Source organism: Bubalus bubalis, chromosome 16 (assembly GCF_019923935.1).
Source record: "Bubalus bubalis isolate 160015118507 breed Murrah chromosome 16, NDDB_SH_1, whole genome shotgun sequence".
In the NCBI taxonomy this organism is placed as follows: Eukaryota; Metazoa; Chordata; class Mammalia; order Artiodactyla; family Bovidae; genus Bubalus; species Bubalus bubalis.
Window position 1 is genome coordinate 4,374,834 of NC_059172.1, and position 72,089 is coordinate 4,446,922.

Below are 72,089 nucleotides of genomic sequence, written 5' to 3' on the forward strand. Positions count from 1 at the left end.
AAGAAAGCTTTCCTCAGTGATCAATGCAAAGAAATAGAGGAAAACAACAGAATGGGAAAGACTAGAGATCTCTTCAAAACGCTAGAGATTCCAAGGGAGCATTTAATGCAAATATGGGCTCAATAAAGGACAGAAATGGTAGGGACCTAACAGAAGCTAGATATTAAAAAGAGATGGCAAGAATACACAGAAGAACTGTACAAAAAAGATCTTCATGACCCAGATAATCACGATGGTGTGATCATTCACCTAGAGCCAGACATTCTGGAATGTGAAGTCAAGTGGGCCTTAGGAAGCATCACTACAAACAAAGCTAGTGGAGGTGATGGAATTCCAGTTGAGCTATTTCAAATCCTAAAAGATGATGCTATGAAAAGTGCTACACTCAATATGCTACCAAATTTGGAAAACTCAGCAGTGACCATAGGACTGGAAAAGGTCAGTTTTCATTCCAATCTCAAAGAAAGGCAATGCCAAAGAATGCTCAAACTACCGTACAACTGCACTCATCTCACACGCTAGTAAAGTGATGCTTAAAATTCTCCAAGCCAGGCTTCAGCAATATGTGAACCATGAACTTCCAGATGTTCAGGCTGGTTTTAGAAAAGGCAGAGGAACTAGAGACCAAATTGCCAGCATCTGCTGAATCATCGACAAACCAACATGACTGAGTGACTAGACTGAACTGATACCCTGCCAAGTTGGGTTTTTTTTGTTTTTAAGGAAAGTGTATGTCTGGTTATAGATGCAGTTTCTACTCCTATAGGGTCAGAAAGATACCCTGGATGAGAAAATAACAACCCACTCCAGTATTCTGGCCTGGAAAATCCCACAGGGGGCTACAGTTCATGGGGTCCCAAAGAGTCGGACACAACTGAGCCTGCATGTGTGCATTAACGCAGACAAGATACAAAATGTGTGCAAAGGGATGACTGCACTTTGACTCTTCAGATTTGCTGATGGCAGTTAGGAATTATTTGGGCTTAAAGTCTTTCTCCAAAACTCTTAAAAATCATCCTATATTTGCCAGTCTACTTGCTCAATTTGTAAAGTCTTTTCTTTAAAAAAAAGAAAAAGAAAAAAATGGACTACGTAGTTAGCAAGTTATCAACTGGTAGAGAAAACAAGAGTCAGACACGACTGAGTGACTGAACTGAACTGAACTGAGAGAAAACAAACGAATAAAAAATCTCCAAGTTTATGCATGGGAGTTGATCTTATATATAAGAATATGCATATCTTAAATTAAATTATTTTCAATTTATAAAATATTTAATGGGTGACACAATATTTTAAAATATTCTTTTTAAAATATTGAATTGGTTACATTAACAAAAAAGCTAAATGTTGCATGAGGCAGATACTAAAAGGTATTTGTTATTGATCTGAAATTTAAATGCAGCTGAATATCCTGTATTTTATCTGCAAATTCTAACCTTACTGGATTCTAATAGATTGGTGATGATCTGTGCACTCTTTCTGCACTTGCAATATCCAAATGCAGCTTTCAACTTTCACAAGTCAAATAGATACAGAACATGTTGTCAATTCATGGGATTTTAATGCCTTAAATACCATACTATTCCAGGGAAACCAGTTAAAAAAAGAAATAATGAAATTCCTGTGACATAAAGAATGATCTGTCAGTGACCATAAAGGTGTCTTGAGTCAGAATCTAAGAATCAAGGTGAATTACCAACATTAGGTGATCATCAAAATCAACAGCACTGTAAAGTTTAAAAATAAAATAAAATTTAAAAGAGAAAAAAAAAAAGAATAATTGCAGTTTTCTGCTCTCAAGTTTCTGACTTTTCTCTGAGTAAAGAGAATTTACGCTTTTCTTCTCTCTTCCTGATGTTCCTTGAGGAAGTAGTATGGTATTTATTCAGACATTTTTGTTTAAATCATCTGAGAGATTAAAAAATTGCCTGTAGTTTCTGCTAATTATCCAAGATATTCTGCATATTCCCTAGTGAAAAAGTGTAAGGGGAAATTTAAGGAAAGGAAGAAAACAGCATAAATGATCTGCACAGTTCCACTGAGACCTACAGCCTGTTTTATGTGCTCATTCATTTACACAGACTCAATGATTATAGTAACAATGAAAATGCTACTGTATGGGCTTTAACTCAGCAAAACCGAAACAGTTCCAAAAGTCATGATATAATTATAAATGAGTCATCATCATCATTGCATAGAATTTTTTGAATTTATAATTCCAGTAAAAAAAATATGTAGTTGGCACTGGGGTGAAAATATATCATTTAACCTATATGATATAAATATGGACTATAACAATAAACAGAGGAAAACTAAGTTCAGATAAATTATGTAATCTGACCAAAGCCATGATGAAATTAAAGCCTCATCTTTAAGTGAGTGGTATACATACCCTGACCTTTAATATGACAAACCCATAACAATTATTGAAATGCAGTGTGTGTTTAAACTATAGTGCTTCCTGAGCTGAGACACCAACACACTTGGATAATGCTCATACAACCTCATGGAAGGTAAAATTTAACATAAGACAGGACATGCTCTCTCATAACATTTTACCTATATCCTCATCCTTATGTATTAGAATTGAGGAAAAATCATAAACAGCTAAAGATGGATCTAAATTGCATAGATGGGTAAGTTTTGGAAAATGTGTCATTTGTTCCAAATACCTAAATCAAGATATAGAATGTTTTCAGCACCACAGAAACCTCTCCAATGCTTTATAACCCCTCCACCCTTCACCTCTCCAGGAATAATGGAAATTTCCTTCATTTAATTCCACCAACATTCTCACAACTCTAGCAACTACTAATCTGCTTTCTATCCCTAAACTCATTATCCTGCTTTTGAATTTCATGTAAATGGAACCACACAATATTCTCAGTCTGGTATCTTTCACTCAGCATAATGATTTTGAAATTTATCCATGTGTAATTTTATAACTATATGACATCCCACTGCATGTGACTCCACGACTCTTCAAATACTGATGAATATTGGGTTTGTGCTGTGCTATTAAAACGTCTAGCATAAAGAGTCCTATAAAAGTGTATGTGTGAGTATACATACATTACTTTCTCCTAGTTAGGGATTTTAGAATAACTAGGACATCAGATCAGATCAGATCAGTCACTCAGTTGCGTCTGACTCTTTGCGACCCCATGAATCGCAGCACGCCAGGCCTCACTGTCCATCACCAACTCCCGGAGTTCACTCAGACTCATATCCATCGAGTCAGGGGTGCCATCAGCCATCTCATCCTCTGTCATCCCCTTCTGCTCTTGCCCCTGATTCTTCCCAGCATCAGAGTCTTTTCCAATGAGTCAACTCTTTGCATGAGGTGGCCAAAGTACTGAGTTTCAGCTTTAGCATCATTCCTTCCAAAGGAATCCCAGGGCTGATCTCCTTCAGAATGGACTGGTTGGATCTCCTTGTAGTCCAAGGGACTCTCAAGAGTCTTCTCCAACACCACAGTTCAAAAGCATCAATTCTTCGGGGCTCAGCCTTCTTCACAGTCCAACTCTCACATCCATACATGACCACAGAAAAACCATAGCCTTGACTAGACAAACCTTTGTTGGCAAAGTAATGTCTCTGCTGTTGAATAGGCTATCTAGGTTGGTCATAACTTTCATTCCAAGGAGTAAGCATCTTTTAATTTCATGGGTGCAGTCACCATCTGCAGTGATTTTGGAGCCCAGAAAAATAAAGTCTGACACTGCTTCCACTGTTTCCCCATCTATTTCCCATGAAGTGGTGGGACCGGATGCCATGATCTTCATTTTCTGAATGTTGAGCTTTAAGCCAACTTTTTCACTCTCCATTTTCACTTTCATCAAGAGGCTTTTTAGTTCCTCTTCACTTTCTGCCATAAGGGTGGTGTTATCTGCATATCTGAGGTTATTGATATTTCTCCTGGCAATCTTGATTCCAGCTTGTGTTTCTTCCAGTCCAGCATTTCTCATGATGTGCTCTGCATATAAGTTAAATAAACAGGGTGACAATATACAGCCTTGACGTACTCCTTTTCCTATTTGGAACCACTCTGTTGTTCCATGCCTAGTTCTAACTGTTGCTTCCTGACCTGCATACAAATTTCTCAAGAGGCAGGTGAGGTGGTCTTGTATTCCCATCTCTTTCAGAATTTTCCACAGTTTATTGTGATCCACACAGTCAAAGGCTTTGGAATAGTCAATACAGCAGAAATAGATGTTTTTTTGGAACTCTCTTGCTTTTTCCATGATCCAGCAGATGTTGGCAATTTGACCTCTGGTTCCTCTGCCTTTTCTAAAACCACTTTGAACATCAGGAAGTTCACGGTTCACATATTGCTGAAGCCTGGCTTGGAGAACTTTGAGAATTACTTTACTAGCGTGTGAGATGAGTGCAATTCTGCGGTAGTTTGAGCATTCTTTGGCATTGCCTTTCTTTGAGATTGGAATGAAAACTGACCTTTTCCAGTCCTGTGGCCACTGCAGAGTTTTCCAAATTTGCTGGCATATTGAGTACAGCATTTTCACAGCATCATCTTTCAGGATTTGGAATAAGTCAACTGGAATTCCATCACCTCCACTAGCTTTGTTCGTAGTGATGCTTTCTAAGGCCCACTTGACTTCACATTCCAGGATGTCTGGCTCTAGGTCAGTGATCACAGCATCGTGATTATCTGGGTCATGAAGATATTTTTTGTATAGTTCTGTGTATTCTTGCTATCTCTTCTTAATATCTTCTGCTTCTGTTAGGTCCATACCATTTCTGCCCTTTATCGAACCCAACTTTGCATGAAATGTTCCTTTGGTATCTGATTTTCTTGAAGAGATCTCTCGTCTTTCCCATTCTTTTGTTTTCCTCTATTTCTTTGCATTGATCGCTGAAGAAGGCTTTCTTATCTCTTCTTGCCATTCTTCAAAACTCTGCATTCAGATGTTTATATCTTTCCTTTTCTCTTTGCTTTTCACTTCTCTTCTTTTCACAGCTATTTGTAAGGCCTCCCCAGACAGCCATTTTGCTTTTTTGCATTTCTTTTCCATGGGATGGTCTTGATCCCTGTCTCCTGTACAATGTCACGAACCTCATTCCATAGTTCATCAGGCACTCTATCTATTAGATCTAGGCCCTTAAATCTATTTCTCACTTCCATTGTATAATCATAAGGGATTTGATTTAGGTCATACCTGAATGGTCTAGTGGTTTTCCCTACTTTCTTCAATTTAAGTCTGAATTTGGCAATAAGGAATTCATGGTCTGAGCCACAGTGTATAGAGCTTCTCCATTTTTGGCTGCAAAGACTATAATCAATCTGATTTCGGTGTTGACCATCTAGTGATGTCCATGTATAGAGTCTTCTCTTGTTTTATTGGGAGAGGGTGTTTGTTATGACCAGTGCATTTTCTTGGCAAAACTCTATTAGTCTTTGCCCTGCTTCATTCTGTATTCCAAGGCTAAATTTGCCTGTTACTCCAGGTGTTTCTTGACTTCCTACTTTTGCATTCCAGTCCCCTCTAATGAAAAGGACATCATTTTTGGGTGTTAGTTCTAAAAGGTCTTGTAGGTCTTCATAGACTGTTCAACTTCAGCTTCTTCAGTGTTACTGGTTGGGGCATAGATTTGGATTACTGTGATATTGAATGGACATAGATGATACTATGATATTGAACTAGGACATAGGTCACTGTATATTTAGCTTTACAAGAAAGTGCAAGATTACCAAACTTACTGTAGCATTTTACATTAGCAAAAGCCATGCATGAGAATTTCATTTTCACCATATTCTTACCAATATTTGATGTAAAAATTAATACACACATAAATATAAATGGACATTGGGATAAAATAATTCTATTCCTTGGTTGCTCAGACAGTAAAGAATCTGCCTGCAATGTGGGAGACCTGGTTTCAATCCAAGGAGCAAGCATATTTTAATTTCATAGCTGCAGTCACCATCTGCAGTGATTTTGGAGGCCCCAAAAATAAAGTCTGTCTCTGTTTCCATTCTTTCCCATCTATTTGCCTTGAAGTGATGGGACCGGATGCCATGATCTTAGTTTTCTGAATGTTGAGCTTTAAGTCAACCCTTTCACTCTCCTCTTTCACTTTCATCAATAGGCTTTTTAGTTCTTCTTCACTTTCTGCCATAAGGGTGTTGTCATCTGCATATCTGAGGTTATTGATATTTCTCCCAGCAGTCTTGATTCCAGCTTGTGCTTCATCCAGCCCAGCGATTCTCATGATGTACTCTGCATATAAGTTAAATAAGCAGGGTGACAGTATTCAGCCTTGATGTACTCCTTTCCCTATTTGGACCCAGTCTGTTTTCAAATCTACATCTTACGTTGTCTAAATTTTGTCCATTGAAATTTAAACTTTACTTGATTTTTTTGAATTTTTACATGTCCTAGATAAAACAATTTTTACATATTTTCTCCCTGGTGTTTTATATTTTGATATTTCTGTTTTGTTCTATGTCCCTATATCTTATTATATTACCAAAGAGATTTTTGCTATCATTAGGGAGAGCAAAAAGTTATCTCCCACAAGAAACATTCCACAAGTACAAAGCAGATTGGAATGCAGGAGATGAAGTGGGTAGAAGAGGCCATGAAGTTGACAAAGTCTCAAACGAAGGTACAGACTAATGCTCTGAAGATCTGAAGGCTGAGAAGGAGAACTGAGAGCCACTCTCTGCTGTCACTTGAAGGATTACTCTAATTTTCTTCTATTGACTATATTGGTTTGTCAGGAACTTAGAATCTGTCTTGAACATGGTTATATTGTGCTGTGAAGACATGGGAATATTGTTATCTTCTTCTTAAGATGGTTGATTTATTTGATCTTTTTTAATTAGAGCAGGAAATTAACAAGGTTTGTGGCAAACTACAAACTCTGCCTCACGGGTGATTTCATAAATATTAGTTCTTATTTTTGTTTGTTTGTTTGTTTGTTTGGTCTGGGACAACTGAAATCTTCCAGTAACCTACATGGCTCAGTAGGATAAATAAACTTGGCTCAGGATAAGTGAACTGGACAGCTTTAACAAAGAATGGGGATCTCATTTTCATACACTGTTTCCTTTCTGCAATTCATTGCCAAAATTCTGAGACTATTGTCTAAATTCTGACTTTTTGTTCTTTAGATCAGAAAAAAAAAACCTAGGTTATTTTTAAGATCTCTATTTGTATGATGCAGACTAGATCCTTGCCTCAAAATAAATAAAATGGGAAAAACACCCATTCCGTTAGCTTCTAATGCTGTTCAGAATCTCCTTCACACAATGCGCCTTTCTTAACCATCTCCTTATTTACCTTAGAGTTAAAAATTACATCAGCTTAAAAGAACAGCATGAATTTGTCAGAAATCTCTTTAAGGCAGCCTTCACGTCCTTGTTCCTCAGGCTGTAGATCATAGGATTCAGCATGGGTATCACTAGTGTATAAAACACAGAAGCCATTTTATCAGCACCCATAGAGTGGTTAGTTTGAGGCTGCAAATACATGAACAGCAGAGTTCCATAGAAGACTGACACAGCTGTCATATGGGAAGCGCATGTGGAGAAGGCTCTTTTTCTTCCTTCTGATGAACGTATCCTTAGAATGGACAGAACAATGTTGAAATAAGATGCTACAACGGTAATTATAGAAAACACCAAATTTGTAGATGCAGATACAAATACTACTGTTTCTGGAAAGGAAGTATCAGAGCAAGACAATGCTATCAGAGGGATGATATCACAGTAAAAATGATTGATTACATTGGAAGAGCAATAAGACATAGAAAATACAGAAGACGAAGCCACAAAAGCTGTGGAAAAGCTGTAGAGGTATGTGAGGGAAACTAGCAGAAAGCAGATCCGCCGAGATACAACTGCCATGTAGAGCAGAGGGTTACAAATGGCCACATAGCGGTCATAGGCCATCACAGCTAAAATGAAAATTTCAGCTACAATGAAAACCAAGAACATGCCTAGTTGGGTGGCACATTCATAGAAGGAGGTGGTGTGTTTCTTTACTAAGAAATTGATCAGCATTTTAGGGGCAATGACAGTTGAATTGCCAAGATTGATGATAGCCAAGTGCCTGAGGAAGAAATACATGGGGGTCTGAAGCTGAGAGTCCACACTGGTGAGGGTGATGATGCTTAGGTTCCCTGTCACGGTCAGTCCATAGATGACCAGGAAGACAAAGAAGAGTGGGATCTGGAGGTCTGGGCGTTCTGAGACTCCTGTGAGAATAAATTCAATGACTCGGGTGAAATTTTCATGAGCCATGATAGAGTTTGGAGAGTCATCTGTTCGAGCAAGAAAGGATAAATGGTTACAGTTTTTAAAAATTGTATTTCCTAGGATTGCCATTTGGAGAAGGCAATTGCAACCCACTCCAGTACTCTTGCCTGGAAAATCCCATGGATGGAGGAGCCTGGTAGGCTGCAGTCCATGGGGTCGCTCAGAGTCAGACACGACTGAGCGACTTCACTTTCACTTTTCTCTTTCATGAATTGGAGGAGGAAATGGCAACCCACTGCAGTGTTCTTGCCTGGAGAACCCCACGGACGGCAGGGCCTGGTGGGCTGCCGTCTATGGGATTGCACAGTCGGACATGACTGAAGCGACTTAGCAGCAGCAGCAGGATTGCCATTAGATGGCACAGGCAATGCCTAGGGTGAGATTTCCTGGAATCATGCTTCCAAATTATACCAGCTCCTCTATTTCTGCTGAAATTTAGTGTCTTGCTGGCTGCGTACACTTTTTAAATGGCAAAAATAAAAATTTTAAAGGAACCACTTTAAATCACAAATATTGTACCCACCCTCTAAATTTCTCTTTCAAAGTTCCACATTTTATTATTTGCCAGTGTCAATAATACTTTGCCATTCTACGCACTCCTACTTCCTTAGGTCAAGCTTTAATTAACGGTGTCATTGACAACTGTATCATTTTGATCTCCATGTCATGATTCTCTCAGTTTGGCTGATAGACAAATAACAGTCTTTAATACTTTTTGAATAGTCAAATTTGTAATCTGAGATTATTTTTAGAATTAATTGAAGAATAAGCTTTATCCTCATATTCAGTGCATTTGACATTCAGGGTCTGTATCGCCTTTCTACTCACATCACCTCACTCAGCATACACTCAGCCCTACAATTTTTTCTCTTGCCCTCTGTGTCCTTGCTGACATTCAAAAATACCAGTTGAACTAAGAGCAACCTAGAAAATAAACATTTCTTCCTAGGTTTTATTTCCTTATTAAGATACTACAGAGTTTCTGTCTTGTTAAATCAAGAAACTGCTGCTGCTGCTGCTAAGTCGCTTCACTCGTGTCAGACTCTGTGCGACCCACCAGGCTCCCCTGTTCCTGGGATTCTCCAGGCAAGAGCACTGGAGTGGGTTGCCATTTCCTTCTCCAATGTATGAAAGTGAAATTTTAAAGTGAAGTCGCTCAGTCGTGTCTGACTCTTTGCAACCCCATGGACTTTAGCCTGCCAGGCTCCTTTGCCCATGGGATTCTCCAGGCAAGAGTACTGGAGTGGGGTGCCATTGCCTTCTCTGAAATCAAGAAACTAGTCTGATGCGAAAATGAGTTTAAGGATGGAAGGTGACGCTGGGCTTTGTGGAGCCAGTTCTACTGCTTTTTCCTAGATGACACTGTCTGCTGTTTCTCTATTGTGTCCCACTCGGCTTTCAGGCCCTTTCCTCTTTCACAGAGAAGAACCATGTATTGCCTGGTCTGCTATCATGGGTTTTCTTGTAGAATGTGAGACACACGGACTTAGGCAAAGGAATTCAGACATCTGCTACCAATATTACCAGTTTGAAGTCTTCAGTTCTGCGAAGGATTAGTCTAGCATTTATTGAGGGTATCTTCATTTTCAGTGTCTTTTATTATTTTCTTCTAAATTTCCAGGTTATTTTACCTTACCCATTCATTTTTAATTTTAATTTTCTCCTTAAGAATATATAACATGAGATCTGTTCCATTAAAAGATTTAAGGTTGAATAGACTAGCATTCTTAATTATAGGCACAATGCTGCTCCTCTCTAGAACTTATTCATCTTCTATTACTGAAATTTGATATCTGTTGATTAGCAATTCCTCATATGGTCCAACTTACAACTTCTGGGTACTTATCAAAAAGAATTGCTATAAGAATCTTAAGGAGATAGTGATACTCTGCCCATTCTTCTTATTTTGCAAAGGATATCTTTGGCCACTTTTGACCATTCTGATGCAACATTTATATGCTTCTATTTAGGGCTAATCATTAGAGCACACAGGATATAAAAAATGTGCAAAGATATAACTGATATTTCAATCTTCAGACCTGGTGATAAGAATTAGGAACTACTTGAGGTTCATGGCTTTCTCCTTAACTCTTAAAAAAGTATTCTATTCATTTACTCATTTACTCAATCAGTTAGTAAAGTCATTCCTGAAAGAAAAAAAAAGTAAGCAACCATTAGGGGAAACTAAAAATTCTCCAAGTTCATGTGTGGGAATTGATTCTCTTATAGAAGAATATACATATCCTTGTATTAAGATTATTTTCAGTTTATAAAATGTTTCATGGGTAATACATATCTTAAAGTATTTTTCAAATATTGCATTGGATATATTTATAGAAAATTCAAATATTATATGAGACAAGTACTAAGAAGTATTTGTCATTGATCTGAAATTTAAATGCAACTGAATATCTTATATTTTATCTGGAAATTCTAATCATACTGGATTTTAGTAGATTAGATTGCTCATGATTTTTTCAGATATATCTTACTCCCTCTGCACTTAAAATATCCACATCTGACTTTCAGCTTTCATAAATAAAATAGATATATGACTTCTAGTCAATTCATAGGTAATGCCCTGACACTACCACAGTATTCCAGGCAAACAATTTAACAACAACAAAAAATAATAATAATGGCGTTTTTGTGGTTAAAGAATATCTGTCAGTGTCTATAAAAGTGTTCATAGTCAGAATCTAAGAAATTACCAATGTCAAGGTGATAATCAAAATCAACAATTTCTGTCTACTCACGTTAATGAAGAATTGGATTTTCTCCTCTCAAATTTCTCTGACTTTTCTTTGAGTAGGGAGAATTTATGCTTTTCATATCTTGTTGTGATGTTTCCTGAGAAAGTATTACTAGCATGTGAGTTATTCAAATGATTTCTCTTAAATCTAAAGAGAGATTTAAAAATGATTGCTTGCATGCCTACCTATCCTCAGGGATATCTGGCCTAGTCTCTAGTGAACAATTGTAAGGAATAATTTAAAGAAAGGAAGAAATCAGCATAATGATCTTTACAGTTCCACGGAGACCCACATGACAAAAGTACTCAATCACTGACACAGAGTCAATGATCAGAACAACAATGAAAAAGACTAACGTGCTTTATTGCAGCAAAATTGGAACAGTTTCAATAGTCATGATAGAATTGCAAATTAATCACCACCATTGTATATCATTTATTTAAGTTTATTATTCCAGTAAAAATATGTTATAGGTGCTGCATTAAAAATATACCATTTAACCTAAATGAGGTGTATATTACTATTCCCAGATTCAGAGGACACTAATCTCAGATAAACTATGTGATTTGACCAAAGATGTGTAATTGATGACTACAAGATTTGAAATTAAAGCCTTGTCTTTAAATGAGTGATATACATGCATTTTCTTTTCATATGACAAACACATAACAATTATTGTAGTGCAATGTGTTGCAATAATAGTTGTCTAAATCGTAGTGTTTCCTGAGCTGAGATCTACCACTTTTGCATGATGTTCACATAGTCTCATAGAAGATAAAATCTAAAATAAGGAAATACATTACCTCTCATAACATTTAGCCTATGTTCTCTTCTTCTATGAATTCCTTTTGCTTTAGAATTAAGGAAAATTTGCATACAGTAAAAGACGGCATTAAATTGTACAAATGGGTAAGTTTTGGAAAATGTGCCATTTGTTCCTAATACCTGAATCTAGATAACATTTCAACACCACAGACATTTCCATGATACTTTATAACCCCCGCTTCTTGGCTACTCCCATCATAAAGGCAATTTCCCTCATACCTTAACTTCCAAAGGGTGCTCTGGTTTCTATCCCTAATCTCATTTTCCCTGTTCCTGAATTTCACATAAGTGAAACCACACAATAAATATTCTTAGTCTGTATCTTGCGTTCAGCTTAATTGTTTTGAAATTCAGCTGTGCTGAGTTTATATGGATACATATAGTCCTCTGCATACATATATCCCATCTTACTTCTTCTCTTACCAATAGATATTTGAGTTTTGGTTTATTATAAAATTTCTTGTATAAACACCCTTATAAAAGCATAGGTGTGTATATATGTATTATTTTTACTAGTTATAGATCTAAGAGGTAAATCAGTTCAGTTCAGTTCAGTCACTCAGTCGTGTCCGACTCTTTGCAACCCCATGAATCGCAGCACGCCAGGCCTCCCTGTCCATCACCAACTCCCGGAGTTCACTCAGACTCACGTCCATCGAGTCAGTGATGCCATCCAGCCATCTCATCCTCTGTCGTCCCCTTCTCCTCCTGCCCCCAATCCCTCCCAGTATCAGAGTCTTTTCCAATGAGTCAACTCTTCGCATGAGGTGGCCAAAATACTGGAGTTTCAGCTTTAGCATCATTCTTTCCAAAGAAATCCCAGGGCTGATCTCCTTCAGAATAGACTGGTTGGATCTCCTTGCAGTCCAAGGGACTCTCAAGGGCCTTCTCCAACACCACAGTTCAAAAGCATCAATTCTTCAGTGCTCAGCTTTCTTCACAGTCCAACTCTCACATCCATACATGAGAAAAACCATAGCCTTGACTAGACGGACCTTTGCTGCCAAGTAATGTCTCTGCTTTTGAATATGCTATCTAGGTTGGTCATAACTTTCCTTTCAAGGAGTAAGCGTCTTTTAATTTCATGGCTGCAGTCACCATCTGCAGTGATTTTGGAGCCCCCCAAAAATAAAGTCTGACACTGTTTCCACTGTTCCCCATCTATTTCCCATGAAGTGATGGGACCAGATGCCATTACTGTAACATAAACATCTGCATTCTTAACTCTATAAGAACCTGCTAACTTTCCGAACTTATGGTAACATTTTACATTACCAAAGCCATGTATGAGAATTCTATTTGCCCCATTGCCTTGGCAATATTTGATGTAGACATTTTAAAAATAACTTATAAATGGAATTGGTATAAAATAATCTCATTGTGAGTTGAATTTTCATTTACTTGGTGGCTAGTGAAAGTTGACACTTTTCTATGTACTTGGTTATTCATATACCCACCTCTTACAGTTCTAAAATTTGCCCATTTTAATTGTTTTCTTCTTTTTATTGATTTTTTGAATACTAAAAGTTTGCTAGATAAAACTACTTTTTCAGATTTTTTTTTTCCTAGACTCTCTTGCTTCTGATGTTTCTGTTTAGTTCTGTCTCAAGTTGCTACAGTGATACAGCTCAGAGTTGTGTGGCCAGTAGGAAGGGCAGAAAACCCCCTCCCACCAAAAAGTTCCAAACAAAGCAGTTTTGGATACAGGAGATGAAGTGGGTAGGAGAGGCCATAAAACTGATAAAACTGCAAGCCAAGGCACTTAGAGAAACATTCTGAAGACAGGAAAGGAAGCAGGAAAACTAGAACTCTCTCTCTGTCATCACTTCAAAAGAAAGAAAGAAAAGAAAGTGAAGTCACTCAGTTTCTCCAACTCTTTGCGATCCTAGGGACTGTAGCCTACCAGGCTCCGCCATCCATGGGATTCTCCAGGCAAGAGGACTGGAGTGGGTTGCCATTTCCTTCTCCAGGGGATCTGCCTGACCCAGAGATCGAACCTGGGTCTTCCGCATTCCAGGCAGACACTTTACCCTCTGAGACACCAGGGAAGTCCCAAGAATACTGGAGTGGATTGCTCTGTCCTCCTTCAGGGGATCTTCCCAACCCAGGGATCAAACTCGGATGTCTCACATTGCAGGCAGATTTTTTTTTTTTCACTTTTTATTTTTAAAATTTATTTTATTTTATTTTTTAACTTTACAATATTGTATTGGTTTTGCCATATATTCTTTACCATCTGAGCCACCAAGGAAGCCCTATCACTTCAAACATCACTCTAATTTTGTTGCATTGAATATACTGGTGTGTTAGGAAATCTGGAGTCTATTTTGGACATGGTGACACTCTGCTCTGAAGATATCTGAATATTGTCATCTTCTTAAGTGAGTTGATTTTATTTTTTCTTTTTTAAAATTAATAAGGTTTGTGTTAAACTACAGACTCTGCCTCATGGATGATTTCATAAATACTAGTTCATATTTTAGCATTTAGTCTGGGGGTACTGGAATTGTCCCCCACAGCCACATGCATCAGGATAAGTGAACTGGAAAATTCATACAAAGAATAAGGATTTGACTTTCATTGGCTCTTTTTTTTTCTTCAATTCAGCCCCCAAATTCTGTGACTATTGACTCAAACATTTTTATTCTTTAGATCAGAAAACCTGGGTTGTATTCAAGATTTCTATTTGAATGGTGCAAACTAGGACCTTTCCTCAAAATAGAAATTGCAAAATGGGAAAATAACCTATTCGTTTGGCTTTTAATGCTGGAAGAATCTCCTCCACCCAATGGCAGCCTATCTTAACCATCTCTTCATTGACCTATAGAGTTCAAAAAGACATCAACAGCACGGATTTGTCAGAAATCTCTTCAAGGCAGCCTTCACGTCCTTGTTCCTCAGGCTGTAGATCAAGGGGTTCAGCATGGGAATCACCAGTGTATAAAACACTGAAGCCATTTTATCAGTTTCTAATGAATGGTTATTTCGAGGCTGCAAATACATGAAAAGCAGAGTTCCATAGAAGACTGACACTGCTGTCATATGTGAAGCGCATGTGGAGAAGGCTCTTTTCCTTCCTTCCGATGAGCGTATCCTTAGAATGGACACAATGATGTTGAAATAAGATGCTACAACTACAGTTATGGAAAACATCAAGTTTGTAGATGCAGATATGAAGACTACTGTTTCTGGAAAGGAAGTATCAGAGCAGGACAATGCTAAGAGAGGGACAATATCACAGTAAAAATGATTGATTACATTGAAAGAGCAATAAGCCATTGAAAATACAGAAAAGGAAGTCACAATCGATGTGGAAAAGCTATAGAGGTATGTGAGGGAAACTAGCAGAAAGCAAACCTGTCGAGACACCACCACCATGTAGAGCAGGGGGTTACAAATGGCCACATAGCGGTCATAGGCCATCACAGCTAAAACGAAAATTTCAGCTACAATAAAAACCAAGAACCCGCCTAGCTGAATGGCACATTCATAGAAGGAGGTGGTGTGTTTCTTTACTAAGAAGTTGATCAGCATTTTAGGGGCAATGACAGTTGAATTGCCAAGATTGATGATGGCCAAGTGCCTGAGGAAGAAATACATGGGGGTCTGAAGCTGAGAGTCCACACTGGTGAGGGTGATGATGCTTAGGTTTCCTGTCACGGTCAGTCCATAGATGACCAGGAAGACAAAGAAGAGTGGGATCTGGAGGTCTGGACGTTCTGAGACTCCTATGAGAATAAACTCAGTGACTCGGGTGAAATTTCCATTAGCCATGTAACAGTTTGGAAATTAATCTATTTGGGGAAGAAAATAAAATGTGGGTACAAACTTCCAAGTAATTATTTTTATGGATTGTCATTAGATGACAAGGGCAATTCTTGGGGTGGGGTTTCCTGAAATCATGTTTCCAAATTACATCAGCTCCTCTACTTCTGCTGAACTCTAGTGTGCTCCAGCTTATATAGCTTTCCTAAATGGAAAAAAAATAAATGTGAAAAAGCAACCACTGTAAAGCGCAAACATTGTACCCATCCTCTAATTTTCTCTGTCAGAGTTCCACATTGTTTTTTGTTTTTTTTTTCTTTGCTAATTTTCATGATATTTGCCATCCTAAGCATCCCCTCACCTACCTCCTGAGGTCAAGCTTGCATTAACACTGTCATGGACTATTGTATCCTTCTGGTCTCCATGTCATGATTCATATTAGCTGATAGGCAGATAGCAGTCATTAAAACTTTGGGGTAGCATGTAATCTGAGATATTTTTAGGATAATTGAAAAAAAGCTTTAGCCTTGTTTTCAATGCATTCCACAATCAGATACATATCATTTTTTCTATTCATATCACATCAGACCAGGCTTTTTGAACTCTAAATTTTCATCTCAGTCTTTCTGTTTCCCTGCTGACATTCAAAAGGACCAGTTGCACTAAGAGCACACAACCTAGAATGTAAACCTTTTATTCTTACTGTTATTCTCTCTTATGCTGCAGAGGTTCTGGTTTATCAAACCAGGAATCTAGTCCAATCCAAGGAGTGGGGTTAAGAAAGAAAGGCAATCCTGAAGGTTGCTGAGCCAGTTCTATTCCTCTTTCCTGGATAGTATTTTCTGCTGTTTCTCTGGGCTTCCGTGGTGGCCCAGGTGGTAAAGAATCTGCATGCAATGCAGGAGACCCAGGTTCTATCCCTGGAAGATCCCCTGGAGAAGGAGATGGCTGTTTCTCTACCGAGTCCGACTCTGCTTTCAGGCTCCTCCCTCACACACAGATAAGGACCAGGTGTTGCCTGGTCTGCTCTCATGGGTTTCACTGGACAAAGAGAGACACATTGGATTAAGCAAAGGAATTCAGATTTCTAGTATCAGTCCTACAACTCTGAAGTCTTCAGCTGTGCTGCTGCTGCTGCTGTGCTTTCAGTTGTGTCCGACTCTGTGCGACCCCATAGATGGTAGCCCACCAGGCTCCCCAGTCCCTGGGATTCTCCAGGCAAGAACACTGGAGTGGGTTGCCATTTCCGTCTCCAATGCATGAAAGTGAAAAGTGAAAGTGAAGTTGGTCAGTCGTGTCTGACTCTTAGTGACCCCATGGACTGCAGTGCACCAGGCTCCTCCGTCCATGGGATTTTCCAGGCAAGAGATTTTGATATTTGGCAAATCTAATACAGTTATGTAAAGTTTAAAAATAAAATAAAATTAAAAAAAAAAAAAAAAAGGAAAAAAAAAAAAAAAAAGAGTACTGGAGTGGGGGTGCCACTGCCTTCTCAGTCAGCTGTGCTAGGATTATTCAAATACTTACTGAGGGTATCTCCATGTTCAGTGTCAGTAATTATCTCTTTCTGAAATTTCAGATTCTTTTACCTTGCCCATTCTTTTTTTAATTTTGATTTTAATTTTCTGCTTTAAGAATATATAGCATGTGATCTGCCCCATTAAATGATTTATGGGTCAATTGTACAGTATTGTTAATTAAAGTTACTATATTATACAGTGGATCTCTATATCTTATTCAATCTTAGGTAAATGAAACTATGTTTGTTGATTAGCAATTCCCCATGTAATTCAACTTACAACTTCTGGTTATTTATCCAAAAGAACTGCTTCAGTATCTTAAATAGATAGGGATACCCTGCCGATTCTTCTTATTTGGGAAAAGGTATTTCTGGTCATTTTTTTAAATATCCTACTGCAACATTTTATATCCTTCCATTGAGCACTAATATTTAGAGTAGACAGAATACAAAAAGTATGCAGTGGGAAGACTGACTTTTCAATCTTCAGTCCTGGTGATAGCAGTTAGGAGTTATGTGGGGTTCATGACTTTCTTATAGCTTTTAATAAATCATTATACTTTTTTACCAGTCTACTCACTAAGTTTGTAAAATCCTTTCTGAAAAACAAACAAACAAGTGCTAAGAAACCAGCAAGAAAAACAAACAAGTAAAAATTATCCAAGTTTATGCATGGGAGTTATTTTTATACTGAAGAATATGCATATCTATATACTAAAATTATTTGGGGTCTTCCCTGGTGGTTCAGCTGGTAGAGAATTCCCCTGAAATGTGGGAGACCTGGGTTCAATCCCTGGGTTGGGAAGATCCCCTGGAGATGGGAATAGCTACTCACTCTGTTATACCCACAATATTCTGGCCTGGAGAATTCAGTCCATGGGGTCACAAAGAGTTGGACACGACTGAGCAACTTTCACTTCACTTCACTTCAGAGTCAATGTGGCAGATTCATTTTGATATATGGCAAAACCAATACAATATTGTAAAGTTAAAAAATAAAATAAAAGTAAAAAAAAATATTTTAGGTATATACAGTGTTTCATGAATAATATGTAGATTATTATTTTTCAAATATTGCATTGGGTATATTTACATAAAACAAATATTATATTAAATAAATACTAAAAAGTATTTGTTACTGATCTGAAATTTAAATGCCACTGAGCAGCCTGTATTTTATCTGGAAATCCTAACATAAATGGATTCTCTTAGATTAAATTGCTGATGATTATTTTCAGGTGCCTGTAACTTCTTCACTTGCAATCCAAATACCACTTTTGACTTTCACAAATCGAAGGATAAATGACATGTAGTCAAGTCATATGATTAATGCCTTTAAAACTACCATTCTATTCCAGGGAAACCAGTTAGCAAAGGAAATAATGAAATGTTTGTGGTGTAAAGAATAAGCAGTCAGTGACCATGATAGTGTCCTTGGTCAAAATCTAAGAATCAAGGAAAATTACCAACACCAGAGTTGTTATCAAAATCAATATTTTTTATGTGCTCACCTTTATGAAGAACTGGATTTTCTGCTCTTCTGTTCTCCTGATATTTCTTTGGGTAGAGAGAATATATGCTTTTCCTTTTTCTTTGTAATGTCCCTGAGGAAGTAGTATGGAATTTAAATCATCTGAGAGATTTAAAAAAGAAATTGCCTGTGGTGCCTGCTAATTCTCCAGGATATTTTGCATATTCTCTAGTGGAAAAATTATAAGGAATAATTTAAGGAAAGGAAGAAAGCAGCATAAATGATCTGTAGAGTTCCATGGAGACCTACATGTCATAAAGTACTTACTCACAGAGTCAGTGATTTAAATAACAATAAAAGCATTACTGTATGAGTTCTATTTCAGCAAAACTGGAACAGTTCGAAAAGTCATGATAAAACTGTAAATGAATCATCATCACTGCATATAGTTTTTTTTTTTTTAATTTTTCTAGTAAAATAAATAGTAGGCCCTGGGTTAAAAGTATAGCATTTGACCTATATGATATAGATATTACTATCCCCACATTCAGAGGGCTCCGAGTTAAGACAAAGTATTTCATTTGATCAAAAACGTGTAATTGGTGACTAGAAGATTTGCAATTAAAACCTTATCTTTGAGTGATATACATACATTGGCCTTTAATACAACAAACACATAATTCTTGCTGTGAAATGTGTTACAATAGTCTAAATGGTAGTGTTTTCTGAGCTATCTCATCATTCTTGCATAATGTTCAGCACAACTTCGTAGATATTAAAATATAACAGAAGATAATATATTCCCTCTCATAACATTTAGCCATGCTCTCTTCCTCTATTAATTCCTCATGCAGAATTGAGGGGAATTCGATATAGTTAAAGATGGATCTAAAATGTAAAAATGGGTATGTTTTGATAAATGTGCCATTTGATCCTAATACCTAATCAAGATATAGAACATTATCAACACCAAAAATGGTCCCTGATATTTTAAATGCCCCCAGAATATCCCTACACCCTAGGCTACTCCCATTATAATGATGAACAACATCCCCCAACTTCTACTTATTGCTGCTATAAGCTTATTTTCCCTGTTTCTGAATTTCATATAAGTGGAATCACACAATAAATAGTCTCAAATAAGCAGTCTTTCACTCAGCATAATGATATTGAAATTTATTTGTGCTGCATTTATACAGATACATAATAATTGACTACATGCATATATCCCATCTTTAACCGTCCTCTTGTTGATGGGTATTTGAATTTTGGCTTGTTGTAATAAGTCTAGTGTTAACACTCCTATATAACCATATATGTGCATATATGTGGGGCTTCCCGGGTGTAAAGAACCCGCCTGCCAATGAAGGAGACATGAGATGAGATGCAGTTTCCATCCCTGGTTGGAAAGATCCTCTGGAAGAGGGCATGCAACCAGCTCCAGTATTCTTGCCTAGTGAATTCCATGGACAGAGGAGTCCACAGTGTCGCAAAGAGTCGGGTGCAACTAAAGTGACTTAGCATGCATGTATATAGAGGTATTAATTTCCCTAGCAATAGATCTATGAGAGAAGTTACTGGAACATAGATTACTATATATTTAACTTTATAACAAACTGCAGATTTCTATGCTAACTGTTGCATTTTCATTACCTAAAAGCATGTATGAGAATTCATACTTTCCCCACATACTTGCCAATATTTGAAGTCAAAATTAAAAAAAAAAGATTTATAAATTGAAACTGGGATAAAAAATAATACTGTGAATTTGATTTTCACTTACTTGATTAATTATACTGAACAATTTTCTATATACTTATTGTTCATTCATTTATCTCCATCATAAATGTCTAAATTTTGTTCATTTTAATTGATTTTTCTTTTCATTGATTTTTAGAATTTTTATAATTTTGATAGATAAAATTATTTTTTCAAATTTTATTTGAGAAGTTTTACTTTTTGATTTTTCTCTTTAGCACTTTGACCCACGATCTTGCAGTTTTACAAAGAAGAGTTTTGCTACCACTGAAGAAGACAGAACAGTCTCTCCCACCAAAGAGTTCTATGTGTACAAAACAGATTGGGATGAAGATGACGAAGTGGGTAGGAGAGGACATAAAGCTGAAAAATTCCCAACCTAAGATACACAGACTGACACTGAAGCCTAAGAAGGGAGCAGGAGAACACAGAATCACTCTCTGTTGTCACTTCAAGGATTATGCTAATTTTCTTGAAAACATTGATGTTCAGGGGACTTGGGGTCTACGTTGGACATGGGGACATCATATTGTGAACATTTCTAAATATTGTTATAATCTTAAGAGAGTTTATTTTATTTGTTCCTTTCCTTTTTTATTTTAGAAAAAATTAACAAGGTTGTGTCAGACAACAAACTCTGTCTCATGAGTGGTTACATAAATATGTCTTTATATTTTTAGCCTTGTCTGGGATTCTTGGGTAGTTCAGTGGTAAAGAATGCACCTGCAGGAGACTCAGGAGACATGGGTTTTATCCCTGGATCAGGAAGATCTCCTGGAGGAAGAAATGGCAACCCATTTGAATATTCTTGCCTGGACAATTCAATGGACAGAGGAGCCTGGTGGGCTAAAGTCCATGGGGTCTCAAAGTGTCAGACATGACTGGGCACATGCACGCACACACACACACACAACCTTTCCTGGGATACTGAAATCTCCACACCTACGTGCCTCAAGACCAGTGAATTGCACAGATTTTGTACAAATAATGTGTATCTGACTTTCACTAGCTGTTTATCCCCAACATTTCTGTGGCTGTTGTCTCAAATTTTTCACTTTTTAGATTAGAAAAAAGGGCTTGTATTTAAGATTTCTGTTTGAAAGATGTGGACTAGGACCTTGTCTCAAAACAGAAATTGTAAAATCGGAAAATCATCCATTCCTTTAGCTTCTAATGTTGTTCAGACTATATTCCACACAGTGGTAGCCTATCTTAACCATCTCTTCAGTGACCTATAGAGTTCTAACACTACATTAATAATTGGTCAGAAATTTCCTCAAGGCAGCCTTCACTTCCTTGTTCCTCAGGCTGTAAATCATGGGATTCAGCATGGGAATCACCAGTGTATAAAACATGGAGGCCAATTTATCAGTATCCAGTGAATGGTTATTTCGAGGCTGCAAATACATGAAAAGCAGAGTTCCATAGAAGACTGACACTGCTGTCATATGTGAAGCGCATGTGGAGAAGGCTCTTTTCCTTCCTTCTGATGAACGTATCCTTAGAATGGACACAATGATGTTGAAATAAGATGCTACAACTACAGTTATGGAAATCATCAAGTTTGTAGATGCAGATATGAAGACTACTGTTTCTGGAAAGGAAGCATCAGAGCAAGACAATGCTAACAGAGGGACAGTATCACAGTAAAAATGATTGATTACATTGGAAGAGCAATAAGACATAGAGAATACACAACATGAAACTACAACAGCTGTGGAAAAGCTATAAGGTGTGTGAGGGAAACTAGCAGAAAGCAGGCCTGTCGAGACACCACCGCCATGTAGAGCAGGGGGTTACAAATGGCCACATAGTGGTCATAGGCCATCACAGCTAACATGAAAATTTCAGCTACAATGAAAACCAAGAACCCTCCTAGTTGGGTGGCACATTCATAGAAGGAGGTGGTATGCTTCTTTACTAAAAAGTTGATCAGCATTTTAGGGGCAATGACAGTTGAATTGCCAAGATTAATGATAGCCAAGTGCCTGAGGAAGAAATACATGGGGGTCTGAAGTCGAGAGTCCACACTGGTGAGAGTGATGATGCTTAGGTTCCCTATCATAGTCAGTCCATAGATGACCAGGAAGACAAAGAAGAGTGGGATCTGGAGGTCTGGACGTTCTGAGACTCCTGTGAGAATAAACTCAGTGACTCGGGTGAAATTTCCATTAGCCATGTATGAGTTTGGAAAGTCATCTATATGGAAGAAAAAGAGACTTGGTTAGAAATTAAGGAATTATCTTCTAGGACTGTCAATAGATGGCAAAAGCATCCCTTGGATGAGATTTCCTCAAAGAATTTATTGAACTCATGTTTCTAGGTATTAAATCATATTTGAAATCATCTATTAAAAAGAATATTCAAGTGTAGCAAATTAAATAGATGATCCAACATTATGAATATTTCAAAGATCCAATCCATTGAATTTTATTAAGTTATGGATATCTTATTAGCTTGAAAATATTTAAAGCCATGATTCATACCATGACATCATATTGGTATCTTTTGCACTGAGTGTGAGAAACTCTTGAGTAATTGTATGCATCCAAATAATTCAATGTTCCTTGTAATCTCTAATTTGAAAATATTTGCTTCTTCTGAAAAATGCATGATCTAGTCATTTTTAAATATTATTTAGTTGCTAAATCATGTCCAACTCTTTTTTTGTGACCCCATGGACTGTAGATTGTCAGGCTCCTCTGTCCCTGTGATTTTCCAGGCAAGAATACTAGTGTGGGTTGCTATTTCTTCCTCCAGAGGATCTTCCTGATCCACAGATCAAACCAACTTCTCCAGCTTTGGCAGGTGGATTCTTCACCACTGTACCACTGATCCAATCACCATTCTGCCCTCTTTTCTTTATTCCATCCTTGTACTAACATTTAGTCAATGTAGACTGAAATTGCAAATTCTGTCATTTTTACACTTTTGATAATTTTTAGCTGTAATAATGCTAAACATTTTATTTTCATAAGGCTTCTCTGAAAATTACATTGTATATAGTTGCCAAAGAATCAGCATGGAATTATGATATAATATTTTCCTAGAAATATCTGCTTGAAGGATAGCTTCCTGTTACTAAATAAGCCAATTATAGTCCCTTCTCACTTTTAGTTGAGCTCAGTAATGGTCTGTGGTCTTAAATATTCTATCACAGTCTCTTATATGAAAAGGTAAAATTTAGATCCAAAGAATCAACACTATTTCATCATTTAACATAAGATCTACCGTTTAATGAAAATTTAATTATGTATATGTATAAAATAATCATAATAAAATGGGCAAGATGATACTTTTGGGAATGGTGGATATGTTTACAGCATAGATTTTTGGTAACTGTATCACTAATATATACTTATCTTCAAATTCATCAAATTGTATGCATTAACCACATACAGCTCTTTTATGTCAAACATAACTCAGTAAAGTGATTTTTAAGATATGTATCATAATTGCCTGACCAATAAAAGTTATTGATATCTCTTCTTCTAAAGAAGAGATTTGATATCTCTTCTCCTAAAGACGATTAAAAAAAAAATTCTGCAATGAAATAAAAAATGAAGCGGTGATATAAAACAAATGAAGAAATAAAGTGGTAATAACACCAAACAGTTTTGAGTATTTGATATTAGTCGTTTCTGACTCCAAATCATTCTTTCTCTTAACACTTTAGTCATACTAGAAGGCTGAGTGTCCAAGAATTGACGCTTTCAAACTGCGGTGCTGGAGAAACTTGTAAGAGTCCCTTGGACAGCAATGAGATCAAACCAGTCGATCTTAAAAGAAATCAACTCTGAATATTCATTGAAAGGGCTGATGCTGAAGCTCCAATACTTTGGCCATCTGATGCAAAGAGATGACTCATTGGTAAAGAACCTGACACTGGGAAAGATTTAGGGAAGGGGGAGGAGGGAGTGACAGAGGATGAGATGGTTGGATGGCATCACTGACACAATGGACATGAGTTTAAGCAAATTCTGGGAGATAGTGAAGGAGAGGGAAGCATGACATGCTGCAGTTCATGGGGTCACAAAGAGCTGGACAACAACAATATAATCTTATTTGTTTCCTACTTGTGCCAAGAGATATCAAAGTTTCAGTTACTTTATTTGCCCCTTACCTCTGGACCTGGTTGGCTGGTTGGTTGGTTTAGTCATTACGTTGTGTCCGACTCTTGTGACCCCATGGACTTTAGCTTGCCAGGCTCCTTTGCCCATGGGATTCTCCAGGCAAGAATACTGGAGTGGGTTGCCATTTCCATCTCCAGGGGATCTTCCTGATCCAGGAATCAAACCTGGGTCTCCTGCATTTCAGGCAGATCCTTTACCAACTGAACTATGAGGGGAGCCTATATATATGTAAAGGAGGTTTATTTTGAGGAGTTTAGTTCACTATTTATGGAGGCTGAGAAATTCCACAATCTCCTGCCTACAAGGTATAAAGCCAGGAAAGCCAGTGGTATAATTCAGTCCCAGTCTGAAGTCCTGTGTGCCTCTGGACCTACTATTCCAATAGTGAGAAAGAAACACAGGGCTAGAATAAAAAACATAAACAAGATAACTGTAGATTGTTTTACATTCCATAAGTAAACTAAACAAAAATGATTTATCAAGATAACCTGGGAGAATTACTTCTTAGATGTTGTTAAGAGAATTCCTTTCTGTGGGTGAAATTTCAACTAAAACCTAAAGAATGAGAAGTAATCAAGTACTGAATAAATCACAGGAAGAATATCCCAGGATTCCAGGCATCTTTAAGAGATACATTCACAATTATAAGAATAGTGTATTTCCTAAAGATGCTGTCCTTTGCCCAAAAACAAAAAAAAATCTTTTTTGTTTTTGTTTGTTTGTGTCATGGGAACTTAATAGAGGCTAGTGTTTCCTTTAAGGCCAGAGTCACTGAATAATAGTGAGTATTAGTAAAATCAGATAATGTAGGTCACAATAAATATTTGGATTTTTTTCTAAGTAAATTGTAAAACACTGATAGGTTTTTGGGTAGGTGGGTAACAAGGTCTTCTTTACATTTATATAAAAAAAGATTAATCTTGCAGTTACAAAGATAATGAATTATATGATTGGAAAGGGGTAGAAATTATAGGTTGGAAGGGGGTAGAAAATATATGTGGGAAGGGAGTAGAAAATTGAAGAGGGGCATAAAATTTTAGCAATTAGCTAAGCAGTATTACAGGATTTCTGGCAGAAGATAATGAGCCAAAGTAGAAAACTTGGCAATAGAGAGAAGAGGTAAATTTAACAATTGGAAGAAGAAAAAAGATAATATCTGTGATATAATTTGTGCTACATTGGGAACAGGAAAGGGATTTGATTTAGGTCATACCTGAATGGCCTAGTGGTATTCTCTACTTTCTTCAACTTAAGTCTGAATTTGGCAATAAGGAGCTCATGATCTGAGCCACAGTCAGCTCCAGGTCTTCTTTGTGCTGACTGTATAGAGCTTCTCCATCTTTGGCTGCAAAGAATATAATCAATCTGATTTCAGTGTTAGCCATCTGGTGATGTCCACGTGTAGAGTCTTCTTGTGTGTTGTTGGAAGAGGGTGTTTGCAATAAGCAGTGCATTCTCTTGGCAAAACTCTATTAGCCTTTGCTCTTCTTCATTCTGTACTCAAAGGTCAAATTTGCCTGTTACTCCAAATGTTTCTTGACTTCCTACTTTTTCATTCCAGTCCCCTATAATAAAAAGCACATCTTTTTTTGGGTGTTAGTTATAAAAGGTTTTGTAGGTCTTCATAGAACCATTCAAATTCAGCTTCTTCAGCATTACTGGTTGGGGCATAGACTTGGATTACCTTGATATTGAATGGTTTGCCTTAGAAATGAACAGAGATCATTCTGTCATTTTTGAGATTGCATCCAGGTACTGCATTTTGGACTCTTTTGTTGACTATGATGGCTACTCCATTTCCTCTAAGGGATTCTTGCCCACAGTAGTGGATATAACGGTCATCTGAGTTAAATTCACCCATTTTAGTCCATTTCACTTCACTCATTGCTAAAACGTCGACTTTCACTCTTGCCATCTCCTGCTTGACCACTTCCAATTTGCCTTGATTCATGGACCTAACATTCCAAATTCCTATGCAATATTGCTCTTTACAGCATCAGGCTTTGCTTCTATCACCTGTCACATCCACAACTGGTTATTGTTTTTGCTTTGGCTCCATCCCTTCATTCTTTTTGGAGTTATTTCTCCACTGATCTCCAGTAGCATATTGGGCATTTACTGACTTGGGGCGTTCATCTTTTAGTGTCCTATCTTTTTGCCTTTTCATACTGTTTATGTGGTTCTCAAGGCAAGAATACTGAAGCAGTTTGCCATTCCCTTCTCCAGTGGACCACATTTTGTCAGAACTCTCCACCATGACCCGTTTGTCTTGGGTGGCCCTATAGGGCATAGCTCATTGTTTCATTGAGTTAGACAAGGCTGTGGTTCATGTGATTAGATTGGTTAGTTTTCTGTGATTGTGGTTTTCAGCCTGTCTGCCCTCTGATGGGGAAGGATAAGAGGTTTATGGAGGCTTTCCTGATGGGAAAGAATGACTGAGGGGAAAACTGAGTCTTGTTCTGATGGGTGGGGCCAGGCTCAGTAAATCTTTAATCCAATTTTCTGTTTATGGGTAGAGGTGTGTTCCCTCCCTGCTATTTACCTGGGGCCAAACTGTGGTGCAGGTAATAAAGATAGTGGTGACCTCCTTCAAAAGATCCCATGCAGACACTGCTACACTCAGTGCCCCGAGTCCTGCAGCTGCCACCACCAACCCATGCCTCTGCTGGAGACTCCTGGACACTCACAGGTAAGTCTGGGTCAGTCTCTTGTGGGATCACTGCTCCTTTCTCCTGGGTCCTGGTGGACAAGGTTCTGTTTGTGCCCACCATGAGTCTTTTTCCCAGTCCTGTGTAAGTTCTGGCAGCTCTCTGATAGGGTTACTGGCGACCTCCTCCAAGAGGGCTTATGCCATACCTTAATCTGCTGCACCCAGAGTCCCTGTCCCTGCGGCAGTCCACTGCTGACCCTTACCTCCACAGGAGACACTTAAACACAGTTCTGTCTCAGTCTCTGTGGGGTCTTTGGGTCCTGGTGCACACAAGGTTTGTTTGAGCCCTCTGAGCATCTCTGGAGGAAATGGAGTTTGATTCTAAACCTGAATTTGCACCTCCCCCCATCTTTCTGGAGTTTCTCTGACCTTGGATGTGGGGTATGTCCTCACGGCTGCTCCATGCCATACAGCCGCCATTCCAGTGCTGCAGCTAGAAAGTTCAAAAGTACCTGAACCGTGTACTTCCAGATGTTCAAGTTGGTTTTAGTAAAGACAGAAACCAGAGATCAAATTGCCAACATCCCCTGGATTATCAAAAAAGCAAGAGAGTTCCAGAAAAAAATATTTACTTCTGCTTTATTGCCTATGCCAAAGCCTTTTACTGTGTGGATTACAACAAACTGGAAAATTCAAATACCAGACCATCTGACCTGCCTCTTGAGAAATCTGTATGCTTAAAGTATTAAATACTTCAAGAAATTAAAATACCAGACCATCTGACCTGCCTCTTGAGAAATCGGCATGCAGGTCAGAAAGGAACAGTTAAACTGGACGTGGAACAACAGACTGATTCCACACAGGAAAAGGAGTACATCAAGGTTGTATATTGTCACTCTGCTTATTTAACTTAGGTGCAGAGTACATCATGATAAACGCTGGGCTGGATGAAACTGGAACTAAGATTGCCAGGAGAAATATCAATAACCTCAGACATACAGATGACACCACCGTAATGGCAGAAAGTGAAAAGAACTAAAGAGCCTCTTGATAAAGTGAAAGAGGAGAGTGAAAAAGTTGGCTTAAAGCTCAACATTCAGAAAAATAAGATCATGGCATATGGTCCCATCAGTTCGGTTCAGTTCAGTTCACTCTCTCAGTCGTGTCCGACTCTGTGACCCCATGAATCACAGCATGCCAGGCCTCCCTGTCCATCACCAACTACCGGAGTTCACTCAAACTCATGTCCATCGAATCAGTGATGCCATCCAACCATCTCATCCTCTGTCATCCCCTTCTCCTCCTGCCCCTATCACTCCCAGCATCAGAGTCTTTCCCAAAGAGTTAACTCTTCACATGAGGTGGCCAAAGTATTGGAGTTTCAGCTTTAGCATCAGTCCTTCCAATGAACACCTAGGACTGATCTCCTTTAGAATGGACTAGTTGGATCTCCTTGCAGTCCAAGGGACTCTCAAGAGTTTCTCCAACACAACAGTTCAAAAGCATCAATTCTTCAGTGCTCAGCTTTCTTCACACTCCAACTTTCACATCCATACATGACCATAGTAAAAACCATAGCCTTGACTAGATGAGCCTTGATTGGCAACATAATGTCTCTGCTTTTGAATATGCTATCTGGGTTGGTCATAACTTTCCTGCCAAGGAGTAAGCGTCTTTTAATTTTATGGTTGCAATCACCATCTGCAGTGATTTTGGAGCCCCCAAAAATAAAGTCTGACACTGTTTCCACTGTTTCTCCATCTATTTCCCATGAAGTGATGGGACCAGATGCCATGATCTTCGTTTTCTGAATGTTGAGCTTTAAGCCAACTTTTCACTCTCCTCTTTCACTTTCATCAAGAGGCTTTTTAGTTCCTCTTCACTTTCTGACATAAGGGTGGTGTTATCTGCATATCTGAGGTTATTGATATTTCTCCCAGCAATTTTGATTCCAGCTTGTGCTTCCTCCAGACCAGCATTTCTCATGATGTACTCTGCATATAAGTTAAATAAGCAGGGTGACAATATGCAGCCTTGACATACTCCTTTTCCTATTTGGAACCAGTCTGTTTTTCCATGTCCATTTCTAACTGTTGTTTCCTGACCTGCATATAGGTTTCTAAAGAGGCAGGTCAGGTGGTCTGGTAGTCCCATCTCTTTCAGAATTTTCCACAGTTTATTGTGATCCACACACTCAAATGCTTTAGCATAGTCAAGAAAGCAGAAACAGATGTTTTTCTGGAACTCTCTTGCTTTTTCGATGATCCAGTGGATGTTGGCAATTTGATCTCTGGTTCCTCTGCCTTTCCTAAAACCAGCTTGAACATCAGGAAGTTCACGGTTCACATATTGCTGAAGCCTGGCTTGGAGAATTTTGAGCATTACTTTACTAGCGTGTGAGATGAGTGCAATTGTGCAGTAGTTTGAGCATTCTTTGGCATTGCCTTTCTTTGGGATTGGAATGAAAACTGACCTTTTCCAGGCCTGTGGACACTGCTGAGTTTTCCAAATTTGCTGGCATATTGAATGTAGCACTTTCACAGCATCATCTTTCAGGATTGGAATAGCTCAACTGGAATTCCATCACCTCCACTAGCTTTGTTCGTAGTGATGCTTTCTAAGGCCCACTTGACTTCATATTCCAGAATGTCTGGCTCTAGGTGAGTGTGGTCACACCATCGTGATTATCTGGGTTGTGAAGATCTTTTTTGTACAATTTTTCTGTGTATTCTTGCTACTTTTTCTTAATATCTTCTGCTTTTTTTAGGTCCATACCATTTCTGTCCTTTACGGAGCCCATCTTTGCATGAAATGTTCCCTTGGAATCTCTGATTTTCTTGAAGATATCTCTAGTCTTTCCCATTCTATTGTTTTCTTCTATTTCTTTGCATTGATCTCTGAGGAAGGCTTTCTTTTTGCTCCTTGTTATTCTTTGGAACTCTGCATTCAGATGCTTATATCTTTCCTTTTCTCCTTTCCTTTTCACTTCTCTTCTTTCACAGCTATTTGTAAGGCCTCCCCAGACAGTCATTTTGCTTTTTTGCATTTCTTTTCCATGGCTATGGTCTTGATCTCTGTCTCCTGTAAAATGTCATGAATCTCTGTCCATAGTTCATCAGCCACTCTATCAATCAGATCTAGTCCCTTAAATCTATTTCTCACTTTCCACTGTAAAATCATAGGGAATTTGGTTTAGGCCATACCTGAATGGTCTAGTGTTTTCCCTACTTTCTTCAATTTAAGTCTGAGTTTGGCAATAAGGAGTTCATGATCTGAGCCCCAGTCAGCTCCCGGTCCTGTTTTTGCTGACTGTGTAGAGCTTCTCTATCTTTGGCTGCAAAGAATATAATCAATCTGATTTCGGTGTTGACCATCTGGTGATGTCCATGTGTAGAGTCATCTCTTGCATTGTTGGAAGAGGGTGTTTTCTATGACCAGTGCGTTCTCTTGGCAAAACTCAATTAGTGTTTTTCCTGCTTCATTCCGTATTCCAAGGCCAAATTTTCCTGTTATCCCAGGTGTTTCTTGACTTTCTACTTTTGCATTCCAGTTGCAAATAGATGGGGAAACAGTAGAATTAGTGACTGACTATTTTTTTGAGCTCCAAAGTCACTGCAGATGGTGATAGCAGCCATGAAATTAAAAGACTCTTACTCCTTGGAAGGAAAGTTATGACCAACCTAGACAGCATATTAAAAAGCAGAGACATTATTTTGCCAACAAAAGTCCGTCTAGTCAAGGTTACAGTTTTTCCAGTAGTTATGCATGGATATGAGAGTTGGAGTATACAAAAAGTTGAGTGCCGAAGAATTGATGCTTTTGAACTGTGTTGTTGAAGATGCTTGAGGGTTCCTTGTACTGCAAGGAGATCCAACCAGTCCATCCTAAAGGAAATCAGTCCTGAATATTCATTGGAAGGACTGGTGCTGAAACTGAAGCTACAATACTTCAGCCACCAGATGGGAAGAATTGACTCATTGGAAAAGACCCTGATGCTGGGAAAGATTCAAGACAGGAGGAGTAGGGGACGACAGAGGATGAGATCGTTGGGTGGCATCACTGACTCAATGTACTTGAGTTTTGGTAAACTCCTGGAGTTGGTGATGGACAGGGAGGCCTGGCATGCTGCAGTCCATGGGGTCAGAAAGAGTCAGATATGACTGAGTGAGTGAACTGAAGGAATAGGAAAGACTTTTGTGATCTTTTCACAGTTAGGCCATTGGCCACGACATTTTTCAAATATTAAAAGATATGATTTAAAATGAAGTGATCAAAGTGATACTTTGAACATATTAAGTTTTAGGTTCTTATGAGACATTTATAAAACATTCAGGCAAGTTAATATTTAAGTCTGGGACACATTTCTTGTGTTTATTCTTACAGGTACTTAAGAAAATGCCTACCTTGATAGGTATACTATATTTTTTTCATTTATTTCAAAATTATTTGTTAAAGGTTGTAAGAAAAATTCCTAATATGTTCCTCAATCTCCATCCTTATACACTGTGGACAATCCTCTATTTTGAGATTCTAGCTTTTTTTTCCCTCAGACACTGAGCTACAGAATATTGCTTCTGTGTTCCCCCTGTCCCCACCATGCCTCTTTTTTTTTTTTGTCTTCTCCATGTTTACAATGTTTAATGTTTTGTGTACAGCTGTCAGTCTCTCCATTGTCTCCCTTGGCAAACATCAACTATCAGCCCAAACAAAACTTCCAAGTTATACCAGCTCCTGTATTTCTGCTGAAGTCTAATGCCTCACTGGTTATAGGCTTGATCTTAAATTGTAAAATTACATTTCAAAAAACAACTATTTTAGATCACAAGCATTCTATTCATTCTCTAGTTTTCTTATTCAAGGTTCCACATTGAAGTATTTGGCAATTTATGTAATACTTTGCCATCCTAAGCACCCCCTTTTTCTTTCTTAGGTCTAGACTTCCCTGGCTCATCACCACAGTCAGTGACTGTTATCCTTAATGGCGCTGTGTCACGATTCTCAGATTAGCTGGTAGGCAAATGGCAGTATCACAAATTTTTGATTTATTAATTCATGCAACCTAAGCTTTGGTTTTTAGAATAATTGAAGTATCTTTAGCTTCATTTTCAATACATTTAACAATCAGGTTCACATTATTTTCTTGTCTTACTAGCTTATACCAGGATACATTGAAAATCTGAAAATAAAATCAGTAAAATCAGATAATTTAGGTCACAATAAATATTTGAATTTTTTCTAGTAAATTGTAAAACTGATAGGTTTTAATGTAGGTGAATAATAAGGTCAGGTTTAAATTTTAAAAAAAGATTATTCTTGCTGTTATAAAGATAATTAATTATATGATTGGAAAGGATAGAAACTGTATGATTGGAAGGGGTAGAAATTGGAAGGGAGGAGTAAAATTTTAACAATAAGTTAAGCAGGGTTACAGCATTTCTGGCAGAAGATAATGTGTCAAAGTAGGGAATTTGGATTGTATTAGGATCTCTGGCATTTTGTGTCCATATTCATATTGATTATTCAAATACATAGATTGGTGAGAGGTACCTTATTATCTGAAAAAAGATTGCACATCATTTGCAGCAGTTGCCCCATGCTACCAGAAACTGCAAATGAATGTAACCTCAATTGAGGTTACAAAACTTGAACTTGTGGTATTGAAAAATGTCATTCCTGATCATACTCTCGGCATTTTCAATCTTCTTATGAGCACTAATGAGTAACAGGAAGGCTAAAAGAGAGGGGAATTATCTTTAAATTAGCAACAAAGCTTATGACTAAAGAGGAGTAATAATAATATATATATATAATAATTTTCTCCATGTACTTAGAAATTTATTTTATTATAAAATTATAAGGCCGGTATTTTTTTAAAGTAAATTTATTTCAGATATTTTATTTTGGGTTACTTGAACTAAAAGCATCCCAGTAAATGAGCATTCTCTTTCTTCCTGGGTTTCATTTTCTCCTTGAGAATGTTACAGAAAGCCTTGACTTATCAAACCAGAAATTTAGGGGTCTGCAGTTCTTAATGTCTTGATCCTGTTTATGCACTGTCTCTTCAAACTGAAGTCTTCTTTCTGAAAACTTCTTGAGTAAAATGTTGTCAGATTCATTTTATTGTACATAGATGATTTATCTAAATATACATTATTATAGCATTGGTTATATATATATATATATATATATATATATATATTCACCTCTATTGTATTGAATATATTACCAGAGCTAATGGAAATTTTCTTGAGAAAATTGATGGTATATCATTGTATTCTCAAAAAGAATCATCATTTAAAGTTTGGGTGATTCTGTACTCAGTTTTCCTTCACAAGTTTTTTTGCGTATGTGTGTGAAAGATGAATTTTTCATTCTAGTTAGTATTGCAGAAACAAGACTATGATATAAATAATCTCAGTGAGCAAAAATCCATTGTTTAAATAGAGGTATAAGTATATAATATCTAATGATACCAGTTGTAAGTTTGAAATATAAACAGCTAGATAGTTTTTAATAACTTGTTTTCTCCAACCTTTACTTAAGTATTGTATTATTTGATCATACATAATGTCTGATGCCTTCCAAAATGAAAGTGACATGGTGCACTTTGAGGTGTAGATTTCATTTTTTGAAGGCCATTTTATGTATTTATTTTTAAAAATTATTTAATTATTATTATTATTTACTTTACAATGTTGTATTGGTTTTGCCATACATCAACATGCATCTGCCATGGGAAGGCCATTATACCAAAATAAGATAAATATTTTCTACCCACCTCTAAGGCACATCTGTTTCAGCCTCTTAGAATTTCTACATGGCTGTGTCAGTGAGAGTTGGTGGGGCTTTATAAACCTTTGAGAACCTAACTAAAACCCAGATGATTCTAATATCCACAAATTGTCTTTTGCATCCTTTGGGAAGATGCCATCTGGGATTTGCTGTTTGATAAGATCTCCCCCTAGGAATTCACCAGACGTCTCTTCAGTCTTCTTCTTCTTCTTTTTTTGGTGGCAGTATGACCTATATTATTGAAATGAGTTCAACTCCATGAATTCTGATTAAAGTGTATCTATCAAAGTAACTTCATTGCATTCAGCGACTCATTACGGCAAAAATGCAAACCAAAGAGCTAGAAACAAATGGACTAACAATGAAATAAAAACAAATTCCATTTACACATTTTGTTTTTATATGACACTATTTCTCTTTGTTTCCTACTTTTACGTCAAAGAATGCAATTTAGCACAGTCATTATTTCAAGAATAGGATAAATTGGATATTAAAGGTGAAGCTATGTCCTCCAAAAAATATTATATATTAAAAATATTATTTTAATCCTTTCTTTATAAATGTATTTCAGGTGAAAAAATGTAGAAGATAAATTCTAGGCAAGGATCAAATATAATATTTGAAACTACAGCTTTTATTTAATGTCTATAAATTTCCTTTCACACAATTTTTTTTTTAAACACTAAATATTTTAGACATATATTTTCATGCATTTAAAGACTAAGAGAATCATGTAGAAAGAAAAATGCCCTGGAGAAATTATCAGCTTTGGGGATTAAGTTCTCTTTGCAACATTTTTGTGTGTGTGTGTCATATTATTTTCCCCTTTAGGCCTTGAATTTAAAGCTGGAAGTTGGAGTAGATTCACATTAAATACTTTGGGATGGTTATCTAGTAAGGTTTTGTTATTGTTTAGTTACTAAGTCATGTCCAACTCTTGTGACCTCATGGACTGTAACCTGCCAGGCTCCTCCGTCCATGGGGTTTCCCAAGAAAGAATACTTGAGTGGGTTGGGTTGCCATTTCCTTCTCCAGGGGATCTTCCCAACCTAGGGATCAAACTTGTGTCTCCTGTATTACAGGTGGATTCTTTACAATTGAGCCACTGGGAAGCCCACATCTTGGGGTAAATGAATAAAGATGAAAAATGCATTAATTTGCTTGAGCAGCTATAACAAATACCAAAAACAGGTTTGTTTAAATAAAAGAAATATGTGTTCTCAGTTCTGGAGTCTAAAAGCCCATGATCAAGGGACTTTCCTAATGGCCCACTGGTTAAGGCTTCACACAGAGGGTGTGGGTTTGACCCATGGTCAGGGAGCTGAGATCCCACATGCCTATGGTCCAAAAAAAGCAAAACATGAAACAGAAGCAATGCTGTAACGAATTCAGTGAAGACTTTAAAAGTAGTTCATATCAAAAAGGACTTCCGCGATGGTTCAGCAGGCAAAGAATCTCTTGCCAATACGAGTTCAATCTCTGGGTCAGAAGATTCTTGGAGGAGGAAAATGGCAACCCACTGCAGAATTCTTGCCTAAAATATCCCACAGACAGAGGAGCCTGGAGGGCTACCGTCCGAGGGGTCACAAAGAGGCAGACACAACTAAGCAAATAAGCACTCATATCAAAAAATCTTAAACAAATAAATAAAGTCTATGAGTAAGAGGTTAGCAGATTTGATTTCTTCTGGGGCCTTTCTCCTTGGCTTGCATATGATGGACCCTTCTTTCCTTGCATAGATGGCCCCCTTCTTGCTGTATCTTCATGTGATTGTCACTCGGTTTGGGTACATCGAAGTGTCTGGGGTGTCTTTCTATGTGTTTTAGCCTCTTCTTATAAGGACACTTATGATACTGGATTACGGCTCACCTTAATAACTTGTTTTAACTAATTACTTCTTTAAAAAGCCTTATCTCTGAATACACTAGATTCTGAGATTTTGTGGATTGAGCCTTCAACATATCAATTTTGGTGGGACACATTTCTGCCCACAACAACTTGGAAGAAAAAATAAATAAATAAGAGAAGAGGTTCTGCCTGGCCCAATAATGACAAAGTGTCACAATCTGAAAAACATAATTATTTCGAGGGTCTTGCTGTAGAAACCTTGCTTCTTGAAGACTGTTCTGATGAAGTCAGTTCAAGGTATTAAGTTAATATTGTCATGACAGTATTATCAGTATAGAGAAATACTGCAAGCTATGTATACAGTTCAGAAGTTTGTGCAATGAGTTATAGATATATATTTAATATACTTTTATATATCCTTTAAATCTTTGTCTATATGGATTATATAAAAATTCTAGAAAAGTGTCTAAAAAAGCAAAAATAGTATTGAAAAAGTCATATTCCATTTTAAAGACATTAATAATGTATATTTTAGGCACAATAGAATAGAAAAAAATGTGAAGTATGCATGCTGACCTTGAAAAATGATGACATGCTACTACTGCTCCCAATAAGAGAGAATTTCCACCATCCTGAAATGTTCCTCAATGTCTCTTTACAGTGAATTGCTCCACACTCTATCACAAAGCATAGTACTTTTTATTAGTATTTTATTTTTTATTTTAAATTATTATACAAATAGGTAAATAATTTACCAACAACACAGTTAGAATGTGGAAGAATCCTTATGCATCTATTTTATAAACAAAAAGCAATAGTGTATCATGTTATAAGTACAAAGCTATTTATTACAGCACTTTTTATAGCGGCAAAGAAATTAAAATCTGCCAACAACTAGGTCCATCAGTTGAAGAATATCCAAATAAAAAGAGATCAATGTGTACTCCACAGTTGTATACTGTGATAAAGTGTCATAATCTGACAAACATAATTATTCTGAGGGTCTTGCTGTAGAAATCTTGCTTCTTGAAGTCTGCCCTGCTAAAGTCAATTCAAGGCATTAATTTAATATCATCATAATAGTATTGCATCATGTATCATTTTATTCATTGCCATGTATCACTTTATTAATTTTCAATAAAAAAATTTAAAAGTAACTTTTATTAACTAAGAAGAATAATGTGATGCTTTCTCAATTAGGAAAGTAAATTGTAGGTAATATGATGTACCATGGTTTCTTTAATGCTTTACTATGTGGATGAAACTAAAGATGCTTTCAATATTATTTAACTTCACTTATGGATTGTGAAAATTAAAGGAAATGATATAATTTGGGGACAATATGTGACCAAAAATCTCTACAGTACAATATAAAGTGTTGCTCTAAAAAATAAAATTTATTCATGACAATAAATATACTTACAGACAGGATCCAAAGATACTGTAGCAAGTAAAATTGATGTTCTTGGAGAATGCAATTGTGTGATTTTAATTTAATTTGTTATATTTTATTTCATTGATTCATTTTAAAAAGTTAAAATTTTATCTTTATAATGTTAAAATTAATAAATAAAATTTGTATATATTTCCAGTGTGCAAATATGATATTCCGATATATATGTACAAAGGTGAAGTATTATCATAATCACCTAATTAACATATCCACCATCTCACAGGGATAGCTTTTTTTTTTCCTTTTATGGTAACACTTAATAAAGTAAATGGCAGTACATTAAAGAAGGGGCAAATAAATGCATCTAAAATAAAGAGCAAAGATATTACTTTGCCAACAAAGGTCCATCTAGTCAAGGCTATGGTTTTTCCAGTGGTCAGGTATGGATGTAAGACTTGGACTGTGAAGAAAACTGACCACCGAAGAATTAGTGCTTTTAAATTGTGGTGTTGGAGAAGACTCTTGAGAGTCCCTTGGACTGCAAGGAGGTCCAACCAGTCCATCCTAAAGGAGATCAGTCCTGGGTGTTCAATGATAGGACTGATGCTGAAACTGAAACTTCAATACTTTGGCCACCTCATGTGAAGAGTTGACTCATTGGAAAAGACCCTGATGGTGGGATGGATTGGGGGCAGGAGGAGAAGGGGACGACAGAGGATGAGATGGCTGGATGGCATCACCGACTCAATGGACATGAGTTTGAGTGAACTCCAGGAGTTGGTGATGGACAGGGAGGCCTGGTGTGCTGCGATTCATGGGGTCGCAGAGTTGGACATGACTGAGCGGCTGAACTGAACTGAACTGAACTGAAGATAAAGAGACTCTGGTTCATATTTTGATTTAATTCCACAAAATTTTCGCTTTGAGTGCTAGACTGAATCAAAATGACTGGGGTAGTGTTTATAACCTTTTAAAAACCTAAAAATTGTCTATTCAAACAACTAATGTATAAGGAATCAGTTCATTTGCTGTGTGTTAGTCATTCAGTCATGTCTGACTCTTTTGCACGCTATGGACTGTAGCCTGCCAGGCTCCTCTGTCCATGGAACTAACTCTCCAGGCAGGAATACTAGAGTGGATAGCCATTCCCTTCTCCAGGGGATTTTCCCCACCCAGAGATCGAATCCACTTCTCCCACGTTGCAGGCAGATTCTCTACCATGAGCTACCAGGGAAGCCCTGAGTAAGTACAAAGGATGAAGCATTTTGTTAGCATAGAGTTCATGCAAAATACTGGATCTGTGTATACAAGCTGAGGAAGAAAGCAAAATACACGATGAAAGGTCAGTTAACCCTAGAGTGTACCAATCGTCTCTAGCCTAGGTTATCTTTGCTATGGATTTGCAAAATATTTATGTCACTTTAGTAAATGACTGTATACACACAATCTTTCAAGCTAGGTTTCAGCAGTACTTGAATCAAGAACGTTCAGATTACAAGCTGGGTTTAGAAAAAGCAGAGAAACAAAAGATCAAATTTCCAAGGGAAATTCCAGGAAAAAAACATCTCTTTCTGCTTCATTGATTAACTGAAAGCCTTTGACTGTGTGGATCGCAACAAACTGTGGACAATTTTTAAAGAGATGATAATGCCAGACCACCTGACCAGTTTCCTTTGAAGTCTGTATAAGATTTAACAAGCAACAGTTAGAACCTTATGTGGAACAACTGACTGGATCAATGTGGGGAAGAAGTATGACAAGGCTGCATATTGTTATCCTCTTTATTTAACTTCTATGCAGAGCACATCACATGAAATGCCAAGCTGGATGTTACAAGCTGGAATCAAGATTGTTGGGAGAAATATCAACAACCTCAGATAAGATAAGCAGAAGATACCACTCTAATGGCAGAAAGAAGAATTAAAGAGCCTCTTGATGAGGGTGAAAGAGGAGAGTGAAAAAGCTGGTTTAAAACTCAGTATTCAAAAAACAAATATCACGGCATCCAGCCCCATCACTTCATGGCAACTAGAAGAAAAAGTAGAAACAGTGACAAATTGTCTCTTGTTGGGCTCCAGAATCACTGCAGACAGTGACTTCAGCCATGAAATTAAAAGATGTTTGCTCCTTGGAAGAAAAACTACGACAAACCTAGATAGTGTATTAAAAATCAAAGATGTCACTTTACTGACAAAAGGCTGTATAGTCAAAGCTGTGGTTTTTCCTGTAGTCATGTATGGATGTTAGAGTTGGACCATAAAGAAGGCTGAGCACCAAAAAATTGATTCTTTCAGATTGTAGTGCTGGAAAAGACTTTTGAGTGTCCCTTGGTCTGCAAGGAGATCAAAACAGTCAATCCTAAAGGAAACTAACCCTGAATATTCAGTGGAAGGACTGATGCTGAGGCTGAAGCTCCAATATTTTGGCCACCTAATGTGAAGATCAGACTCAAATGAAAAGACCCTGATGCTGGGAAAGATTGAGGGCAAAAAGAGAAGAGGGTGGCAGAGGATGAGATGGTAGGATAGCATTCCTGACTCAATGGACATGAACTTGGGCAAACTCTGGGAGATAGTGAGGGATAGGGAGGTATGGTGTATTGCAGCCCATAGAGTGTCAAAGAGTCAGACACAACTTAGTGACTGAAAACCACCACCACCAACAACAAAATGACCAGATAACTCATTTTTCTTGAATCTGCTAATCCTAAATAAACACGTTTATCAGGAAGCTAGCATAAACCAAAGCTAACTATAGCATGTGACTCTGTCAAGGGAGACTCAGAGTTAGCCAGTAGGCTTCTCATGTTTCTTAATTTAAATATCTTCCAAAATCTCCACTGTATCCCAGAGATAGAAAATATTAACTCAATCTGACTGAGAATTCAATTCTGAGAGGCATACTTTATTTTCTACATTGCATATGTTCTTGAAATAACTTGTTCAGTTATAATCATAAGCTTATTCACTTTCTTGCCTCTTGTCTAGTCTACACATTATTCATGGTTTAATATTCTTTACCTTTAGTGCAGTGCCTGATTTAACATATATATCACTAATTTTTGGTCCATTGTACTCCATTTTGACTAATAAATACATTTTTAACCTCTGCAAGTCTGAATTTGACCAAAAATTTGACATGATTTGCCTTCTTTCTAAATAACATAGGTTCCAATATGATGGTGAAAATCACTTGAGACTTAATCATCTGACACCATGTTTATTCAGGTGAGGTGGAGAAGAGTCCTGGGAGATATGAAAGGGAGCATTTTATCCTGAAAAAGATGAAACAATGTGGTAAAACATTTTTATTTTTGATGCTTTCATTGGACTGATAGAGCATTCTACAAGGATTCTGGACCCACATTTGCAACTTGTATTAAGATATTAGTTGGGAATTTTGCATCAATTAGTTAAAGTTCTCTTCAGAGCATCTTTTACTTCTTTGTTCCTTAGACCATAGATCAATGGATTGAGCATAGGGATCACCAGAGTATAAAACACAGAGGCCATTTTATCAACAGCAAAAGTATGGCTGGACTTGGGTTGCAGGTACATAAACAGTAATGTCCCATAGAACACGACCACCGCTGTCAGATGTGAACTACAGGTGGAGAAGGCTTTGCACCTCCCCTTGCTTGAGTTCATTCTGAGAATGGCCACAAGAATGAACAAGTAGGATACAAGGACAATCAAGAGGGAACAGAGCAAATTGCAGCCTGAAAAGATTAAGATGATCAATTCTAACTCATGTGTGTCAGAACAGAGCAGAGATATCAGAGGGACAGAGTCACAGTAAAAATAACTGATGACATTAGAGCCACAGAAGGACAATTTAAATAACTTAATGGTGAAAAATAGTGACACGAAGGTGCTGTAGAGGTAGGGAGTAAGTACCAACCCCCAACACACTTTCTGTGCCATGATGACCACATAAAGAAGAGGTTTGCAGATGGCTACATAGCGGTCATAGGCCATTGCTGATAGAATGAAGAGTTCAGTGATAATGAAAGTCTCGAAGAACGCCAGTTGAGTGGCACACCAATTGTAGGAAATCGTATTTTGTGTACCACAAAGTTGACCATCATTTTTGGGCCAATGACAGTGGAGTAACCAAGATCAGTAATTGACAAATGTCTAAGGAAAAAGTACATGGGAGTATGTAGCTTGGAGTCCAAATGGGTCAGGATAACCATACCCAGATTTCCTGTCACTGTGACCAAGTAGATGACCAGGAAGATTCCAAAGAGAGGCGCCTGCAGCTCAGGACTGTCTGTGATCCCCGTAAGAACAAACTCAGTCACCTTGTGCATGGCAGTATGATTGTGTTTCTCCATGGGGTCCATCCTGGTTACCTGGGTATAAAATCAATACTTTGTATTTGCAATGCTATCATCTAGGAGAATTTAATACATGATATGTGAGTCATTTTCTTTGTCTAAAATGATAAATACAGATTCATCTTCTCATCAGGTCGAGACTACACCTACCTATATTCACATTGCAATGTAAGTGCATAATGATCAGCTTTTTAAATTGTTATGTAAGTTCTGATATTAACCTTTTCATTGCTGAGACAATAGATTCGAAAGATATATATCTCAAATAAACATATTTCTAGCTAAACCCTTAGATAAATAGCTGGGTTGTCCTATGAAATTTCCTTTTTAGAAAGCCCTTAATGATATAAGTAACTGCCAGCTTGATTGACCCTAGTTTTCCCTTTCTGAATTTTATAATTCCTGCTCTTATGTTTTAAATTAACCAATAAAAATTTAATGTAGACACCCCATCCTTGATCACAAGAAAGCCAGAACCACGCTGTCCTCTCTTACTCTCATTCTTTCTCTCTTTCTCTCCTTAAACTCTCTGTGTGGCCCTGGGTGTGCCACATACTCCCCAGAATGTAACAAGGCTTGTTTTTCAAAGTTACCTGACACGTGTTGCTGGATGCATCTTGCAATCGTAAAAGAATCCCAAGTGCTCTTCCAGCCACAGCACTGGCTCTGGCCAGGGACATGTCTGTGCAGCTCAGCACCAATAATAGGGCCCACTTGAGAGCCCACAGGCAGTGCTCACGGATAGAGTCACTATCAACAGGCTGAGACCAGCACAAAGCACATTCATGGAAACTCTGGGAAATTTTGTTTTAAAGGGACAAGACATTTTGAAATGATTGCTTTGATACAGCTTCTATGGCCTACTTGTTTCACATGGTCTTTTAAATATATCCAAAGATCTGTCTATTATATTTGAACTTTTAAAAAATGTTCAGATAAATTTTAAAACAAACATCTACACTCAGACAATAAAGCTTATATTATTGACAATCATCTTATCTGTTCAAAGTTGCAAGGAATAATAAAGATTCTCTGTTGGTAGACTGATGAATGATGTGGTGAGTAGAAAACCTGATAATTAAACATAAATTTCAATGTTTCTCATTTACTATAAGCTCAGCTTGTTTATCCAATACAAAATCCAATGCTATAATGTCTCAATTTTCAAATTTTGCTATTAATATCTTAATCTTCATTTGCCATATTGATTGTATCTGACAACTGAATCACTTCTAATGGTCTTCCAATCACATATCCCTCTTCTGAAAAATAAAGGGTTGATCATTCTGATTATTTATGGATCTGGTTATTTATGGAGATCCATGTAAATAGATCCACTGGAAAGAAGAATGTAAGTGAATACCAAGCAGTGATATGGAGCTTATAATTTGCCAGGGACTTTGCATGTATTAATTCACATGACCCACACAATAACTCTAGAAAATAAATAGCACAGTTGTCCCTGGTACTTGTGGGGAATTGGTTCCAGCATCCACTGAAGATAACAAAATCTACAGATGCTAAAGTCTCAGAGTCCACCTTCCTTATCCACTGGGGATACTCTATCTGTATATTTGGCCAACCATCACTGGTAAACATAGTGGTGTAGTTGCTGAGGAAAAAAAAATCTGCATATAAGTGGACCCATATAGTCCAAAACGTGTTGTTCAAGGGTCAACTATATGAGCATAATCCATTTACATGTCAAGAATAAAATAGCTTAATCAAGATAGCCCAGACAATAACTGGCAGAGTTAGGATTCAAATAAAATTAACTTTCTTCAGAATATATTCTCACAAACATGGCATTCTTCTGTTCTATCATGGTCATCCTGAGCACACAGGCAATGAAAAATGGAGAAAGGGAGGCACCCAGTAATCAAGGATAGAGAAAGATCCTTGTTAAAATAGATAGGAGAGCTTTAAGTTCATTTGGAAAGCTAAGAGTCTAAATGCATTGCATCAGAGTCCATACAAAAGGTCTGTCGCACACGTTAATCTTTTTGATCAGGAAAGTATACTGAAAGGAAGAAACAGTTTCACAGAGCATAATGCCTTCAAGATCTTTGGTGATGATTGAGTTTGAGCTGTATGCCCTGAGAAACTTGCAGACCAGTGTTTCCTACTTACCTTACTGGAGAAGATGCATCGACTTCCTACTGTTCAGTCCTCCTTGTCTATTGCAGAATGGTTTCAAGTGTTTTTCTATCCCTTTGAGACTCATTTTGTTAAAATTTTGATCTGATTCAAAGATTAAAAAAAAAATTGAACATAATTACCTTAGGGAGAGTGCCTTGGATATCTGTTAGTTATTCTCCAAATGTCTCATTAGGAAAAGTTAAAAGTATTTCATTCCCTGGTCTAATTGAACAAACTATGCAATATCACTAAACATTGGAAAACATAAATATACTTTTGTCAGCATCTCAGTTACACAATTTAATGCACATATTAGATATGTTACACATGCACACAGTGTATGAGTAAATTAAAAATGACTTTGTAGAAAAAGATTATGCAATATTTGATAACATAGCATTCGTTAACCAAGAATGTTTTTGAAGGATGTAAAATTGCAGGTTGACACAAAACAATGTCTTATGACATATTGTTTCTGCAAAAAGATTAGTGATGACTCTTTTATTTATCTGTTCATCTTCATCTATATCTTTCATTTCTATGTTATTAATGCTTTTATCTTCAGTTTTCAGAAACTTGACATGACATACTTTGGTGTAATTTCCTTTCTGTTTATCCTGCTTAGAATTATTTTAGCTCTTTATATCTTAGGATTATCTTTTTTAATGTTTGGAAAAAACTCTGGCCAACATTTCTCTCATTGATTTTTCAATCATATGTAATCTCTTCTTTCCACTTTCCTACCCTTAACTATACAGTATTTGGGTTGCTGTTGTTCTACAGACCACTGAAGCTCTTTTTGTGGTGTTTGTTCAGTGTTTGGCTTTGCTCTTTGAGTGCCGTCACTGAGATGTGCTTAAGTGTAGCCATCATCTCTTTTTCAGAACACAATATGCTGTTACGCTCATTCAATAAATATTTTGTTCCTAAGTTTAGTGTTTTTATTAAATGATTTGGTATATGGAACATATTTATAATACGCTTTAAAGTCCTTGCCTGTTAATTATATCTTCACTGACATTTCAGGATCTGTTTTAATTATCTCCTGGGTGGGGGTCACATGTTCCTGCTTTCACATTTGTCTAGTATTTGTGACTAGATGCTAAATACTGTGAAGAAATACAGAATAATGAGTGCTGCAATTTCCTGTTGTCTTCCTAAAAGAATGTTTTAAACAAGGATCAACTAGCTCCTTTCAAGACTTGTTTTCAAACTATGTGAGTCTAAAGTAGCTTTTATTATACCTCTGAGATCTCTACTGGATGCTCAGGTGTGGAACGAGGATTCCGCTTTCTGGCTTTTTGGAACACTGATGTCTTCCTGTTCTGTGTGATCTCGGATTGTTTAGCTCACAATCCAGGAAATCTTGTAATGTAATTACCTTAAATGAAAATGGATTAAATTTCCCAAAGGTTGAGATGAGTAGAATGATTTTTTTTTTAATCATGATGCAAATGTCTGCTGTATGTAAGAGACTCAACTTGATCTACACACAGTTGTTTATGTTCAGAAAATACAATGCAAAATGATTGAAAGGACACCTTCCTAGAAAACAAACAAAAAGCTTTGCAGAAACAGCCACAGAGTTTACTAGGTAGAGTTTAATAAGAGCTTCCTTTGGGATAGATTCAGGGTTCTGTGAAATCATTAAAGGAAACATTGAATCAACAAGGAATGTGGGGAAGAGAGTGAGATTTCATTGAGATTTAAAGTATGAAAATTAACTGGAGTGAATACAAAGGAAACAATCTATTTCTCTGTGTATTTTAATGAGCTTTTGCTTTGGAGCCAAAAAGAATGATATATATTTTTTAGAAACATCAAGTGACATATGCCTTAATCATTGTTTATTAAAATACTATTTCTTTTATTTATTATTATTATTATTATTTTTTACTTTACAATATTGTATTGGTTTTGCCATACATCAACATGCATCTTCCACGGGTGTACACATGTTCCCCATCCTGAACCCCCCTTCCACCTCCCTCCCCATACCATCCCTCTGGGTCATCCCAGTGCACCAGCCCCAAGCTTCCTGCATCCTGCCTCGAACCTGGACTGGCGATTCGTTTCTTATATGATATTGTACATGTTTTAATGCCATTCTCCCATATCATCCCACCCTCCCTCCCCCACAGAGTCCAAAAGACTGTTCTATACATCTGTGTCTCTTTTGCTGTCTCACATACAGGGTTGTCGTTACCATCTTTCTAAATTCCATATATATGCGTTAGTATACTGTATTGGTGTTTTTCTTTCTGGCTTACTTCACTCCGTATAATAGGCTCCAGTTTATCCACCTCATTAGAACTGATTCAAATGTATTCTTTTTAATTGCTGAGTAATACCCCATTGTGTATATATACCACAGCTTTCTTATCCATTCATCTGCTGATGGAAATACTATTTCTTATTTCATTATTGGATGTTAGATACAAAGTTTGCAGTTATTCTTTAAGACCATTTGGAAGGCACTTTTTACTTCTTTGTTCCTTAAGCTGTAGATGAAGGGGTTAAGCATGGGAATCACTAAAGTATAAAACACAGAGGCCATTTTATCTGTATCAAAGGAGTGAGTGGAGTTGGGCTGCATATACATAAATAGTAGAGACCCATAGAACACTACCACCACCATCAGATGAGAACCACATGTGGAGAAAGCTTTTTTCCTGCTCTCTGCAGAATGCATTTGAAATATTGCTGTCAGGATCAGTATGTAGGACATTAGGATGACCAGGAGGGAAGAGATCAAATTAAATGCTGAAAACAGTATGATCAACAATTCTATTTCTTGTGCGTTTGAGCAGAGCATAAGTAACAAGGGAACATCATCACAGTAGAAATGACTGATGACGTTAGAGCCACAAAAAGTCAATGTAAAAATCTTAATAGTAAACATGAGTGCCTGAAAGGTACTGTAGAGGTATGGAATGCCTACCAGCATATGACAAAGTCTCTGGGACATGATAACATTGTACAGCAGAGGGTTGCAGATAGCCAAGTAGCGGTCATAGGCCATGGCTGACAAAATAAAAAATTCACTGATAATGAACATAAGGAAGAAAGCCAACTGTGTGGCACATGCATAATAGGAAATGGTATTTTGATCCACAACAAAATTCACCAGCATCTTGGGACAAATGACAGTAGAATTACCAAGATCAATGAAAGCCAGGTGTTTGATAAAAAAGTACATAGGTGTGTGCAGCCGGGAATCCACTTGAGTTAAGATGATCATGCCCAGATTTCCCACCACTGTGATTGTGTAGATGATGAGGAAGGCTCCGAAAAGGGGAGCCTGAAGCTCAGGCTGCTTTGTGACCCCCATCAGAATGAATTCAGTCAGTGATGATCGATTCTGTGGGTCCATTTAGTCCAGTCAGCTTTTCTGGAAAGAAATAGGTTAATTTTCCCATGATGTCATTTAATTAAGTATAATATTTTTAGAGAATAGATATTTTACTTCATGACAAGGGATATAAAAGTAATTTCCATATCTTATTTTGAAACTAAAATAAAGGACAGAATCTTCTACTTTCCAAAAAGTGGAAATCCTGGGAAATTACATGCACGGTTACTACAGATTAAATAGAGTCAGTGATGTTTGGAAAATATCCATTGATTTAAATTACCATATAGGTATTAACGCAGAAATATAGACTTTATTTCATCTATACAAGGATATCACATTTTTCTTTAATACACTTCCACTTTCATCTGAGAATTCTTTTGGACTTCTCAAATTGCACAATATAGTATATTATTATACTATATATATATATATATATATATATGTAAAACATTATCTAGTATAATGTTTCACGGTTAAGTGCTGCCTTCTGCATTTCATAAAATTTACATAGGCTTCCCTGGTGGCTCAATTGGTAAAGAATCTGCCAGCAATTCAGAAGACCCAGGTTCGATCCCTGGGTGGAGAAGATGCTCTGGAGGAGAAAATGACAACCTACTCCAGTATTCTAGCCTGGAAAATCCCATGGACAGAGGAGCCTGGTAGGCTACAGTCCATGGGGTCACAAAGAGTCAAATACTTAGCGAATAAATCACCAATCAGTAAAAACAATTAGAACTTCTCTTAGCTTAATCCATCTGGATTCCCTTTCTTTCAGTTTCTCCATCAACAAAATCTGGAACTCTGTTAGCATGACTTTCAATTGGAGGAGTAATTCGAGTTCAAAAATCTCAATCAGAGAAAATATAGGATAGAATTATTAAAAGTAATAAAATGCTCAACTTTTGCCTGAGAAATCCAAATGGGCCAAGGCAGAAACTCATATCAGGTGAAACTTGTGGAATCTGTCAATGAAAAAATTTATCAGTTGATCTAAGAATTAAGTAGAAGATCTTATTTGAACCAAACTAAGGATTATAACCCAGAAAAAGCCTCTCAGAAAGTTCTGGAATTGTTCTATCTTTTAAAGGTCAAAGTACAGTCAAGTAATTTTCTGAGACGAAGAGCTGTTCATTGAATGATGTATTTTTGACAGTGTAAACAAACCAGATCTACATGTACAGTTAGTGATGGGTCAGGGGTCATCATGGTGAGCCTCTTACAAGAAGGAAGGTTATTTCCTAAGGATTTATCTTGCTGATGCTAGGAGAATGTGTCTCTTTGTTTTTCAGTAGACATTTCTGCTGATGGGAAGTTTGGTTGAGGCATAATAGAGATACACAGTGCACAGTAGAGGGGAGAGAGGATGTCAAAGGAAGAGAAACAAAAATTTTGTACACATTTCTCTGACTTGCCTTAGAATGTGCATTTTTACCTCATCAGAGCTATCAGAGAGGAAAGGATTCTCTTCTACCACCTTCCTAAGTTCTTTTGGCTGTCATCAGACAGATTTGCAGGAAGAAATCAAATAAAAGTTGTAGGACATGTATACATGGAAGCAACTCAGGAAAACTGAGTAGCTCATTAAAATGGCTAAAGTCTTTACCTTAAATACTGTCTTCAGCTAGAGACAAAGGAGGATGTTGAGGGTAGTTGTTTGGGACTTCAAAGGAGCAGGAGGGAATTCGCATGGAGATGGAAAAACAAATGCTTGATAAACTGATGTCTGCTGGATCTGGTAGAGAGAATGGTACAGAGTGGACTTAGATCTCTAGACTTTGCCTGCATTTGCCTGACTACACCTAGCCGACTTTCTCTGCAGATATCAACAAGCCCTTTATCTAGTATTTTTTAGACAATCAGGGGGAAGATCAAAAATTCTTCTGGAGTCTTCTGGATCTTGATTGTTTTCAGCTGGAAATAATCCGCATGCCAAAGAGACATTTTGGGGGGCTGGGGGGTCAAATATTGCTCCCCTACAAAGCCAACCAGAAGGTTAGCTGGAGTCTGAGGCCACTTAGTTGGCACTTTGTAGTTTTAGTACTGATTTAGCCAGTTTGATTCAAAGACTAGGGATGCAATACTGGAGATTGCTGAGCCATTTCTACCCCTTTCTCCTAGATGATTTCGTCTGCAGAGTCCCCACTGAATCCCATTCTGCTTTCAGGCTCCTTCTCATTTTACAGATAAGAACCCAGTGTTTCAGCCTGTACTCTCAAGGTTTTCCTGCAGAATGGGAGACACACTGAGTTCAGTTCAGTTCAGTTGCTCAGTCCTGTCCGACTCTGTGATCCCATGGACTGCAGCTCACCAGGCATCCCTGTCCATTCCAACTCCTGGAGTTTACTCAAACTCATGTCCATTGAGTCGGTGATGCCATCCAACCATCTAATCCTCTATCAACCCCTTCTCCTCCTGCCCTCAATCTTTCCCAGCATCAGGGTCTTTTCAAATGAGTCAGCTCTTCACATCAGGTGGCCAAAGTCTTGGAGTTTCAGCTTCAACATCAGTCCTTCCAATGAACACTTAGGACTGGTCTGCTTTAGGATGGACTGGTTGGATCTCCTTGCAGTCCAAGGGACTCTCAAGAGTCTTCTCCAACATCACATTTCAAAAGCATCAGTTCTTCGGTGCTCAGCTTTCTTTATAGTCCAACTCTCACATCCATACATGACTACTGGAAAAACGATAGCCTTGACTAAATGGACCTTTGTTGGCAAAGTAATATTTCTGATTTTTAATATGCTGTCTAGGTTGGTCATAACTGAGTTAAGACAATCCAAAATTTCAGTACCCTTTGAAGTCTTCAGTGTTTGCCAAGAATTATTTTAGTGTTTACTGAGTTGATCTCCATTTTCAGTGTTAGTGATTACCTCCTTCTGAAGATGTCTTGATTCTTTTACCCTGATCATTCTAGTATGAGAATTTACCCCATTAAAATACTTTGAAGTGTACAATGCAGTATTAACTGTGTACACAATGGTGTACAGCGTATTTTTATCCTATTTGTCTTGAAAAATTGTAATTTTATACCTGTTGATTAAAAGTTCCCCATATGATCCAACAATCTTACTTCTACTATTTATAGAAATAGCTGCTGCTAGAATCTTAAAGAGGTATTGATATCCTGCCCATTCTTCTATTTCCGGAAAGAATATCTCCAGTCATTTTGATGCAGAATTTTATGCACTTCCATTTAGGGAATTAAGGCATTAAAAATGCAAAAATTATGCAAAAGAATGACTGATTTTTCAATCTTCAGACATAATGATAGCAGTTAGGAGTTATCTGAGGGTCAGGGCTTTCTTGTTAACTCTTAAATCATTCTATTTATTTGCCAGTCTATTTTTTTCAGTTTGTAAAGCCTTTCCTGAAAACAAACAAGCAAACAAAAAATACAAATCAAGTAGTAAGCAACCAGTAGGGGAAAAAAGCAGACAACTAAAAAATGTAAAAGTTCAAATATAAGGACTTGATTAGTCACTTAGTTGTGTCCAACTTTTTGCGAGCCCAAGGACTATAGGCTGCCAGGCTCCTTTGTCTGTGGAATTCTCCAGGAAAGAATACTGGAGTGGGTAGCCATTCCCTTCTCTAGAGGATCTTCCCAACTCTGAGATCAAACCCTCCTGCATTGTAGGCAGATTCTTTAGCATATGAGCCACCAGGAAAGTGCCATAAAGACATATCATTATATTAAAATTGTTTTCACTTAAAATATTGCAAATTTTAAAAATATATATTATAATATATAATACATAATTTAATGTATTCTTTTTAAATATTGCATTGTATACGTTTATATGAATAATAATGATCAAGTAGTACAAAAGACATCTACTAAAAATTCTTTTATCTAAAATTCAGAGGTAACTGGGCATCCTATATCTTATCTAGATGAATCTTAATCTTAATAGATTCTAATAGATGAGATCAGTGATGATTTTTTCAGATATTTCTAACTTTTTCATCCCATGAAATATCCAAATGCACTTTCACATTTCAGAAATCAAGTGGATATATTACTTCTAGTCAATTCATAGGATCTAATACTCTAAAAATTTCATACTACTCCAGATAAAAGGGGAGATAATAATGTTTTTGTCATGTAAAGAATTAGTGCTCAGTGACCATTAAGAGTCATTAGAGTCCATGGTCAGAGGCCAGAAAACTTAGGAAATGACCAACACCCAGGTGATAATCAAAACCGACAACTTATATTCACTCACCTCTAGTGAAGAATTGGATTTTCTTCTCCAAAATTACTTTTTGTTTGGGTAAGGAGAATATATACCTTTTCTCTTCCTCTGTGATGATCCCAGAGGAAGTATAATTTATTCAGATGATTACACCTAAATCATCTGAACATTTATTAAAAACTGCCTGTGATGACTGCTAATTATTCAGAATGTTCTGCATATTCCCAATAGAAAGAAAAAAAAAGTGTAAGGGATGATTCAAGGGAAGAAACCAAACAGCATAAATGATCTGTGCAGTTCACGGAGAGCTCCGTAAAAATACGTATCCTCTCACACAGAGTCAATGATTGAAGTAGCAATGAAAAATTCTTCAATCAGCTTTATTCCAGTAAAACTGGAACAATTACAAAACCCATGATAAATTTTAAATGGCATTATCATCATCACATACTTTTTTTTTTCTTTAAATGTGTTACTCAAGTAAAAATATGTAGTGAACACTGGGTTAAAAATATATCATTTAATCTATGTGAGATAGGTATTATTTCCATATTCAGAGGACATCAAATTTAGGAGAACCAGATAATTTGACCAAAGCCATATAATTATAACTAGACGATTTGAAATTAAACCCTCATCTTTAAATGGATAATATATTCTTGTCTTGTCCTTCCATATGGCCAACCATAACAATCACTAAGATGCAGTATCTTACTGTGATGATCGTCTCAACCACAGTGTTGCCTGAGCTGAGATTCAACCATGCTTGGATAATGTTCAGTACAACCTCGTCAAGAATAAAATCTAATATAAAATATTATAGTCCCTCTCATAACATTTTACCTGTGCCATCTTCCTCTATGACTTCTGTACATACAATAATTGAGGGAAATTCATAAACAGTTAAAGACGGATCTAAATTGTACAAATGGATAAGTTCTAAAAACTGTTTTATTTGTTCCTAATACCTAAATCAATACATAGAACACTTTCAGTGCCACAGAAATTTTTCTGATGCTTTATATCCTTTATCTAGACCATTTCCATTGTAGAAAGGTTCCTCTCCCCTTTACACCTCAAATAAAATCCTCCCACCTCCAGCAACCGCTGCTCTGGTTTGTACCCATAATCTCATTTTCCCTGTTCCTGAGTTTCATGTAAGTAGAGTAATGCAATACATACTGTTTATATGGTATCTTTCACTTCATATAATGATTTTGAAATTTATCTATGCTGTGATTGTTATAGCTACATTATATTCCAATACATGCACGTGCCACCATTCTTTAGTCATTGATGAATATCAGTGTTTTGGGTTATTATAAAAAGCTTAGTATAAACATTTCTATTTAAATATGTTTGCAGATGGATGAGTTAATTTCTCACGGTTAGATCTAAGGGTGAAATTACTGGATCACAGGATAAATGAATGTTTAAACTTATAAGAAATTTGAAGCCTTCCAAGCTTATTGTAGCCTTTTACGTTACCAACAAGTATCCATGAGAGTCCCATTTTCTGAGTATCTGTGCCAATATTTCATGTAGAAGTTTTAAAATTTTGAAATAGAAATTAGTGAAAATTATTTCATTGTTTTTTTTTTTTTGCTTGAAGACTAATAATAATAAACACTTTTCTGTATAATATGTGAGTCTTTCATACACTTCCTTTTGAAGCATCTACCCTTTGGTTCATTTTAATTTGGTTGTTTTTCTTTCTGATCAATATATTTTTTTGAACTTTTATATCTGTGCTAGATAAAACTACTTATTCAGATTTCCTCTATACATTTTACTGTTTTATTAGTTATTTGGCCCAGGGTCCTGCAGTGATACAAAGAAGAATTGTGCTGCCACTAGGGAGGGCAGAAAACCCTCTCCCACCTTTGCTCCTGTGTGCTCACTGGCTTCAGCCCTATCGGACTCTCTGCGATCCCATGGACTGTAGTGGCCAGGGTCCTCTGTCCATGGGATTCTCCAGGCAAGAATACTGGAGGATATTGCCATACCCCCCTCCAGGGGATCTTCCCAAACCCCTGAAATTCCTGTGTCTTCTGCCTTGCAGGTGAGATTCTTTACCACTGAGCGACCAGGGAAGCCACTCAAATATAAAAGAGATTTGGGAATGAAGTGGGAAGGGGAGACTGAAAAGTTAAAGCCACCTCTCAAACTATACAGAACTATCTAAAGACTGAAAAGGGAGAAAAAGAACAAAGAACCAATTTCTGCTGCCCTTTCAAGGCTTGTTCTAATTTTCTTGCACATTTGTGTGTCAAGAAATTTTTTATTGTATCTTGGATGTTGTAATATTCTGCTATGTCTGAATATTGTTGTCCTTATCTTAAGAGAGTTTATTTTATTTGTTCTTTTTTCTTTTAGCCGAAAACTGACATGTTTTGGTTCAAACTCTGTCTCATGGGTTGTAATACAAATATTACTTCATATTTTTAACTCTGTCTAGCATATGGAGCCTGCACCATACTTTCATGGTTCAGGATCAGTGAACTGGACAATGTTTTACACAGGGTATTAATCTCCCCTTCCCTGGCTTTCTCCTTCCTAGAATTCATCTCTCTCTCTCATTTGTTCCCTTTGACTATGTTTGTCCCAATTCTGTCTCTTTTGTTGTTCAGCTCAGAAAGACTGTGGGCTATTTACAGGGTATTCATTTGTTGCAAGATCAAGCCCTTCTGAAAAGAGAATTTGTAAAATGAGAACATCACTTGTTCCATTAATGAATTTCTAATGCCTTTCATAATTTGCTTAATTTTCTGTCTGCAGTACTTTCAAGGTTGGCTATTTTTTTTTTCTCAAAGTTTTTAACTGTGATGTGATATTTTATCAAATTTTACCTGGTGATTGCCAGAAGCAGATAAGGAAAATGTGTATTTCTTTAAATTTCTACGTTATGTTTTTATCTGATATAAAATTATTGTTTGATATTTTTCCAGTGTTGTTAAATGTTTGTTCATTTTCTTTTAGTGTGCATTATTTTTCACAAAGTAGGTGTTTATTATTCTTTTTTTCTATATATAATGTGTTTTTCTTACGCCTGTCAAGTGTCTAACTTTTTAGTGATTTCTATTTATCTCTTGGTACTTAAATGCAGAGAGTTCTATTGTTTTGTGTCTTTTTCACTAAGTTATTTCTTCAATGTCTAATCTGCTTTTAACACATACACAGTAAAATGCTCATTCTTGATTACTGAATCCTAGTGACTCAATTTTGTTTTCTATTATAACTCTTAGTTCTAATTTTCATATTTATATTTGCCTTTGAATTCTTAAAATATTTGCTACTGCTTTTAAAGTCCTTGTTTACCTATTCTGGGGCTTCCCTGGTGGCTCGGATGGTAAAGAATCTCCCTGCAATGCAGGAGACACGTGATCCCTGGGTTGGGAAGGTCTCCTGAAGAAGGAAATGGCCGCCCACTCCAGTATTCCTGCCTGGAAAATTCCATGGACAGAGGAGCCTGGCGGGCTACAGCCTATGGGGTTGCAAAGAGTTGGGCACGACTGAGGGACTAACTCTTTCACCACTTATTCTCTCATCTCTGTTATTCCTGGATCTAGAAATGATGACATATTTCTCATGGTTGTGGATAAACTTTTCTCTTCAACTTGCAGATATTTCTTTGGATGCTGGACATTGAGAGCATTTTTCAGTTGAGTCCATAGTTTTATTTTTTTTATTTTTTTATTTTTTTTAAATTCTGTCTTCAAAATGTTTGGATTTGTTTTGCCAGTCAGCTTATTTGCTTGCTCACCTGCTTAATCCTTTTGAGAGTTGATGTTGAGTTCTGTTAGATGGATTAAAGTGGATTATTTCCTTTGGGGCAAGTTCTCTCTTCAGCTGTCTTTATTGAAAGCCCTAGATGTTCAATGACATTCTTCAATAAGATTTGACAAATTTGAATGTATCCCAACCCCATGAGAACTGGTAGTTTTCAAGGTACAAATTCCTTGCAGTTCCTTTTTTTCCTAGTAGCTGTTCTAGACTTTCTCTTTAGCCGCTAAATCGTGTCCAACTCTTGTGACCCCCATGGACTGTAGCCCAGCAGGCTCCTCTGCCCATGGGATTCTCCAGGCAAGAATACTGGAGTGGGTTGATGCTTCCTTCTTCAGGGGATCTTCCCTACCTAGAAATTGAATCCGGGTCTCCTGCATTGTAGGCCAATTCTTTACCAACTGCGCTATGAGGGAAGCCCATTCTTGGCTTGGCTTTATACAATCTCAATAGCTGCAATTTAGAAACCATCGGAAATGTCACAGGCCAACTTCATGCTGATGTGAAATCATTTTGCTTAGGTGTCTCCACTCCAGTGCTCAGCCCTGCATATTCCAGGCACTGTAGCCCTTCCTGACCTGACTCAGTGTCTTCCTTTCTACATGACTATCATGTTCTTCATGTGCCCCACCATCATTCCATGTCAGGGGCCAGTAATCATGATCCTTCTGTCATGGGCCACCAGTTGTCCAATATCTGAAAACTTTTGTTACATGTCTGTCTCGAATTTTCCAGTTATTTTTACCAACAGTTATTAAAATCCAATATTCTTGTTACAGAGATTGATAAAAGCCCACAGGAAATGCATGCTACCAATTTTCCTATTTGTCTAATTTGAGCATTCTCTCATTTCTCCCCATGGTGATTACCCATTTTTTGATTTAAATTATTGATTTTAAACTCAATGTTCTATTTTAATTATAGATTTATATATAATCTAACTGTCTTTGGGAGTATATTTATTCTCCAATCTTTCTAAAATTGAAGATTGAATCATTTTTGATAACCTCTTTATCTCTGTTTGTAAATGATGCATAGAATATGTTGTTCTTCAGTAAATATTAGTTTGATGAATGTAAGCCTTGAATTTTCACCAGAGTTCTAGAAGGATCCTTTTGAACTCAGTTTCCAAGTTAAACTGAAAATAGAGATCGGCAATCTAACCACCAGAAATTCACTTTTTTTAAAAAATTTAAATTTATTTATTTTAATTGGAGGCTAATTACTTTATGATATTGTATTGGTTTAGCCATACATCAACATGAGTCTGCCATGGGTGGCTGGTGCACTGGGATGACCCAGAAGGATGGTACGGGGAGGGAGGTGCTAGCGGGGGTCAGGATAGGGAACACGTGTACACCCGTGGCAGAAATTCACTTTTTGATTCTCTCTCTGTGTATGATGCTTTTAAATAATCTTTAAAATTAACTATGTTTTCAGTTTCCTTATCTTGCATATCTGCATAACAAGCCTAGTGACACCTGACCATTTATCATTTAGTAAATCTCTGTTCTGTGGAGCAAATTATTTTCAATTATTTTTCTTTTTAAATTTTACTGAATTCAAGAATCCTCCAAGCTTGATGGGTTTAAAAATTCTTTATAGTGTTTTAGTTAATTACACACTTTAGGGACTTTTATGAATCAGGGTAAAATGTAAAGTCCCTTAAGAACTGTGTTTCCCAAGGTTTCATTTGTTAACTTTGTAATATTTAAGCTGTAGTAGAACTCATTAGAAGCTGATGTAAAAAGTGCCTGTATATATATATTTAGTTGTACCTTCTATTCAAATTTGCTCTTTTAGAGCAAAAATAAAAAATGTTAAAAATTTTTTACTTTATTACTTTATTTATTCTGTATTAATGATGACTTGCCTTCAGTTGTTTTACTTGGAGATATTATCTTCATCATATACTTTTAATTATTGTTTTTAATAAAGTTAAAAAAAACATGGAAAACAACATGAAGTTTCTAAAGCTGAAATTTTAAAATATTTTCTTTTGGTAAGTTGAATTTATTTTACAATAAGTGACTTCTTTCTTTTGTTTTTAAAATTTTTCCCATATTTTAATAGATCACTTAAAAGACTATTTTAAATCTGATAGAATTATAAGTGTTAAGAATATTAGAGGAAGAGGAGCTAAGATGGTGGAGGAGTAGGACAGGGAGAACACTTTCTCCCTCACAAATTCATCAAAAGAACATTTAAATGCAGAGTAAATTCCACAAAACAACTGAATGCCAGCAGAGGACATCAGGCATCCAGAAAAGCAACCCAAGTCTTCGAAAGGAGGAAGGAAAAAATATAAAAGACAAAAAAAGAGACAAAAGAGGGAGGGACGGTGTTCCATCCCGGGAAGGGAGTCTTAAAAAGAGAGGTTTCCAAACACCAGGAAACCTTCTCTCTGCCGAATCTGTGCCGAGCCTTGGAAGCACAGAGGGCAACATAACAGGGAGGAAAAATAAACAAACAATTAAAACCTGCAGATTGCAAGCCCTAAGGTAACTCCCCCAGCGGAGAAGCAGCGCAGACACCTGCACACGCCATTAGCAAGCAGGGGTTGGGCAGGGAGGCGTGGCGTGTGCTGCATCTCTTAAGAGTAAGGATCTGGCCTGAATACCCCAAGCGCTATCTGAGCGAAATAATTTGGGCTAGCAAACCAGACTGTGGGATATCTACCACGTGAAAAGCCAGCCCTAACCTAAGACACCACCAGGCCCGCACATGGAACAAAGGACTGAACAGAAATAGCTGGCTGCAGACGATCCCCGTCCAGTGACAGGCAGCCAGAGCCAGAAGGGGGCAATCGCAGCCCCAGAGAGACATTATCTATAAAACTTTAAGTAGGCTTCTTTGCTAACTAAGACTTCTTGGGGCTCTGGAATGGTCAACATCTGCCTGAGAAGGTGCTCCAGTTGTACACCCAGATAACCGAGTGGTGGGGAGGTGATAAGTCGCAGCAATCACGCTCACCAAACACCTCATCACCTGAGCTGCTCGGACCTGGGAAGGGCCCAAAATGCTGGCCCAACCGAGTCTGCACCTCTGGGGACTACCTGAGTGCCTTAACCTGAACAGCTTAGACCTGGGAGGTGCAAGCAGCCCAGGGCCGGCCACGGATGGTTCCCGGTGGAGCAACCTAGAGCCTGAGCAGTGTGTGCAAGGAGGCTACACGCTCCGTGAGTGGGTGCAGGCCCAGTGTGGCTGAGGCACTGCGAGCACATGCCAGTGTTTTTGTTTGCAGCATCCCTCCCTCCCCACAGTGCGGCTGAACAAGTGAGCCTAAAAAAAAAAATAGTGTCCACCACCATACCCTTTGTGTCAGGGTGGAAACCAGACACTGAAGAGACCAGCAAACAGAAGAAGCTATAACAGAGGGAACCTCCTTGGAAGCTACAGGCAATAGATTAAAACCCTGTGGTTAATACCGACTACATAGGAAGGGGCCTATAGATCTTGAGAAATATAAGTCAGACCAAGGAACTAGCCGAAAATGAACTGACTCCACAATACTCACAACAAAACCAGAGAAAGTCCTAGATATATTTTTACTATTTTTGTGATCATTTTTTCTTTCTTTTTTTAAAAATTTTTAAAAAACTTTTTAAGTCCTCTATTATTCCTTTAATTTTCACATTTATAACCTATTACTTTGCAAAAAAAAAAAAAAAAAAGACCCTATTTTTTTAAAGCAAACTTCATATATATATTTTTTATAATTTTTGTGACCTTGTTTTCTTTTTTTTTTCTTTTCTTCTTCTTTTCTTTAACATTGTATTTTTGAAATTCCAATCTCTACTCTAGATTTTTAATTTTAGCTTTTTGGTATTTGTTATCAATTTTGTACCTATATTTTTCTTTATAATTTTTGTGACTTTTTTTTCTCTCTCTCTTTCTTTCTCTTCTTCTTTTATATAACATTGTATATCTAAAATTCCAAACTCTATGCTAGATATTTTAATTTATGCTTTATGGTATTTGGTAACAATTTTGTACCTATATTTTCTTTATAATTTCTGTGACTTTGTTTGTTTTTGTTTGTTTTTTCTTTCTTTTCCTTCTTCTCTTCTTTAACATTGTAATTTTGAAACTCCAAACTCTACTCTAGATTTTAAATTTTTGCTTTTATGTATTTGTTATCAATTTTGTACCTTTAAGAACCCAATCTTCAGTACCCATTTTTCACTAGGGAGTGAGATTACTGGCTTGACTGCTGTCTCTCCCTTTGGACTCTCCTTTTTCTCCACTGGGTCGCCTGTGTCTCCTCCCTAACCCCTCTCTACTCTACTCAACTCTGTGAATTTCTGTGTGTTCCAGATGGTGGAGAACACTTAGGGAACTGATTACTGGCTGGATATGTCTCCCTCCTTTTCATTCCCCCCTTTTATCCTCCTGGCCACCTATGTCTCCTTCCTCCTTCTTCTCTTCTCTGTATAACTCTGTGAACATCTCTGAGTGGCCCAGTTGTGGAGTGCACATAAGGAAGTGAATACTGGCTAACCCACTCTCTCCTCTATTGATTCCACCTCATCCCATTCGGGTCACCTCCAATTCCCTCCTCCCTTTTCTCTTCTTCATGTAACGCTGTGAACCTCTCTGGGTGGCCCTCACGGTGGAGAAACTTTTCATCTTTAACGTAGATGTTTTTTATCAGTGGTGCTGTATAGAAGGAGAAGTTTTGAAACTACTGTAAAAATAAGACCGATAACTGGAAGCAGGAGGCTTAAGTCCAAACCATGACTCCAGGGAACTCCTGACTCCAGGGATCATTAATTGACAGGAGCTCATTAAATGCCTCCATACCTACACTGAAACCAAGCACTACACAAGGGCCAACAAATTCCAGGGCAAGACATACCAAGCAAATTCTCCAGCAACACAGGAACACAGCCCTGAGCTCCAAGCTACAGGCTGCCCAAAGCCACCTCAAAACCATAGACATCTCATAACTCATTACTGGACACTTCATTGCACTCCAGGGAGAAGAAATCCAGATCCACCCACCAGAACACCGACACAAGCTTCCCTAACCAGGAAACCTTGACAAGCCACCTGTACAAACCCACTCACAGTGAGGAAACGCCATAATAAAGAGAACTCCACAAACTGCCAGAATACAGAAAGAATACCCCAAACTCAGCAATTTAAACAAGATGAAGAGACAGAGGAATACCCAGCAGATAAAGGAACAGGATAAATGCCCACCAAACCAAACCAAAGAGGAAGAGATAGGGAATCTACCTGATAAAGAATTCCGAATAATGATAGTGAAATTGATCCAAAATCTTGAAATCAAAATGGAATCACAGATTAATAGCCTGGAGACAAGAATTGAGAAGATCTAAGAACGGTTTAACAAGGACCTAAAAGAAATAAAAAAGAGTCAATATATAATGAATAATGCAATAAATGAAATAAAAAACACTCTGCAGGCAACAAATAGTAGAATAACAGAGGCGGAAGATAGGATTAGTGAATTAGAAGATAGAATGGTAGAAATAAATGAATCAGAGAGGAAAAAAGAAAAACGAATTAAAAGAAATAAGGACAATCTCAGAGACCTCCAGGACAATATTAAATGCAAGAAATAAGGACAATCTCAGAGACCTCCAGGACAATATTAAATGCTACAACATTCGAATCATAGGGGTCCCAGAAGAAGAAGACAAAAAGAAAGACCATGAGAAAATACTTGAGGAGATAATAGTTGAAAACTTCCCTAAAATGGGAAAGGAAATAATCACTCAAGTCCAAGAAACCCAGAGAGTCCTAAACAGGATAAACCCAAGGCGAAACACCCCAAGACACATATTAATCAAATTAACAAAGATCAAACACAAAGAACAAATATTAAAAGCAGCAAAGGAAAAACAACAAATAACACACAAGGGAATTCCCATAAGGATAACAGCTGATCTTTCAATAGAAACTCTTCAAGCCAGGAGGGAATGGCAAGACATACTTAAAGTGATGAAAGAAAATAACCTACAGCCCAGATTATTGTACCCAGCAAGGATCTCATTCAAGTATGAAGGAGAAACCAAAAGCTTTACAGACAAGCAAAAGCTGAGAGAATTCAGCACCATCAAACCAGCTCTCCAACAAATACTAAAGGATATTCTCTAGACTGGAAACACAAAAACGGTGTATAAATTCGAACCCAAAGCAATAAAGTAAATGGCAATGGGATCATACTTATCAATAATTACCTTAAACGTAAATGGGTTGAATACCCAACCAAAAGACAAAGACTGGCTGAATGGATACAAAAACAAGACCCCTACATATGCTGTCTACAAGAGATCCACCTCAAAACAGGGGACACATACAGACTGAAAGTGAAGGGCTGGAAAAAGTTTTTCCATGCAAATAGGGATCAAAAGAAAGCAGGAGTAGCAATACTTATATCAGATAAAATAGACTTTAAAACAAAGGCTGTGAAAAGAGACAAAGACGGTCACTACATAATGATCAAAGGATCAATCCAAGAAGAAGATATAACAATTATAAATTTATATTCACCCAACACGGGAGCACCGCAATATGTAAGACAAATGCTAACAAGTATGAAAGGGGAAATGAACAATAACACAATAATAGTGGGAGACTTTAATACCCCACTCCCACCCATGGATACATCAACGAAACAGAAAATTAACAAGGAAACACAAACTTTAATTGATACAATAGACCAGTTAGACCTAATTGATATCTATAGGACATTTCATCCCAAAACAATGAATTTCACCTTTTTCTCAAGCACACATGGAACCTTCTCCAAGATAGATCACATCCTGGGCCATAAAGCTAGCCTTGGTAAATTCAAAAAAATAGAAATCATTCCAAGCATCTTTTCTGACCACAATGCAGTAAGATTAGATTTCAATTACAGGAGAAAAACCGTTAAAAATTCCAACATGTGGAGGCTGAACAACACGCTGCTGAATAACCAACAAATCGCAGAAGAAATCAAAAAAGAAATCAAAATTTGCATAGAAACAAATGAAAATGAAAACACAACAACCCAAAACCTGTGGGACATTGTAAAAGCAGACCTAAGGGGAAAGTTCATAGCAATACAGGCGTACCTCAAGAAACAAGAAAAAAGTCAAATAAATAACCTAACTCTACACCTAAAGCAACTAGAAAAGGAAGAAATGAAGAACTCCAGGGTTAGTAGAAGGAAAGAAATCTTAAAAATTAGGGCAGACATAAATGCAAAAGAAACAAAAGAGACCATAGCAAAAATCAACAAAGCCAAAAGCGGGTTCTTTGAAAGGATAAATAAAATTGACAAACCCTTAGCCAGACTCATCAAGAAACAAAGGGAGAAAAATCAAATCAATAAAATTAGAAATGAAAATGGAGAGATCACAACAGACAACACAGAAATACAAAGGATCATAAGAGACTACTATCAACAATTATAAGCCAATAAAATGGACAATGTGGAAGAAATGGACAAATTCTTAGAAAAGTACAACTTTCCAAAACTGGACCAGGAAGAAATAGAAAATCTTAACAGACCCATCACAAGCATGGAAATTGAAACTGTAATCAAAAATCTTCCAGCAAACAAAAGCCCAGGTCCAGACGGCTTCACAGCTGAATTCTACCAAAAATTTAGAGAAGAGCTAACACCTATCCTGCTCAAACTCTTCCAGAAAATTGCAGAGGAAGGTAAACTTCCAAACTCATCCTATGAGGCCACCATCACCCTAATACCAAAACCTGACAAAGATCCCACAACAAAGAAAACTACAGGCTAATATCACTGATGAACATAGATGCAAAAATCCTTAACAAAATTCTAGCAATCAGAATCCAACTACACATTAAAAAGATCATACACCATGACCATGTTGGCTTTATCATGGGGATGTAAGGAGTCTTCAATATCCACAAATCAATCAATGTAATACACCACATTAACAAATTGAAAAATAAAAACCATATGATTATCTCAATAGATGCAGAGAAAGCCTTTGACAACATTCAACATCCATTTATGATAAAAACTCTCCGAAAGCAGGAATAGAAGGAACATACCTCAACATAATAAAAGCTATATATGACAAACCCACAGCAAACATTATCCTCAATGGTGAAAAATTGAAAGCATTTCCTCTAAAGTCAGGAACAAGACAAGGGTGCCCACTTTCACCATTACTATTCAACATAGTTTTGGAAGTTTTGGCCACAGCAATCAGAGCAGAAAAAGAAATAAAAGGAATCCAAATTGGAAAAGAAGAAGTAAAACTCCCACTGCTTGCAGATGACATGATCCTCTACCTAGAAAACCCTAAAGACTCCACCAGAAAATTACTAGAACTAATCAATGAATATAGTAAAGTTGCAGGATATGAAATCAACACACAGAAATCCCTTGCATTCCTATACATTAATAATGAGAAAATAGAAAGAGAAATTAAGGAAACAATTCCATTCACCATTGCAACGGAAAGAATAAAATACTTAGGAATATAGCTACCTAAAGAAACTAAAGACCTATATATAGAAAACTATAAAACACTGGTGAAAGAAATCAAAGAGGACACTAATAGATGGAGAAATATACCATGTTCATGGATTGGAAGAATCGATATAGTGAAAATGAGTATACTACCCAAAGCAATTTATAGATTAATTGCAATCCCTATCAAGCTACCAACGGTATTCTTCATAGAGCAAGAACAAATAATTTCACAATTTGTATGGAAATACAAAAAACCTCGAATAGTCAAAGCTATCTTGAGAAAGAAGAAGGGAACCGGAGGAATCAACCTACCTGACCTCAGGCTCTACTACAAAGCCACAGTCATCAAGACAGTATGGTACTGGCACAAAGACAGAAATATAGATCAATGGAACAAAATAGAAAGCCTAGAGATAAATCCACGCACATATGGACACCTTATCTTTGACAAAGGAGGCAAGAATATACAATGGATTAAAGACAATCTCTTTAACAAATGGTGCTGGGAAAACTGGTCAACCACTTGTAAAAGAATGAAACTAGAGCACTTTAACACCATACACAAAAATAAACTCAAATTGGATTAAAGATCTCAATGTAAGACCAGAAACTATAAAACTCCTAGAGGAGAACACAGGCAAAACACTCTCCAACATACATCACAGCAGGATCCTCTATGACCCACCTCCCAGAATATTGGAAATAAAAGCAAAAATAAACAAATGGGACCTAATTAATCTTAAAAGCTTCTGCACAACAAAGGAAACTCTAAGTAAGGTGAAAAGACAACCTTCAGAATGGGAGAAAATAATAGCAAATGAAGCAACTGACAAACAACTAATCTCAAAAATATACAAGCAATTCCTACAGCTCAATTTCAGAAAAATAAATGACCCAATCAAAAAATGGGCCAAAGAACTAAATAGACATTTCTCCAAAGAAGACATACAGATGGCTAACAAACACATGAAAAGATGCTCAACATCACTCATTATCAGAGAAATGCAAATCAAAACCACTATGAGGTAGCATTTCACGCCAGTCAGAATGGCTGCGATCCAAAAGTCTACAAGCAATAAATGCTGGAGTGGGTGTGGAGAAAAGGGAACCCTCTTACACTGTTGGTGGTAATGCAAACTAGTACAACCACTATGGAGAACAGTGTGGAGATTCCTTAAAAAACTGGAAATAGAACTGCCTTATGATCCAGCAATCCCACTGCTGGGCATACACACTGAGGAAACCAGAATTGAAAGAGACACGTGTACCCCAATGTTCATCGCAGCACTGTTTATAATAGCCAGGACATGGAAGCAACCTAGATGTCCATCAGCAGATGAATGGATAAGAAAGCTGTGGTATATATATATATATATATATATATATATATATATATATATATAATGGAGTATTACTCAGCCATTAAAAAGAATATATTTGAATCCGTTCTAATGAGGTGGATGAAACTGGAGCCCATTATACAGAGTGAAGTAAGCCAGAAAGGAAAACACCAATACAGTATACTAATGCATATATATGGAATTTGAAAGATGGTAACAATAACCCTGTATACGAGACAGCAAAAGAGACACTGATGTATAGAACAGTCTTTTGGACTCTGTGGAAGAGGGAGAGGGTGGGATGATTTGGGAGAATGGCATTGAAATATGTATAATATCATATATGGAACGAGTCGCCAGTCCAGGTTCAATGCATGATACTGGATGCTTAGGGCTGGTGCACTGGGACGACCCAGAGGGATGGTATGGGGAGGGAGGAGGGAGGAGGGTTCAGGATGGGGAACACAAGTATACCTGTGGCAGATTCATTTCGATGTTTGGCAAAACCAATACAATATTGTAAAGTTTAAAAATAATATTAAAAAAAAAAAAGAAAAAAGAATATTAGAGGTCATTTAAATCAACTTCACTCTATCCACTACACCTGTATCATCTAGTTTTATTCACAATATTGTCTTACGTTTTACAGGGATAGGCATGCCTGATGAGTAATATAATTTAATTTCTAAAATCCATTTGGAAATCCTTTTTAATTATGCTTACAATGCAAACTATCTGTAAAGTATCTTTCCTTGAGACAATGCTATTTAATTGATACTTTAGAAAGATGAGTTAGAGAGTTAGATGAGAGCTCTAATCAATACAAGTCTTTTTGCAGTGGTTGAAATGTTCTGTAATTAGCACTCTTCAATATAGTGGCTATATCGTTATATATGACTATAGAGCACTTGAGACTACATCGGACTGTAGAATTTTACCTATTTTTATTATGTTTAATTTCTATTTAAACATTCACATAAAGTTACTAACTACTGAATTAGATAGCTCAGATGTGATGAACTACTGTTACATTTTGTTTTGAAATGTCTAGATTTAACATTACAGTTTGAAGAGCTCATGCATTTTGGCAAATGTTTTGATAGTTTCTGAGTAATGTATTAGCAATTGTGAAAACTTCTAGGCTACAAATTTATGAAAGAAAATATTAAAACATCCATTTCTATTTCATTGTATTTTTAAACAGAATGAACTAAAGATTTCAAATTTGGGAAGTGTTAATAGATTTACTGTTGCACCTTTTTTCATGATTTATACTCATCTGCATGCCCATTAAATTTGTTCACATTGCAATTCTCTGTCAATATATTGCTTATCTACTTATCTCCCCACCTTTTTATTTATCTATCTTATAATTTGTGCATTTATTATTAACTCAAGGCAAAACCTAGCATTTTCCCCATAGTATCTCTTATTTTCAGTAATCATGTGATGTAGGTGTGATTATACTAGTATGGAAGAAGATAAATGACTTTCCCAAAGTCAATAAATCAATAAATGATAGCAACATATTTTAATTGTAGGTGGGGCTGATGCCAACTATTTCGCTTTTGTGGCAGTTGAAATATTTATTAAAAGAAATTAATAAAATTGACATAGATAAACCAAATTTTATCATTGTGTTTATTTCTTTATATCTAAAAATATATGGAAAGCCCTATCCTCTTATGGATGTATTGATTCTTTTTTTTTTATTTTTTTGGATTTGATTTTATCTTTTTTTTTAAATTTTATTTTATTTTTAAACTTTACAAAATTGTATTAGTTTTGCCAAATATCAAAATGAATCCACCACAGGTATATATGTGTTCCCCATCCTGAACCCTCCTCCCTCCTCCCTCCTCATACCATCCCTCTGGGTAGTCCCAGTGCACTAGCCCCAAGCATCCAGTATCGTGCATCGAACCTGGACTGGCAACTCGTTTCATACATGATATTTTACATGTTTCAATGCCATTCTCCCAAATCTTCCCACCCTCTCCCTCTCCCACAGAGTCCATAAGACTGTTCTATACATCAGTGTCTCTTTTGCTGTCTCGTACACAGGGTTATTGTTACCATCTTTCTAAATTCCATATATTATATAAGCATAGTGGGGCTTCCCAGGTGGTATGGTGGTAAATAATCTGCCCATCAATGTAGAAGGCAAAAGAAACACAGGTTCCATCCCTGAATCCATAAGAGTCCTTGGAGGAGGAAATGACAACTCCCTCCAGTATTCTTGTCTGGAAAATGCCATGGACAGAGGAGCCTGGTGGGCTACAGTCCATGGGGTTGAAAAGTGTCAGAAATGACAGAGCACTCACGTAGCATAGAAGCCTGGTAAAACAGACTAAAAAGCCTAAGAACCCAAACTACCTAAAGAATAGAAAATGTATTTAGAAAACCATAGTGGTCCCTGGTGGCTCAAACTGTGAAGAATCTGCCTGCAATGCAGGAGACCCTGATTCAATCCCTGGTCAAGAAGAAAATGGGGTACCCCCTCCAGTATTCCTGCTTGGAGAATTCCAAGGACAGGAGACTGGCAGAATACATTCCCTGGGCTTGCAAAGAGTCAGGCTTGACTGAATGACTTTCATTTCAAAGTGCTGTTTTACTAATATATATATTAGTGTTATATATATATATATAATTAATTATATATATATATATATATATATATATATATATATATATATATATAGAGAGAGAGAGAGAGAGAGAGAGAGAGAGAGAGAGAAAGAGAGACCCAGATTCAATCCCTGGGTTGAGAAGAGAATGGCTACCCACTCCAATATTCTTGCTTGGAGAATGCCAAAGACAGAGGAGACTGGTGGGCAACAGTCTCTGAGCTCGCAAAGAGTTGGCTACAACTGAAAGACTAAGCACAGCACAGCATACACATATACAAATATAAATATATACATCTGCCTACAATGTGGGAGACTCAGGTTCGATCCCTGAGTTGGGAAGATCCTCTGGAGAAGAAAATGGCAACCCACTCCAGTACTCTTGCCTGGAAAAATCCCATGGACAGAAGAACATGGTAGGCTACAGTCCATGGGGTTGCAAAGAGTCAGACACAACTGAGCCACACTTAAATTTTATATATAGAATTATATAAAGGCTACAAAAAACATTCCAGAACAACAAATGATTGTGTTATTCCACATTTTATCTTTTCTATGTGTGTGTGTGTGTGTGTGTGTGTGTATATATATGTTTATATGTGAATGTTTATAATAAATAGTTAAATATTATGTACAGAAATTTATATAAAAACAGATGTAGCTAAAAAGCCCCATGTAATATATAGCATCTTTTAACTGCTCCATTTAGACAAGACCTTATTTTCTATGTTCTGAATCTCACCCTTGTGTGATTTCACTGAGGGTCTCTTTCTGTGATGCTTATAAGGAAGCGTCATAAGAGGCCAGAGATTTATGCACCTTAAAGAGCATCATGGCATCTTTGGAGGTCAGGACTCCATCTCACAGCTTTGCTTTTATCTGGCTATATCATAGTGCTTTTATAGATTAGCAAGAATTAAGTTTAATTTTGTGAATTCCTTATATTTTCCATCAGTATCCCTCAAGCCAGTACCACTTTCTCATAGAGGCAGGCACTTGGAGACAGAATTAGGTTTTTGAGAACCAAAATGAATTTTCATATATTTGCTTATGGAGTAGAATTATAACTAGCACTAAATGAAAAAAATAAATAAAAAAAAACACATCTAATCAAGCTTGGTTTGGCAAAATAATTTATTTTTCCACAGACAGAAGCCTATACATATTTCTCTGAGTCTTTATTATTAAACACCAGATTCTCCTGTGTACATTCTAATCCCCACATCTGTTCTACTTACAGATTTCAAGATTAAGGAATTAAATGGCTACAAAGAATTTTACGGTTGTTACTGAATTTATTCTTTTGGGACTGACAGACAATGCTGAACTGAAAGGTGTTCTTTTTGTGTTGTTCCTGGTGATTTATGCTGTTACTTTGGTGGGGAATCTGGGCATGATCTTCCTAATCCAAACCACCCCCAAGCTCCACACGCCCATGTACTTTTTCCTCAGCTGCCTTCATCTGTGTATGCCTGTTATTCATCTGTTATTGCACCAAAATTGCTGATCAGCTTCCTAGTTGTGAGGCAAACCATCTCCTTCTCTGCCTGCATAGTGCAGCATTTGTTTTTTGGGGTGTTCATCACCACAGAAGGCTTCTTGCTGTCCACCATGGCTTATGACTGTTATGTGGCCATTTTCAACCCTTTGCTTTATGCTGCAGCCATGTCTAAGAGGAAGTCTGTAGGACTGGTCACTGGATCACTCATTGATGGAATGATTAACTCACTGACCCACACCATAAGCTTTGGAAGATTGTCTTTCTGCAGGTCCAAGTCATCAGTCACTTCTTCTGTGATGTCCCCCCACTGCTGAAGTTGTCATGTTCTGATACCTCCATGAACAAGCTGTTGCTCCTAACGTTCTCTGGAGTCATTGCCATGGCCACCTTGATTGTGATCATTTCCTACACTTACATTGCTGTTGCTATCCTGAGGATCCGCTCAGCAGCAGGCAGACAGAAAGCCTTCTCCACCTGTGCCTCTCACCTGACCGCTGTGACCATATTCTACAGCACCTTGAGTTTTAATTACATTCAGCCAAGTTCCCAGTATTCTGTAGAACAAGAGACGGTGGTTTCAGTGTTCTATACACTAGTGATTCCCATGTTAAACCCATTGATTTACAGTCTGAGAAACAAAGAGGTAAAGGGTGCTGTGAGAAGGGCCATAGGAATAAAATAAATTAATAAATAAAATAAATAAATAAATAAATAAAAAATAAATAAAATAAAAATTCTTCTCTTACCAACATCCACATGAATTCAATGAATTCTAGAGCTTCTAAGTACAGGACAAATTGTTTCATTCTATGTAGTCCTTTTCACATGAGAAACTGAGACTAGAAATCAGAAGTGATTTTATGCATAAGTCAATTTTTAAAAAGCCAAACTAAAAACTCAGGTTATTAATATCTGTACTAATCACTTTTAATAAAATGATTTTAATAAATTTATTTTATCAATTCATAGAATTACATACATCTTCTCTGAAATTCGGAAAACAAAGTTTGTGAATGTGTGTATACTATTGGAAATATAAAGAATTAAATATTTTTATAAAATACTTAAATGTATTGACTCAGAAAATTAAAATAATTTTATACATGGCATTTTCTTTTCCTCTTAAAGCTTGTATTAAAATTTTAAATATTGGTAAATGCCTATATTAGCAAAAAAGGACACTATGATTCCAAATGAGATTTTCTAACTAGTAGTGATTTTCTTACTTTTCTTCGGATTCTTGGACATCCATGACATCAACAAAAACGTTGGGTTGTTGGAAAATGACACTATTGTAATTTTCAGTTTGCAGTAATGTTCTCTTCCTAAAAAAAGACCTAGTATAAAGATAGATACATATTTGGAATTTGAGAGTAGATATAATTCAGCACACTTTCAGCACCCTTCCCATTCAAGTCTGATTTTTAGAACCTATGTCATAGTCTTTAAAGATTAAAAAAAAAAAAAGAAGAAGAAGAAAAAAAGAAAAAACTCTAGCAGTCTTTAAATCACATGATGGGTGGTACTGCTGGATGAGAGTTTCTATTCTGCAATGATGGTTTACTTGATTATGTAACTTCAAAACTCCCCATCATTTTAGAAATGATTATCTGTTACCAAAGTTCCTGTGAATAATATTTCAATAAATTTTGAAAATAAAAATTAGTTATATTATGGACAGTTTTCTGTATTTTTAGAGTCTTTATTAACTACTGATATCAGAAAGATACAGATTGGGATTTTTAAAACAAATGAGAAAGTGTCTAAAATACTTAAACAAGCTTACATTCACTAGTTCATACTTGGCAATGAAGACATAGTCAATATGCTAGCAAGGATGACAGGATTTAAAGCAGGAAAAGCAAATTTTACCTTTCCTATGAAAAATAATTACAAAATAATGTAAAAGTGGTTGTCTTTGCCCATACATTTTGCAGGGGGCATGCCATCCTTCCAATATCAGGGTCTTTTAAAATGAGTCAGCTCTTCACATCTGGATTGATTTTCTTTAGGATTCACTGGTTTGATCTCCTTGCTATCCAAGGAACTCTCAACAGTCTTCTCCAGCACCACAATTCAAAAGGGTCAGTTATTCAGCACCCAGCCTTCTTTATGGTCCAACTCTCACATCTGTACATGATTACTGGAAAAGCTATAACTTTGACTATATGGACCTTTGTTGGCAAAGTTATGTCTCTGCTTTTTCATATGCTGCCTAGGTTTGTCATAGATTTTCTTTGAAGGGTCAAGTGTCTTTTAATTTGGTGGCTCCAGTCCCATACCACAGTGATTTTGGAGCCCAAGAAAAACAAATCTGCCACTGTTTCTACTTTTTTCCAAATCTGTTTGCCATGGAGTGATGTGATCAGACCCCAACTTCTTGTTAGTTGCATCTATCAGAAATATACTCTTCCATCAAGGTTTGCCTTGTCTTTATTTCCTCTTCTGACAACAAGTGAAAGTTGCACAATCGCTCAGTCGTGCCCGACTCTTTGTGATCCCATGGACTATATAGTCCATGGAATTCTCCAGACCAGAATACTGGAGTGGGTAGCCTTTCCCTTCTCCAGGGGACTTTCCTGACCCAGGAATGGAACCAGGGTCTCTTGCACTTCAGGAGGATTTTTTACTAACTGAGCTATGAGGGAAGCCCATTTTGACAACAAAAACATGTAAAATTTCAGTGTAGGATAAATTTATATATATATTTTTCTTTACAGTTAGTATTGTCTACCCTGAGTCTAATGAGATATATTATCATCTAAAAAGATTATGTTTTCCCTTGCTTTTATATACAAATACACAAATATTCAGCACTATTTATCAAAAAGAGCAGCTATTTTCTGTTTTGTATCAATTCTTCCTAATTTAGGGATTCATATATATGTGGAAAACAATTCTCATTCAGTGTTACTCCGGAATTCTATTGACCTATTCCTGTGCCAATATTACAGTTTATCAAACACTCTAGCCACTGTGTCTTAGTATCTGTGTGAACTGGAACATGTCCCTTGGTCTTCTTTTTCAGAAGGATTTAGCTACTCTTGACTGACTCTTTATACTTTTCATATAAGTTTGATAGTCAATACATATTGATGGAATTCTATTTCTAATGCACAGATACAACTGAAATATAATTAACTTTGTC

The 72,089-nt window shown here is 37.0% G+C and overlaps 4 protein-coding genes and 2 pseudogenes across 4 annotated transcripts; 1 reads left to right on the top strand and 5 right to left on the bottom strand.

The window, feature by feature from the left end:
• Positions 1-7,318: 7,318 nt before the first annotated feature.
• LOC102410405 (olfactory receptor 8J3-like) lies at positions 7,319-8,266 on the bottom strand. The gene has a single exon (XM_025265845.3). The coding sequence runs from the start codon at positions 8,264-8,266 to the stop codon at positions 7,319-7,321; it is 948 nt and encodes a 315-aa protein (XP_025121630.3).
• A 6,434-nt stretch (positions 8,267-14,700) lies between these two features.
• On the bottom strand, positions 14,701-15,633 carry LOC112579599 (olfactory receptor 8J3-like). The gene has a single exon (XM_025266313.3). It carries the CDS (start codon positions 15,631-15,633, stop codon positions 14,701-14,703), a length of 933 nt encoding a protein of 310 aa, XP_025122098.3.
• Positions 15,634-21,625: 5,992 nt separating this feature from the next.
• Positions 21,626-22,559, bottom strand: LOC102398913 (annotated as a pseudogene).
• Positions 22,560-40,592: 18,033 nt separating this feature from the next.
• Positions 40,593-41,533, bottom strand: LOC112579600 (olfactory receptor 8K1). Its single transcript, XM_025266315.3, is given in 2 exon segments — positions 40,593-41,251; positions 41,254-41,533. Coding segments are annotated over 2 exon segments (939 nt in total).
• A 4,564-nt stretch (positions 41,534-46,097) lies between these two features.
• On the bottom strand, positions 46,098-47,039 carry LOC102413046 (olfactory receptor 8K5). The gene has a single exon (XM_006080769.4). It carries the CDS (start codon positions 47,037-47,039, stop codon positions 46,098-46,100), a length of 942 nt encoding a protein of 313 aa, XP_006080831.4.
• A 21,662-nt stretch (positions 47,040-68,701) lies between these two features.
• LOC112579407 lies at positions 68,702-69,623 on the top strand (annotated as a pseudogene).
• The last annotated feature ends 2,466 nt before the right edge of the window (positions 69,624-72,089 follow it).

Excerpts from the sequence above, each read along its gene's own strand:
- LOC102413046 (XM_006080769.4), bottom strand. The coding sequence starts at position 47,039 with ATGGACCCACAGAATCGATCATCACTGACTGAATTCATTCTGATGGGG.
- LOC102410405 (XM_025265845.3), bottom strand. The coding sequence starts at position 8,266 with ATGGCTCATGAAAATTTCACCCGAGTCATTGAATTTATTCTCACAGGA.
- LOC112579599 (XM_025266313.3), bottom strand. The coding sequence starts at position 15,633 with ATGGCTAATGGAAATTTCACCCGAGTCACTGAGTTTATTCTCATAGGA.